The following is a 72,089-nucleotide window of genomic DNA, read 5'->3' on the forward strand; positions in this document are numbered from 1 at the left end:
GATAACAGCATTTTCACCATTTCAGCCAGTGTGAGTGGAGAACAGCCAAGTCTCCTCCCTGATAAACCTCCACATGTACCACCGAAAACAGTTAAATTACAGGGAGTGCAGAATTATTAGGCAAATGAGTATTTTTTCCACATCATCCTCTTCATGCATGTTGTCTTACTCCAAGCTGTATAGGCTCGAAAGCCTACTACCAATTAAGCATATTAGGTGATGTGCATCTCTGTAATGAGAAGGGGTGTGGTCTAATGACATCAACACCCTATATCAGGTGTGCATAATTATTAGGCAACGTCCTTTCCTTTGGCAAAATGGGTCAAAAGAAGGACTTGACAGGCTCAGAAAAGTCAAAAATAGTGAGATATCTTGCAGAGGGATGCAGCAGTCTCAAAATTGCAAAGCTTCTGAAGCGTGATCATCGAGCAATCAAGCGTTTCATTCAAAATAGTCAACAGGGTCGCAAGAAGCGTGTGGAAAAACCAAGGCGCAAAATAACTGCCCATGAACTGAGAAAAGTCAAGCGTGCAGCTGCCAAGATGCCACTTGCCACCAGTTTGGCCATATTTCAGAGCTGCAACATCACTGGAGTGCCCAAGAGCACAAGGTGTGCAATACTCAGAGACATGGTCAAGGTAAGAAAGGCTGAAAGACGACCACCACTGAACAAGACACACAAGCTGAAACGTCAAGACTGGGCCAAGAAATATCTCAAGACTGGTTTTTCTAAGGTTTTATGGACTGATGAAATGAGAGTGAGTCTTGATGGGCCAGATGGATGGGCCCGTGGCTGGATTGGTAAAGGGCAGAGAGCTCCAGTCCGACTCAGACGCCAGCAAGGTGGAGGTGGAGTACTGGTTTGGGCTGGTATCATCAAAGATGAGCTTGTGGGGCCTTTTCGGGTTGAGGATGGAGTCAAGCTCAACTCCCAGTCCTACTGCCAGTTTCTGGAAGACACCTTCTTCAAGCAGTGGCATAGCTGGACTGGCCATCGGGCATACCGGGCAAATGCCCGGTATGCCCGATGGCCAGTCCAGCGGCCCACCGGGCAAATGCGATTTTTTGTTTTTATGGGCCGATGGATTTTTTTTTTTTTTTTAGGAAGGGTATATATAATGAAAGGTGTTGGATTGGCCAATTGGTCATGATCGACTCTGGGCTGGACCAATTACAACCGAGGAGGCTTGATGCACCCTCCCCCTTGTTTAGCAATCACGTGATTTTCGCGCATTGCATGCCGGGAACTCGTGGCATAACAATCCAAGTACTGCATCAAATGCAAGCATTTGCAGCACCGCAAAACGTTCATTCTCCGGTTCCAATACCTTCTTGTTTTTTCTTTGCCGCACAAAAAAGGAACGTACAAAACGAAGGAGAACAATGCCGGTCCGTACAAAAACATACTCGACGAAAAGTCAAAGAAAAGATACGAGGAAAAAATCAAAGGAGTGAAAGGGTTAGACCCTTACGAGCACACAGAGTGGACAAAATACATTAGCGTGCTGCCCAACTTTCACCACGCTCATATTTATAATTATACGCTTCTTGGAGTGAGTGCATACACTCATGAAGTTTAGTAACTTCAGGTCACTGCAACAAGCCCAGGACCAGTTTACCGACGGATGGGTACAGGACCTTGAAATGCACCGTGTAGAACGAAAGACCATCGTACGAACAAAGGTAAGTTTACCAGTCTCACAAATCGTCTTCATAAATACACATTCGTTAACAGTTTATTAATATAACCTTTGAGCTCAACGGTAATTAATTAGTAGTGGAAATAATTTCTGGTAGCATCACAGAAATGTAGCAGTGACAATAATACTGTATGCTGTAATCGCACTGGACAATTAGTGATACAAAACAACTGTTTTATCCTGTGAATAAAAGTATATGTTTTTGTCAGTGTACCATGGTAATAACAGAAGCGAAACGCAATATTGTGTCAGGACAATTCACTATTTATGCACAATAAACAAAGGAGCATAGCGCGACAATTTCTGTTCAGCGCCAGACTTGCTTGTAACCTATATCACCAATTATGTTAAGAAAAATGACGTATTAACTACTACAAAACTCTGACCTTTGTGGGAATGGAGCAGACTAACATGTGAGCTGGAGTGTTCTGAGACGTTATATTTGGTATATCCAGACCATCAGCTCTTACTTCAGAAACATGGCTTAAAAAATTTATCTTCAACGACGTAATCCGATAAAAAAAAAAAAGGATCTCTTTACCCGTCGGCTTTCCGTGGCTGTCATGCGACCGGCTATTGCAGTTAATAATACAACAGCTTCTTGCCATTTTTTTATTGCTGTGTAACTGAGCTCAATTGAAAGCCTGCGTGCGCTAGCACCTCTTGCCACAAGTTCCCAGAATCCTTTGCGGTTTTACCCCTGAATGACGTCACATTTTCAATTTTTATCCTGGTCGGCCGGTCTCTAGTCAAAATGCCCGGGCTGATTTTTTGTCCCAGTCCAGCCTTGAGCAGTGGTACAGGAAGAAGTCTGCATCCTTCAAGAAAAACATGATTTTCATGCAGGACAATGCTCCATCACACGCGTCCAAGTACTTCACAGCGTGGCTGGCAAGAAGAAAAACTAATGACATGGCCTCCTTGTTCACCTGATCTGAACCCCATTGAGAACCTGTGGTCCATCATCAAATGTGAGATTTACAAGGAGGGAAAACAGTACACCTCTCTGAACAGTGTCTGGGAGGCTGTGGTTGCTGCTGCACGCAATGTTGATGGTGAACAGATCAAAACACCGACAGAATCCATGGGTGGCAGGCTTTTGAGTGTCCTTGCAAAGAAAGGTGGCTATATTGGTCGCTGATTTGTTTTTGAATGTCAGAAATGTATATTTGTGAATGTGGAGATGTTATATTGGTTTCACTGGTAAAAATAAATAATTGAAATGGGTATATATTTGTTTTTTGTTAAGTTGCCTAATAATTATGCACAGTAATAGTCACCTGCACACACAGATATCCCCCTAAAATAGCTAAAACTAAAAACAAACTAAAAACTACTTCCAAGAACATTCAGCTTTGATATTAGTGTGTGAATGTGTGTGTGAATGGGTGGATGACTGGATATGTAAAGCGCTTTGGGGTCCTTAGGGACTAGTAAAGCGCTATATAAATACAGGCCATTTACCATTAATGAGTTTTTTGGGTTCATTGAGAACATGGTTGTTGTTCAATAATAAAATTATTCCTCAAAAATACAACTTGCCTAATAATTCTGCACCCCCTGTAGTTTGAATATGAAATCAGGGCTCAAACTTCTTGTTCTGAGACCATTTCTTTATTTTTCACACCAAACTGTTTAATAAGACAAACTTTACACAGAGTTCATCAAATATAACTAACGCTTTAACATTATCAGGATTTCATAATGCAAACTTCAAATCAACAAGAAAACAGCTGCAGAACATGTGGATCAAAATGATTTCATTAAAACAACATGTGGACTTCAACGATACAGTAAATACACTAAAGTGAAAGGAGGAGCCAAAAATAGATGTTTAATAGAATTTGAATTATTTAAAGGGTCCTTATGTGTGCTGCCGTTTTTAACGTTTAACATTTCTTTGAAATGAATACATTTAAAAAAAAGAAGTTAATTTTGGAAAAACTAAGAAAGTTCAAATGAAAGAAATTGATATATATCCATATCAGTAATTTTGATCGCCCTGCATGTAGTGACAGTGACAGAGAAGCTGCATGTATAGATGTACATATCTATACATGCAGCTTCCTAAATGTAACATTCAGGATTATTCACTGCAGGTCCAGAAATCAGAGCTACCTCATCAGATCCAAATGTGACATCAGCTGACACTCTTTACATGAGATTCCATCTGAACTCTGTGGAGCCTGATCTCAAGGTTTTTAAGTCCAACCCTGAAGCCAGAAGAGGATCTTTCTCTCTCTTCAGATTCATTGTGATCCAGTGATTTCAGTCCTACATGATCAGGCTGATGTTTGCACAGAGCAGATAATGTAGTTAATGTTTTGGCACATTGGTAACAGTGAAACAGTTTATTTACAGCGTGGAATCGTTTGTGTTTGGAGTATGAACTGAGATTCCTGAAGCTCTTGTCACACTGGTCAGAGCTGAAGTTCGCTTCCATGTGTGTACAATCATGTTTGTTACGATGACCTGATTGTGAGAAGTTTTTGTCACAGTGTCTGCACTTGTATGGTGTCTCTCCTGTGTGGATTTGCTCATTCTTGTTCGTTAAGCTCACGTGCAGTGGTGAAGGATGACCCACACTAGTCACAGATGTGCTGTTTGACCCCACTGTGGAAGAGTTCATGTATTTTTAATGTACTTGGTGTGTGGAAGCCTCTCCCACATTCTTTGCAGTAGTTCATTTTGTCTCCAGTGTGTCTACGTTGATGCGGTTTAAGGTCCCGTTGATGATTGGAGGTTTTTCCACAAAGGTCACAGAGAAACGTTTTCCCACCACCACAGTGACGACAGGGTTGAGAACTGGATCCATCTGTGTTGCTCTGCTTCTAAACAATGACAGCGTAAGTGATCTCTGCCAATGTCCAACTACGTTTTACTGTTTACATTATAACACTCAGCTTACCGAGCTAAAATGACTCTTCATTTTTCCAAACTGTTCATTCAGTATAACTCCATAAGTTTATTGATCAGACCTGTTCCAAACAATCAGGTTAAAATTACAAGATAAAAAAATCAATACATCCTCACAGTAACTGCACTTGTAGAGTTAATTTCTGGTGTGGATCTGTTGGTGTTTTTTTCAGGTGATGTGGAACTTTAAAAGTCTTCTCACACAGTTCACTTTTGTAAGGTCTCTCCTCAGAGTGGCTAAACATGTGTCGTTGTAACTGTGCATCTGTTGTAAACAGTTTCCCACACTGATCACAGCAGGAAACATAATTTCCAGTGTAAATCCGTAGGTGAATATTTCGGTACTGTTTGTCACTGAACCTTTTTCCACAAAAATCGCAGCTGTACGCCTTAATTCCAGGGTGGGTAACTAGATGCTTCTGTAAGTTTCGACTTTGAGCAAAAGCTTTACCACACAAGTCACAGTAGTGTGCTTAAACTACACTGTGGATGAGTTGGTGTTTTTTTAAGGCTCCAGCCAGGGTAAAAGACTTTCCACACAACTCACAGCTGTACGCTTTAACTCCACTGTGGATGAGTTGGTGTTTTTTTAAGGCTCCAGCCAGGGTAAAAGACTTTCCACACAACTCACAGCTGTACGCTTTAACTCCACTGTGAATGAGTTTGTGTGTTTTTAAGCCTCCAGCCCGGGTAAAAGACTTTCCACACAAGTCACAGCTGTACGCTTTAACTCAACTGTGAATGAGTTTGTGTGTTTTTAAGTTTTCTGCCAGGGTAAACCACTTTCCACACAAGTCACAGCTGTAAGGTTTAAATCCACTGTGGATGATTCTGTGTCTTTTTAAGTCCCCAGCCAGGGTAAAAGACTTTCCACACAAGTCACAGCTGTAAGGTTTAACTCCACTGTGGATGAGTTTGTGTCTTTTTAAGTCTCCAGCCAGGGTAAAAGACTTTCCACACAAGTCACAGCTGTAAGATTTAACTCCACTGTGGATGAGTTTGTGTGTTTTTAAGTTCTCTGCCTGGGTAAACCACTTTCCACACAAGTCACAGCTGTATGCTTTAACTCCACTGTGGATGAGTTGGTGTCTTTTTAAGTCTCCAGCCCGGGCAAAAGACTTTCCACACAAGTCACAGCTGTACGCTTTAACTCCACTGTGGATGAGTTGGTGTGTTTTTAAGTTTCCAGCCCGGGCAAAAGACTTTCCACACAAGTCACAGCTGTACGTTTTCTCTCCCTTTCTTCTGTGAGGTTTGTCAGCCTCCTGAGAGTGCTGACTTCTTGCTCCATGTTGGTCCTGCAAGTGACAGAGGCAGTGAGTGAAATGCAGTCGTGGAACAAACTGAAACTCCCTCCGTCAGTGGAATCAAACATGTCAACATACTCATTGCTGGTGTGTTACCACCACCTTCTGGTGATAGTATCACATTACAATGATGTGACACAAAGAGAGGTATAATTAAAATGACATTAGGAAATATTGATCAGCGGAGAAAATCTTTTATGTCACAATTTTTTTTTGAGTTCAACTGATGATATTGTTGTTTCAATGTGTGTAGATAAAATATGATCTTTGTATTTTCTTGTGACTTCTGTGGTTTCTGATTTTGAATGTAGATTCTGTATATACAGGGAGTGCAGAATTATTAGGCAAATGAGTATTTTGTCCACATCATCCTCTTCATGCATGTTGTCTTACTCCAAGCTGTATAGGCTCGAAAGCCTACTACCAATTAAGCATATTAGGTGATGTGCATCTCTGTAATGAGAAGGGGTGTGGTCTAATGACATCAACACCCTATATCAGGTGTGCATAATTATTAGGCAACGTCCTTTCCTTTGGCAAAATGGGTCAAAAGAAGGACTTGACAGGCTCAGAAAAGTCAAAAATAGTGAGATATCTTGCAGAGGGATGCAGCAGTCTCAAAATTGCAAAGCTTCTGAAGCGTGATCATCGCAGTATATTAAATGCCCGACCAGAGATGAGAGGACATTAGACCACTGTTACCGCACGATCAGCGGGGCCTATCGTGCGGTGCCCCGCGCTTCACTCGGACTTTCTGACCACGTCATGATCCACCTGATCCCCGCGTACAGACAGAGGCTGTCGTGTGGACCAAAAAACTGTGGAGCAACGAGGCTGTGGAGGAGCTTCGCACGTGTTTGGAGCCTACAGACTGGGACACAATGAAGGCTGCTTCTAACAGCTTGGACGAGTTTACAGACACTGTCACCTCCTATATCCACTTCTGTGAGGACAGCATTGTGCCATCACGCACCAGGGTGAGTTATAACAATGACAAACCCTGGTTTACTCCTAAACTCAAAAAGCTGTGGCTGGAAAAGAGAAAGGCGTTCACAAGCGGAGACAGGGACTGCTACAGAGAGGCCAAGTACAGGTTCACTAAAGAAGTGGACATTGCTAAACATCAGCACTCTGAGATGATGCAGCAGCAGATCTCAGAGAATGACTCGGCCTCTGTGTGGAAAGGTTTTAGGAATATCACCAACTACAAGCCTAAAACCCCCCACTCCACTGATGACTTGCTCTTGGCCAACACCCTTAACGACTTCTACTGCCGTTTTGACGAGCCATCAGGCAGCCTTCACACCTCCAACGGCCCCAACAATAGAGACACTTTGAACACTCATTCCCCCACCTCTCCCCCCTCCATAGAGCCATCACCACCTTCAATCACTTCACCTACAACACCCCCCTCCTCACCCCACACAAAAGAGGATTTCACACCACCTCCTCCCACCACAACTCTTCATATTCATGAAGCAGATGTGAGGAAGCAGTTTATGAGTCTGAATGCTCGAAAAGCTCCCGGCCCAGACGGTGTGTCTCCTGCCACCCTCAGACACTGTGCAAACGAGCTGGCCCCAGTGTTTTCTGGCATTTTCAACTCCTCACTGCAGGCATGTCATGTGCCTGCCTGCTTCAAGTCCTCTACCATAATCCCTGTCCCCAAGAAACCTAGGATCACTGGACTAAATGACTACAGACCCGTGGCTCTGACATCTGTGGTCATGAAGTCATTTGAGCGCCTGGTTCTCTCCTATCTCAAGACCCTCACAGCCCCCCTCCTGGACCCCCTGCAGTTTGCATACAGAGCCAACAGGTCTGTAGATGACGCCATCAACATGGCCCTACACTTCATCCTGCAGCATCTGGACTCCCCAGGAACCTACGCCAGGATCCTGTTTGTGGACTTCAGCTCTGCCTTCAACACCATCCTTCCAGACCATCTCCGAGGCAAGCTTTCCCAGATGAATGTGCCTGATCCCATCTGCCGGTGGATCACTGACTTCCTGACGGACAGGAAGCAGCATGTGAGGCTGGGAAAGAATGTCTCGGACTCCCGGACCATCAGCACCGGCTCCCCTCAGGGCTGTGTTCTTTCTCCTCTGCTCTTCTCCCTGTACACCAACTGCTGCACCTCCACCCACCAGTCTGTCAAGCTAATCAAGTTTGCAGATGACACCACCGTTATTGGGCTCATCTCTGACGGGGATGAGTCTGCCTACAGGAGGGAGGTTGAACGTTTGGGGTCCTGGTGCAGCCACAACAACCTGGTGCTGAATGCCCAGAAGACAGTGGAGATTATTGTGGACTTCATGAAGCACACAGCCCCTCTCCCCCCCATCATCCTGACTGACACCCCCATCACCTCTGTGGACTCATTCCGCTTCCTGGGTACCACCATCACCCAGGACCTGAAGTGGGAGCCCACCATCACCTCCGTCATCAAGAAAGCCCAGCAGAGGATGTACTTCCTGAGGCAGCTGAAGAAATTCAACCTGCCAACACGGACGATGATGCAATTCTACACTGCAATCATCGAGTCCATCCTCACCTCCTCCATCACCGTGTGGTACGCTGGAGCCACTATCAGGGACAAACAGAGACTGCAGCGTGTTGTGCGCTCTGCTGAGAAGGTGATTGGCTGCAGACTCCCATCTCTGCAGGACCTGTTCACCTCCAGGACACTGGGGCGTGCAGCTCGGATCTCAGCTGACCCTTCTCACCCTGGACACAGTCTGTTTGACCTGCTCCCCTCAGGCAGGAGGCTCCGGTCCATTCGCACCAGAACCTCTCGCCATAAGAACAGTTTCTTCCCCTTTGCTGTTGAACACATGAACAATAACCGTATGACTGTTCCCACCACTAACACATGACCCTACGCTGTGTTCACTGCATCATTCCATGTTTAGCACTGATCACCACCTGCACTCATGTATATATCATGTATATATCTATCTACTTAGCACTTTTAATTCTTATTCTTATTTTATATTTTTATGACAGTATGTTTGCACTGAAGCACCGCAGCAATTTCCTAATGTTGTAAACCTGCTCAACATTTGGCAATAAACCCTTTCTGATTCTGATTCTGAACAATCAAGTGTTTCATTCAACATAGCCAACAGGGTCGCAAGAAGCGTGTGGAAAAACCAAGGCGCAAAATAACTGCCCATGAACTGAGAAAAGTCAAGCGTGCAGCTGCCAAGATGCCACTTGCCACCAGTTTGGCCATATTTCAGAGCTGCAACATCACTGGAGTGCCCAAAAGCACAAGGTGTGCAATACTCAGAGACATGGCCAAGGTAAGAAAGGCTGAAAGACGACCACCACTGAACAAGACACACAAGCTGAAACGTCAAGACTGGGCCAAGAAATATCTCAAGACTGGTTTTTCTAAGGTTTTATGGACTGATGAAATGAGAGTGAGTCTTGATGGGCCAGATGGATGGGCCCGTGGCTGGATTGGTAAAGGGCAGAGAACTCCAGTCCGACTCAGACGCCAGCAAGGTGGAGGTGGAGTACTGGTTTGGGCTGGTATCATCAAAGATGAGCTTGTGGGGCCTTTTCGGGTTGAGGATGGAGTCAAGCTCAACTCCCAGTCCTACTGCCAGTTTCTGGAAGACACCTTCTTCAAGCAGTGGTACAGGAAGAAGTCTGCATCCTTCAACAAAAACATGATTTTCATGCAGGACAATGCTCCATCACACGCGTCCAAGTACTCCACAGCGTGGCTGGCAAGAAAGGGTATAAAAGAAGAAAAACTAATGACATGGCCTCCTTGTTCACCTGATCTGAACCCCATTGAGAACCTGTGGTCCATCATCAAATGTGAGATTTACAAGGAGGGAAAACAGTACACCTCTCTGAACAGTGTCTGGGAGGCTGTGGTTGCTGCTGCACGCAATGTTGATGGTGAACAGATCAAAACACTGACAGAATCCATGGATGGCAGGCTTTTGAGTGTCCTTGCAAAGAAAGGTGGCTATATTGGTCGCTGATTTGTTTTTGTTTTGTTTTTGAATGTCAGAAATGTATATTTGTGAATGTGGAGATGTTATATTGGTTTCACTGGTAAAAATAAATAATTGAAATGGGTATATATTTGTTTTTTGTTAAGTTGCCTAATAATTATGCACAGTAATAGTCACCTGCACACAGATATCCCCCTAAAATAGCTAAAACTAAAAACAAACTAAAAACTACCAAAAACATTCAGCTTTGATATTAATGTGTTTTTTGGGTTCATTGAGAACATGGTTGTTGTTCAATAGTAAAATTATTCCTCAAAAATACAACTTGCCTAATAATTCTGCACTCCCTGTATGGATGAGCCCAGGATAGAAAAGATAACGCTGCTGTTAACGGGTTTTTAAAAACCAACCAGCTGAACACACAGTTTCAATAAGTGTTGTGTTGTCTGTGATGTTTTTCTCACCTTTTGTGTTGAAGACATTTTTTCTTCTGTAGTGGCTGAGCTGAGTCCAAATGGCTGAAATTGTTCCTCTGCTGTTCCAGACTCTTCTGCTCCTGTTACCCCTGTTGTAAAAAAAAAAAAGAAGTATCGATCGATATCGATATTGAACTGTTCGATACAGTGCTTTTGGTTCGGTACGCATAGGTATCAAACAATACAAAATTTTAATTTATTTTATCAACTTTTCTTCTGATGATGCTGTCTGTGTTGAGAGCTCAGTGGATCTGCATTCGACTACTCCACCTAGGCTCCACTGTCGAGCGCAGATCCACTGAGCGCAGCACAAGCTAGCAAGACAGTAGCTAAGCTGGTTGCAACATGGCAAATTGAACCTCCCCCACCCTCATTCAGATCTGGCCTTTGGAACTATTTTGGTCTTCATGTGAAGTATGACCCTTAAGGTAAGCGCGTCATGGACAAAAGTAAAACAGTATGTTGGATGTGCCACGCAATGCTCAATTACATGGGTGGGAACTATTGTGTTAGCGCAGTTAGCCCCGCGGTAGCTCGTTAACGGAGATTTGCCGTGTTGTGGTGTTAACGTCATTTCAAAGAGATCAACGCTGACAGCACTAGTGGGAACACAATGAATATGACTGCACATTTACGCCGACATCATCCTAGTGCAAAGACAAGTGGAAGCAGACAAAAACAACAAGCACACATGCTACAAACTTTACCAGAGTCATTAGCACATGATTCTCCTTATTGGGACCTGATGTGTTTAATATGCTGCTGAGAATATAGCCCAGAAGAAGCGTATAGTATAGCTTTTATTTAGGAAAGAGACATTTCTCTGTAATAAACTCTCATTTCCAAAGATGAGTGATTCCTCAATCAGATAGATTTATTTTTTTTATTACTTGGTTGTTTCAGCAACATTAAATTTAAAAACTGTACTTGTTAAAATATATATTTATAATTTTAATAAATGACAAATTACAAAGGCATGAACATTTTTTTCTATTGAAAAAATATCAAACTGAATTGTGAATTTTGTGTATCGTTGCACCCCTAATATATATATTTTTTTCTTTTTTTTGAAGCTTTGTAAAAGCCCGAAAGAAGCAGAAATACGTAGTAGGATTAAAGAGCGTAATAACTGACTGAAACGGAAGACGGCAGCACTGCATGTACATGCATGTACAAGCCACTGATAAGATAACCTTTATTAGTCCCACACGTGGGAAATTTGTTGATAAACATCGAAGAAGAAGAAACAGTGTCCGGCATTGTATCTGGTTTCTGGTACAGATCGGGTAGTGGCAGGGCCACATCCTTCAGAGATTTAAGAAAGAATTTAGAAGTTTTTAACTCAGTGATGCTGCAGTGTTCGTTTGACTTTGGGACCTGAAGTGACGGAGTTTAGGACCCAGATTACTCCCAGATTTACGAGCGCCTTAGTCCAACAAATATGGCAATAATGAGGGCCCGCTTGCTTTTTCTACAAAAAAAATGTGCTTTGTTGTGTATCTGACGGACAAACACCAAACCAGCTCCACATTACTGAAGTGGAACCATTTTTACAAACTAATTCTGGTTCATCCGTTTCACTCAACGATCCGCTTTCTCCCTTCTCATTCTCTGTTGCTGCCATGCTTTTTCGGCAATGTGCGTATGAAAACAAAGGCACCGCGCATGCGTGTTTTACCCATATTCTATCGCAATAGTCCATTTTCTTATCGTTGCCTAACATTGTACCGGTATTACCGTGAACGGTATAATATGGCCCAGCCCTAGTGGCAAGCATGCAGGCTTTCACATTTCACACCATTCGAAGACAAATATAACGTCGCAGAACACTCCAGCTCACTTGTTAGTCTGCTCCAAGCATTTCCACAAAGGTCAGTGTTTTGTAGTAGTTAATACGTCCTTTTTCATAACATAATTGTCCACTAAAGGCTGATTGCCCTCCCCCAGGCTTGTACCCGTGGCTTCATGTCCTGGGGGTTGGTTGTTCTCCTCCCCTGCACTCCATCCTTTTGTTCATATTCCAAGATTATTTTGTTATATGTATTCTTACCTCCTAGCAACCGCCATATTGCAAGCAATCACAAACTCTACAGTCTCCCTAACTTCAATGTATAGTAAGCAATCTATTATTCTCACCAGAGAAAAACATAAACTAAAACCACATCAAAGTTAGCTCCGTGCTTACCTTTAGATGAGCCCACAAACAAGAGAACTCTGTGATTAAGCTAGAAGCCTTTCCAAACACAGTTAACAGATCAGGAAGCTGAGACACACGTGGTTCGCGCTGATCACAGCTACAATCCAAGAGACAGCGGTGGGTAGATCGATGCAGATATCGATTGAAAAGTAGGTAGTTGTATATGATCCTGTAGGTTTACTACTTTACTCCCGTTTCACGAAAAAGCAGCTCTCTCTGCTCGAGTCCTCTCCAGCGCACACTTTGCTCCGCCCCATTTACCCAGCTCTGCAGCGATTTGTTGCTGTGCGGTCACGTGACTCAGCTGCACAACGTAATCACGTGGTGTGTTATTTCAAAATTAGCGCGCTTCGGGATTGACGGCAGGCCGCAATGCATTGTGGGTAGTGGTGTGCGATACTGCATATTTTGGTATCGATCTTCTGCTTTTCTTTTCATTCCAATTAAAATTATTACACTCTTGGAAATGATGATAATAATAATATTTCCACTGTGGGATTTCTATGCATCAGAAGTAACACTTCTACATGCTGTTAATAAATATCACTGTACCTGCCTCTTGTTTTGAGATTTTTGGGCTCACACCTTTTTTTGAATAATTAATGTTTGGGTTTTTGTCACCATTTCTTTTGGATATTTAGGTTGTCAGCATTGTTTATATATTACTTTCTAGTGACTTAGCTTATTATTCAAGTCTTGCATTCAAGGCTTGTGCCTACAACCTAGTGTAACAGGGTCATAAATCACATTGTTATAATTACCCAAAATGTGTTCTAAACCCCCAAACCATTCTTCTTTTATACCTGACTTTTAGGGCCTCCAAAGCCTGTAGTTATGTTCATTATCAGTTAGAGCCCCTCCTCATTCTTTTCTTCTTTGGTGCAATCCTATAGAGACTGACAGATGTAGGAGTGTTTAGCTGATTTAGAGTTTAGAAATGTGCTATCATAGAATGTAGAACTGTTGTAGAGACACTGACACTGCCCTCAATATAATAAAGGCCTAACTGTGTCGAGGAGTAGATTCTAGGAGACCCCTCCCCCACTTGAACTGTGAAAGTAAAACAAAGAGTAGGACCTCTCCCCCACTGAGTGGAAATTCCCCAGAGCATGTATGGGTGGGGGGGTCGCAACTTGGTTTATGACCTTTAGGGAGCACCTACACCCACAGTGTTTTAACTGTTACGCACACACATCCAAACGCACACTCACTCATGAGCACTCACACATACACACAGGTATGCGCACATAGTCACACACGAGCACACACATAGACACAGACAAAGAGTTTGCAGCACACCGTGGGGGTTTTATGATAGGGGACAGATACTATAAAGCTAGCTGCAACGAACAAAGGGTAGAAGATTTTGCAGAGGGACACACCAGCCTCCCTTCTAGAAGGACATGCTTAATGAAGATGAATAAAGATGAATAAAGTTTTGTGAAAATGACTACTGAGTTCCGGTGCCATCTCTGGAAGTTTCGACGAATAAAAGAACCGGGGAGAAACTGATTTCGTAACACAGACCACGTGACTTTCGCGCATTGCATGCCGGGAACTCGTGGCAAAAAATCCAAGTACCGCATCAAATGCAAGCATTTGCAGCACCGCAAAACATTCATTCTTCGGTTCCAATACCTTCTTGCTTTTTCTTTGTCCCCCAAAAAGGTATGTACAAAACGAAGGAGAACAATGCCGGTCCGTACAAAGACAGACTTGATGAAAAGTCAAAGAAAAGATACGAGGAAAAAAATCAAACCAGTGAAAGGGTTAGACCCTTACGAGCACACAGAGGGACAAAATACTTTAGCTTGCTGCCCAACTTTCACCACGCTCATATTTATAATTATACGCTTCTTGGAGTGAGTGCATACACTCGTGAAGTTTAGTAACTTCAGGTCACTGCAACAAGCCCAGGTACAGTTTACCGACGGATGGGTACAGGACCTTGAAATGCAACATGTAGAAAGTAAAGACCATCGTACATATCATAAGTTTACCAGTCTCACAAATCGTCTTCATAAATACACATCTGTTAACCGTTTATTAATAGGACCTTTGAGCTCAACGGTAATTAATTAGTAGTGGAAATAATTTCTGGTAGCATCACAGAAATGTAGCAGTGACAATAATATTGTATGCTGTAATCGTACTGGGCAATTAGTGATACAAAAAAACAGTTTTACCCTGTGAATAAAAGTATATGTTTTTGTCAGTGTACCATGGTAATAACAGAAGTGAAACACAATATTGTGTCAGGACAATTCACTATTTATGCACAATAAATAAAGGAGCATAGCGCGACAATTTCTGTTCAGCGCCAGACTTGCTTGTAACCTATATCACCAATTATGTTGAGAAAAATGACGTATTAACTACAACAGAAGACTGACCTCTGTGGAAATGCTTGGAGCAGACTAACCTGTGAGCTGGAGTGTTCTGGGACGTTATATTTTGTCTTTGAATGGCTGCAATCCAGGCCACCCATCGTCTCTTTGTTACTTCGAAAACATGGCTCGAACAATTTCTCTTCAACGACGTAATCCGATAACAACCGATCTCTTTACCCGTCGGCTTTCCGTGGCTGTCATGCGACCGGCTATTGCAGTTAATAATACAGCAGCTTCTTGCCATTTTTTGTGTTTCTTTTTATTGCTGTATAACTGATTTCAATTGAAAGCCTGCGTGCGCTAGTACCTCTTGCCACAAGTTCCCAGAATTCTTTGCGGTTTTACCCCTGAATGACGTCACATTTTCAATCTCTATAAATACAGTGTACCCCTTTTGCCTCTCCCCTTTTCTACAATTCCCCTGTTGGAGAGGTGGGTGTCATTTCTTTCCAACACTTTAAAACACACATATAATGCATATTTAGCCACTTGGATGTTTCTGATTGCGATTTTAGTTCAATTATTGTCATTATTAAGCCTGTTTTTTGTTAGATGTTATAAGTGTGTAGTATGTGTGTATCATAAATGTGTTTTAGGCGCCATAGATGCTAGCATGAATATATACTCCTTGCTAGCTTGGAAGTTGTGGTGGGTTGAGCTAACTCTCTTCCCCACTGTTTGTATTTGGTCGTCGGAGCTGGAGTGGGCAAATTATTTACTTGGAGGTCTTTCTTTACCTTTTTTTTTTTATCAGGTATGTCGGATTTCATGTTGTTGTTTTTGTTTTATCTTATGTCAAATATGTTACGTGTAAATGCATACTTTTCTACAATTCCCCTGTGGGAGAGGAGCTGGAGTGGGCAAATTATTTACTTGGAGGTCTTTCTTTCTTTTACCTTTTTTATCAGACACAAAGCAGAATCACACCGGTTACACTAGCAGCAAATTTTGGGCCCCACAAAATTTACTGCTTAAAACAAACTATTATGGATTTCAACATCTTATTTGTTTTTCATAGGTACTTATTTTCAGTGATATCTTTTATAGCAGGAAATCAAACAGGTGTATAATTTTTTTCTGTCTCTATTGCCATATTTTTCAAGGAACCCATATTTCACAACAGCATAATAAAACAGGAAATTCTGTCTTGCCACCCAAATATTTTTAGTGGCCCCCATATGGTAGCCTCAATGAAAAAAATCTGCAGGTGCAACTGGGGGTATGATCAGAAACATTATTTCAGTAACTCCAGGGTTTAACCTAAATGGTTCCGGTTCATAGAAAATGGGGCTGGTGTCACATTGAAATGGAACGCGGCCCTTCTGTGGAAGAAAGGTAACAGCAGCAATGGGACATCCCACACTATAAAATCGAATTAGTACACAGAACTCAAAAAAAACAATGCAAACTCATTGCCCCAAAAAAATTGAGTAAAGTTTTACTTACGATAATTAAGTTAGGGCAACTTACTCATTTTGAGTACACTGTACAACCTTGTTAGTTCCCAGAACTCAAAAAAACTATGCAAACTCGTTGCCTCAAAAAAACACTAAGTAAAGCTTACTTAAGTTGACTTTTAGGACAACTTGTTCATTGCAAGTCTGCAGTATTAAGAATAACTTGATATTTCTGACTGTACAATACTAATTGTTTACTTACTGACAAACATTTCAAGTTCAACAAATGAAAAAACAATTTGTGGTAACCTGAATATGATTAAAAATAATTAACAACACTTTGTAGTGATGTTAAAATCAGCCCAACTTTTATTTTCAAATGCAAAAAAGTATAACAGCCAACATACTGGACACTGTTCTTTTGAACAACAAACAATTATATTGTCATCACTGTTATAATCTTACAATGAAACAAAGTCTCAGATTTAATCATTAAGAAAATAAGTTTAGGCCTACCACAAGTTTGTTTTGTACATACATTACTTATATAATCAAAATAAAATATTATTTTTCTGTCACAAGTGCAGTCTCTAATTTAAACAACACATTTGTTTTCCATTCCAACACAGGAGCTGGAATGTTGTATTATTTTAAGGATGGCTTGTTTCCAGTCCAGGCATTACTGCCTCAATGACTATCATGGATCGAGGTGATCCAAATGTAGGTGCAGAAGAAAGTCTTTAACTTCCCTTAAGTACAGTGGCAGTGGATGTGGGTTGGAGATGCAATGAGCTTGAACCTGCAGGCGACCATCTTCACTGACCACACCATCTGTGATGGAGGACTCATCTCTCCTGGTGTCCTGCAAGCAAACAATCATATTTTTTGGAACATGAACTTAATTGCTTTCTTAAAACATTTTTTTTACCCTGCATTTGGTATAGAACAGACTCAAATTTAGACAATCTCAGGCTCCCTCCCCAGCGGAGAGGTGACATTCAATGTCCCACTTGTCAGTCTGGATAGCCGTGACCACCACCCAACATACAATAATGTCATGAAAGCATCATTTTAAAAAGGGCTATGCAAACATGGCTAATAACCTTTATTCTAATGATGTGCAAAATGATTTGGGCACAAAACAAAGTTTGCTGTTAGAAAACCTGCAGACTTCACTAAATACAGTGTAGACCCTCTAAATTAAGTTTGGGGGATGTGATCTTTCAAGAAATGCAGACCAAACTGTTGTTGTTTGTTTACTTACACAGCATGTCTTGTAGAATTAACTGGAGTCACCAGCAACAGCATAGTGCAGTCATATCTCAAGTCTAATAACAGAAGACAGGAAAAGATTAGTGAAGAAACAACTTCCTCAAACCAAAGCACAAATAAAACAATAAGTAAAACAGGCTGATCTAAAGTATGATTAAAGTTCAGCCTGATTACTATAAATGTCACTGACAATTGCTAATATATTGGAAAACCAAAACACTTACCACTGAGTTGATCTCTTTCTGTCCAACAGCAGGAGTGCTGGTCCCGAGCCTCAAAGACAGTAAGAAGCAAGCAGAGGGAGAAAGAACAGAACATTTTTTAGAACCTGATTTGATCCTTAATGGCGGTGCAGTCATAATAACTTACAAGACAGAAGGTTAAAGTAGACCCCATACAACCAAATTAGACTAACACATACAGTATTAAAAACACCATCTACCAAAGTGTAGATGGGGGGCGTGAGGTTGCGGACCGGGAGACCACGGCCTATTGTGGCCAAATTCGGTCAATTCAAACAGAAGGAACAGGTGAAGAGTCACGGCAGAGAGCTGAAAGGAACGGACTTCAGCGTGAACGACCAGTTCCCCAAAGAGATCCTGGAACGACGCAAGGTCCTGTTCCCAGTTCGACGTAGCTTCATCCAGAAAGGCTCCCGTGCTGTCATCGCCGTGGACCGGCTCTACATGGACGGACAGCTCTACCGCGACCCCGGCACACCACCGTGGTTATATTGACTGCACTCCAGATAAGAACCCGCTACACTCTTTTCTTATTCATTCACACTTTCTCCTTTAACATGGGTTTAACCTAGTAATATCAATATGATGTCATAGCAGATATAACACCGTCACCCTCCGTCATTACTTTAATTGGAATGTTTCCGTTTCGTTTCTTTTTTTTGTTGTTGTTGCTCACAGTTCATGTGGTTTCTTTCTTTCTCTTGTCTTTCACTGCTGTGATCACCTACTTCCCCACTCACCTACAAACAACACCCTCTATTTCTCCATATTTTCACACAACGATCACGCAAACACATCCGCTCAACGGCAGCACATTCACAACAGCCTCACAGCACGCACAGACTTGCAGGACACATAACACAAGCCACGCTTGTTCATATTAGTGAATATTCACACACATAGTCAGACTTATGGAGCCTCTCACCACACTTTTTTTTCTCTTTCTATTTACAAACAAGTGATGTTTCCACATTCTCTCCACCTGTCTAAACGAAACACCCAGCATACATCATTAGACATACACACACAATTATGGGCATGCTGAGGTTTGTCACATGGAATGTAAATGGAGCTGGCTCCAGAGGAAAGAGGTTAAAGATATTTAACCAGCTTAAAAAAAACTACAGGCAGATGTTGTTTTATTACAAGAAACTCACAGACCTGTCACAGGTTTAAACGAACTTAAAACACCTGAGTTTCCTAACGTGTTTGCAGCCTGATATAATTCTAGACAAAGGGGAGTAGCAATTTTAATACATAAAAATGTTAATTTTACAGTACTCGATAAAGTTATAGATCCAGAGGGTAGATTTCTAATTATTAAACTATCAATATTGAACAAAAAACTATGTATTGTAAGTATATATGGTCCAAATGTTGATGAACCCCCATTCTTCCACGGATTTTTTAGTGCACTCTCTGAACACCTCGATTGCACACTCATTCTTAGCGGCGACCTCAACCTTGGACTAAATGAAGAAATGGATAGGCTCAATACAACAGGAACTCAGCGCAATTGGCAATCCACAAATATAATCAAACAGTATATGAGCGACTTTGGCCTTCGCGATGCATGGCGCTCCCTTCACCGCAACAGTAAGGAATATACTTTTTTCTCACATGTTCATCACTCCTACTCTCGTCTGGATTATTTTTTGGTCAACAGCTCACTGCTGAGTGACATTTAAGACACTGAGATTCATCCTATAGCTGTCAGCGATCATGCTCCTGTATCTTTAATACTAATGCACAAGAATAATACTACGCCAAGTAAAAACTGGAGATTCAATACATCACTGCTTAAAGATGAAGACTTTATTAAATATTTTAAAAAGGAATGGACTTCATATTTAGACTTTAATGACACTCCCGGAATATCTGCTTCTGTTCTATGGGAAGCAGGGAAAGCTGTGATGAGAGGTAAAATAATTTCTTTCTCATCACACAAAAAGAAAGAAGAAAACAAAAATATTCAGGAATTAGAAAAAAAACATCAAATCACTAGAAGAAGCCTACGCGTGCGACCAAGATCAGGAAACATTGAACAAAATACGCAAGACAAAACTAGAATTAAATGAAATTATTAATAAAAAAAACACAATTCCTTATACAAAGACTTCGCTTGCAGATTTTTGAACACAGTAACAAATCAGGTCGATTTCTAGCTAACCAGTTAAAAATAAATAAAGAAAAAACAACTATATGTGCTGCTAAAGATTTATCGGGGAACACAATATATGACCCTGGAAGAATAAACAACATTTTTAGGGATTTCTATGAAACTTTATATTCACCACAAATAAACCCATCTAAAAATAAAATTGATTTGTTTCTTGACAACGTAACTCTTCCAAAATTACTAGACAGTCAAGCAATCGCACTGGATTCACCACTGACGCCAGGTGAACTCCAGGAAGCCCTGATAAGTATGCCCAATATTAAGGCTCCAGGTCCAGACGGCTTCCCTGCAGAATTCTACAAAGAATTCTGGACAATTCTGGCACCAGTATTCCACAGCATGTTGCAGGAAATCGAGGAAAAGGGCAGACTACCACCAAATATGAATTCTGCCAACATTAGTCTCCTGCTAAAACCAGGCAAAGACCCTTTATTTCCCTCAAGCTATCGTCCAATTTCTCTTTTAAACGTAGACCTTAACATAATCTGCAAAGCTCTCTCAAAGAGATTAGAGTAAATAACCCCCCTCTTAATTCATCCTGACCAAACTGGTTTCATAAAAGGTCGGCACTCCTCAACAAACACTCATAGACTACGTAATTTAATAGACTACTCATACAATAAAAACATCGAAACCATAATATTATCTCTAGATGCAGAAAAAGCATTTGACAGAGTTAACTGGAAATTTTTATTCGCAACTTTACACAAATTTGGTTTTGGAAACTCTTTCATAAACTGGATAAGAATATTATACAATCCCCCAACAGCTCGTATCAGAACAAATGACCAGACATCCTCCAGCTTCTGTCTCCTGAGGGGCACCAGGCAGGGATGCCCACTCTCCCCTTCACTTTTTGCAATTTTTATCGAACCTGTAGCAGCAGCATTTAGACAGGCTACAACAATTAAGGGCATAAAATGTAAGAACATAGAACATAAAATCAGTCTCTATGCGGATGATGTGTTGCTTTTTCTGCAAAACACACAAACCAACCTCTGTGAGGTAATTACTCTAATAAACTGGTTTTCAAGAGTTTCAGATTACTCAATTAACTGGCCAAAATCTACAGTTCTTCCCATTAACTGCTCCTTCCATAATTCTTCCTCTGCCCCACTACAATCTGGAAATATTAAATATTTAGGTATTAATGTTTCTCCTAAGCTTTCAGACTTAACTAAATTAAACCACATCCCACTTCTAAAGAAAGTAGAAGGCGATCTGACTAGATGGAAATCTTTACCCATATCACTCATGGGAAGGGTCGCCACTATAAAAATGATGATCTTGCCAAAAATAAATTACTTATTTTTGATGATCCCTAACAAACCATCACAAGATTGGTTCAGATCTCTGGATTCATATATTTCCAAATTCCTTTGGAAAGATAAACCCCCGCGTATCAGCTTAAAAACGCTACAAAGAACCAAGGATAGAGGAGGATTAGATCTGCCTAATTTCCACCAATACTTCTTAGCCAACAGGCTTCAGTTCATCTCAGAATGGTTAAAACATACCTTCTTAGATGAGCCCTGGCTAGATGTTGAACAGGCACTATGCAAGGATCTAGAGATTTCAGACCTACCATTTATTAGCTCAAACTTCAAAAGACATGAATGCTTTAAAAGTATCAACATCAACTTTTCTCTGACAGCATGGTGGGAGTTTCTAAAAATAACGGAGTCTTCATTAATCCCATGCAAACCCCTAGAGACGTTATCCCTGGAGGGCTTAACCCGGGGGTTGTGTTCATAACCTGGTTAGTGGCTCTGGTCGCTCTTAGAGGTTGTTCTCCTCGTGGCTGCGTGCAGCGGGGCTGGAGGATGGTCTGTACTGGTGGACGTAGGTTACTGGCCTGGTGGCCTGGATGCCCCTGAGTGGATCCGGGGCAGGCGTGGGGGTTTGGGGTTCGGGGGTGCTTCGCCTCCGTGCTGGGGCTCTGGCTGGGCCTTGGGGGCTTCGGTCCTCGTCGGTGTGTCACCGAGGTTGTGAGCGGGTGGGTGCACGGGGGCTCAGCCCTGGTGCAGGGGGCCTCTTGTGCATTGGCCTAACTGGGGGGCTCTTCAACTGGCGGGGAGGTTGTTCCATCCTTGCAGGAGTCCACTCTGCAGGTGGGGGAGAGACATAAGAGAGGTGGAGAATAAACTTAACCTGGATGTCTGTTGTCTTGTGTAGTCTGGGAGACGATTGAATGTTGGGGTGGGTACAGTTTCCTCTGCGGTGGGGTAGGGTGGGCTGCCCCGGGTCCTGTGGGGCTTGGCAGTGCTACCGTAGGCCCCGGTCTGATTGGACCTGGGCTCCCTTGCCCTGGTGGGTACCAGAGGACGGGGTGCCTACTGGGGTCAGCGGGGGAGCTGGCCCTAGGGAGGGGCATCCTCCCCTCCCTCCTTTTCCTCCCCATCCCCGGCTACCTCCCTCTTTCCACTCCACCATACTCACCCACACAGGTAGGGCCTTGGGGTGCGGGTGTGTCACAAGGGTGCAGGGGAGACACCCCCCCCCCCCCCCTCTGTCCCCTTCTGGCCACCTGTGCCTCAATTTTATCTCACAACTTAGACATCCACATTACTTACACTCTCATAACACACACACACACACACACATATATATATAGGGCCTTGAGGGTGGGCACGTTAACGGCGTCCAGTGGATGGTCTGTGTACTCAAACCTACCTCTGGCGCTGGTGCCCACCTCTCAATTTTAAATCCATGTAGACATTGAGGGTTCTCGGGAGGGGCCGTGCTAACACCTGCTGCTCTCTGGCAGCAGCACCATGCTCTCCCTTGTTTTAAATGCACTTTAGAACAACACGCAGCAACACTACACATGAGCGGGAGGAGAGAGCTATGGGGTCTTCACACACCCCCGTTCTCTGCTAGCCATTGGGGCGGGGGGGCTGGGAGGAGATGTTAGCTGTCCGATTGACCTCCCTGCTGCTGTGGAGCCTGGGACGGTCTGCTTGCCTCCACCCCGGGGGGAAGGGTAACATCTCTTGGGTCTGGGTTATGTTTCCCCCTCTGGGGGAGAGGGTACCTGGACCCGGGGTATAGAGTATGTTTGGGGAGTGTGATTGTGTGTACATGTCCATTTATGTCAATCCTTACGTTGGGTGAGTGCTGAGTGTTTGTATATGTGTGCATGAGGGTGGGAATGCATGTTTGTGTCTGTGTGTGCCTGTTTGTCTGTGTCTATATGTCAGGCTGGGTCTTAGACTCCACCTCTCTGGGAACTCCCAGGCCCTCCAAGGCCTATCTCCCCTCACCACACTCCCTGCCGGTGACTGATGCCCTCAGGGGTCGGTGCATTGGTGGTTCTTGGTGTCCGGGGCTGGGCACTCAGGTATGTACCGGTTTACTCCCAGTGGCTACCTGGCAGGGCCTGGCGCCTGTTGCTTGGTCAGGCCTCCTCCGGGGTGCGGGGGGCCCTTGGGCCTCCGGCCTCTGGGCCTGCGGCTCGGTTCACTCTGGCACAGCTGGCTGCCGGCAGAGCCAGCGGGCTCGCCGGTGCAGCCCCCTCTAGCTTCTGCTCGGTGGCTACTGGGTGACGCCTCGTCTGGGGATCCTCAGCCCTTCCCATGAGGGTGGCACGGATGCCCCTCCGGTGGTCCTCCTTGGGCTCTCGCACTCTGAGGCCTCTGGATGTCTGGGGCCTGGATCTCCTCCATGCCTGCTTCATGCCCTGGGGGACGGGGCTATGGCTCGCTACATCCTCTTGCAGACCATTACATGTGGAAACTATTTGAATACTAGCGCGCTGATCCACACAGGTATGCACACGGGTGTTCACTGCTCGTAGACTTAAATTACACCTTTCTTGGCTGCTACTTCAAAGCACAACAACATTGAATATTTAGCATTTACTGCTGTTTACACTTAACTAGATTAATGCGATGGTGTTGTGTTTAGTATGTTGCTTTAGTTTTTTTTGTTGCTTGTTTTCTATTCTTCTTCTCTCAACAGGTGATCCAGGAGATTTTTTTATTTATATATTTTTTCTCCCCCCCTTTCTCACTGTCCCTCTCCCCTTCTGTTTTTCTTTTCCTTCCTCTTTCTCGCTCCCTTTCCTATCCCTCACTCATGTCTGTCCCGTCTGTAACATCTGAAAATAAAATATAATAAATAATTTAAAAAAAAAGGTCGATCAAATGGACCAATACGGCAATGCCACGATGATCCATTTGGCAAAGTAAATCCATTGGGTATCCTTGTTGGTCTTCAGACAACAATTCTGATGGCTAAAGAACCAAATGGGACAGGCAAAAAAAAAAAAAAAAAAAAAGACGTGCTTGCTTGGACACTTCCCTACAGATTTTATCAGGAAATAATAGAGTCAGCCATCAAAACAACTGTAAGATTAAAATATAAACCAGTCTTTGTGCTGAAATGCCAGTATCTATCCTCCTGATTTCTCATTTTTTCAGAATCATTAAAAGCCATTAAAGACTAAAAACAAAAAAAAAAAACAAAACACCATCTACTGATGGTGTCTGAATGTGTGGTATTGGCACTGTCAGTTTAGGCCTAAAGATATGTGTTTTTAAAAAAGACCACCTAATTTAAATATAATCATTACATGCTCTTTAAAAGTTAACTTCCAATATGTAAAGTTTCTAATAAGCAAAATGACCAGATCTAACATATGGCAGGGTTTATATGTAACATAATGTTTCTTACGATTCAACTCTGGAATTTAACTTAATTCTTTAGGAGGGCAAGCTATTCTCAAGTATAAAGCCAATCTAGACTTTATCCATTTAACAGGCCACTAATCTGGATTATAGCTTTCACAACAAAACCTGTTTTTAAATACATTTTTTTAACAAAATAAATACTATTGTATTATTATTATTATTATTATTTAAAATGTAATTAAACAGAAAAGTGGTTAAATACAAAAGCAGTTTGCTTATGTTGTTAAAGAAAGGCTAGATTTGACATTAATAGATGCCACAGATGTTCAAAAGCTGCCTCAAAGCATTTAAAAAAAAAATAGATGTCTCCAAAAACGTCAGAGCATTTTTGCAAATATGTGATGTTTTGATAAATTAAGTACATATTTGAGCATTACAAAGCTACATTTTCGCCTGAAAATATCTTAAAAGTTTATTTTGTGACCCAGAAAAAGTAATATTTAAAAGTTTTTTTTAGCCGCGCTCCTCCGCCATTGTCGCGTTTACAAGCACACACAGGTACGCACAGGCGCCGACAACCGCGGCCGACAAATGCGATCCTCCTTTTCCCCAGATGACCCTTTCTGGGTACAAATACAGGCCATTTACTTTTTACCAAGCATTAAACATTAAGTCTCTCTCTTCTAAACGATTTAATAATTATCAACATATTTATTCTGCTTTACAGAAACAGCATTGCACATGTTGAAGGCTCTCGCTACTTGATAAAAGTCTGTTCATTTCCTTTGTATCCAGCCTCTGTATTGATCTTCCAGTTCAGCCTGTTCCATGTACTACATGTACCAGGTACTTGTACTTCTCCCCAGCTGATGATTGTTTCCAGATCACATCACAAAATCATCCACCAGTGCTTCACACTCCTCCTCCTGCCATCACCAATACATCCAGCCTCTGCAGAGGCATGAGGGCATTTCTGAAGGTGTCTTGACTCAGACTTGTACTGAATGTCTGAAGTCCAGGACAGAACTGTCCAACTGTGGAGGTCCTGCTGCACATCACTAAATCAGACAGAGCTCGGCCCAGTCTCAAATACTCTGGTCAGTCTGTCAGGCAGTCAGTGATCCATGAGGTGGTGTTTACTGATATTACTGTGCTTTTTTCTCACTAGCAGCAGCTGAATCATTTTTGAATGCACTTGAGAAATCAAAGAAGGTGATCATTAACCCTGCAGGAAGTAGATGATTTCATCATCCAAGTTCAACAACTACAATCCATCACAATAACTGATCTCTCAAAGCATACATGGCTCTCTTATACCTAAATACAGATGAAGGATTAAACTGCTCCCCCTACTGTCTAAAACAGGTATGAAAAACAGGACTATTCATTATGTATTCATTGCCTTCCCTTCTTTTCTGTGCTGCAGGCTGTGACCCAGTAATCAGTCTTAATGTGCCGTCTTAAAGCACGTTTAAGTTTCTAAAATGCACCAGGAAAGGGGAGATCTGGAGGATCTACTATATCCTGAGTAAAGTGTTTTTACCAATTGTGGCGTGGGTGTGGTCCTTGGCCAGCTGCAGAGGAGGGGTGACGCAGTGAGCTCCCGGGGCGGCGCAGGGGCGGGGTGAACAGGTGTGCTGGGATCTGACAGTGATTGTGTCTCTTTATATGTTGGCAGTGACAGACGGAGACGGAGGTGACAGCAGAGAAAGAGAGCGCGGGAGTATATGTGTCCACGTACAACCCCGAGTTTAATAAAAAGTTCTGCATTGTCAAAGTCGCTCCGGCTGGTATTTCTTGGGTCCACCGTTACACCAATGATGTATAAAAGAGACATAACAAACAGGGAGTGGAAACAGGACTCTGTAAATATGTAGGAGTGTGCTGCAACAAAACAATGGACAGCAGCATCTGTGCCAAACATAATTTTTAACTGACTTTGCTTCAATGGCTCAGAAGCATGAATATATGTTGTCTTAGCTCCTTTCTCTTCATGTCTTTCTAACCTTGTCTGCTCACCTGTCATGTGTGAGGGACTGAGCTGCAATTTGATGATTGGGGAAATAAGAGCAAAGGAATCAAGGACGTAGAAACCAAAAAAAATTAAAAGAGGGGGAAGAATTTGTTTATGTGTTAACTTAACTGTTAAATTGCATTCAGTATATCCTGGGTGAGAGAATTATTCTGTCTCTGGCACAGACTTAAAAGTCTCACTTATCACACGGACCCAACCAAATACTTTAGTATACTCTGCTGTAACGAAACGATGGATGTGCTATATTTAACTGGCATTGCTTTAAAATGACAAATGCAAAGATGTCTGATATTGTTAAAAGCCTCTTAGCTCCTCTCTACATGTTTTTCTCGCTTCACTTGCTCACTTCTCTGGTGGGAGGAGCTAAGATATACTGATAGGTTCAAGGAAATGAGAGCAAAGAAATCAAGGATGCATGACCTGAAAAATAAGAGAAGGAAGAATTTGTTCATTTGTTGGTTCGGCTGTTTCCTCGCTGTCGGCATTTCCTGGATGTCAGAGTTAATCTGTGTCAACTACTTGACATGTGAAGACTGAAAGCACACGCATAAAGACCTTAAAGAATCAGGGAGGGATGATGACTTCAATCAATGTTATCAGCACATTTAAGTTATGACTTTCCTCTACTTGTAGACATTGTGTAAGTGAACCCACATTTGTGTGCATTGCACTCTTAGCTACTTCATCCAGCTCACTCACCAACACCTGGGATGCCGAACTGGTAAATGTACTGTTTCTTATTTATGTTACACTTTTCTACTCTGAGCAATCTAAGTGCTTTTTATTATAAGCGGCATTCAGGTAGAGCAGAAGGTACCTAACAATTCATATTTTTAGGAATAAAATCAAGTAATGATAATAATAATAATAACTGTAAGAGTCTCTCAGACATCTCTCGTCAGTGAAGACGTAAAGAACCTTTTCCTCTTTTGATCTTTTTGTTTCCAGTCTCTAACTTTTCATGTGAGTCTGCAGACACTGTCCACCCACAGCTGCAAATTACTAAATCTTAAACATAAAATAAAAATAATTAGTAACATTACCCCAGCAGTGTAATGAGTCATGATGGGTAATGAGTAAGTCAGTGAGTTAAATAGCAAAGCATCACACAGTTGCTGCAGACTTTTACAGGCACTCTTGTTTTGAGATCTGGTGGCTGTGGAGGCCATTTAAGTTCAGTGAACTCCTTTTAATGTTCATTATACCAGTTTGAGATGATTTAAACTTTGGGACATGGAACTTCATCCTGCTAGATACATCTGTCTGAAGGTGGGTGCACTGTGTTCATAAAGGGGTGGAGATGGTCAGCAGCAACACAGACAGGCAACGGCATTTAAATAGCTGCTCAGATGGTCCTCAGTGATATAAAGTACATCAGCAACAGCAGCATGAACTGTTGATACAAGGCAGGATGGATCCAGGCTTCCATGTCATTTTGTGCTAAGTTCTGACCCTAACATCTAAATGTCACAGCAGTACGGAAGAGGATTAGGGCCACAGGAAAAAAAAAAAAAAGAATTCTGACTTTAATCTCAGAATTCTGACTTTATTCTCAGAATTCTGACTTTTTTCTCAGAATTCTGACTTTAATCTCAGAATTCTGAGAATAAAGTCAGAATTCTGACTTTAATCTCAGAATTCTGACTTTATTCTCAGAATTCTGACTTTTTTCTCAGAATTCTGACTTTTTTCTCAGAATTCTGACTTTTTTCTCAGAATTCTGACTTTTTTCTCAGAATTCTGACTTTAATCTCAGAATTCTGACTTTTTTCTCAGAATTCTGACTTTAATCTCAGAATTCTGACTTTTTTCTCAGAATTCTGACTTTATTCTCAGAATTCTGAGATTAAAGTCAGAATTCTGACTTTATTCTCAGAATTCTGACTTTTTTCTCAGAATTCTGACTTTAATCTCAGAATTCTGACTTTTTTCTCAGAATTCTGAGATTAAAGTCAGAATTCTGACTTTATTCTCAGAATTCTGAGATTAAAGTCAGAATTCTGACTTTATTCTCAGAATTCTGAGATTAAAGTCAGAATTCTGACTTTTTTCTCAGAATTCTGACTTTATTCTCAGAATTCTGACTTTTTTCTCAGAATTCTGACTTTAATCTCAGAATTCTGAGATTAAAGTCAGAATTCTGACTTTAATCTCAGAATTTTGAGGTGGGCACCTGCAGGCTTCCAGCTTCGGTGACAGCGATGTGTCCAGTTTGGCAGGTGGAGAACTAATTCACTAAATATGGTGGATATAAGTGACTTTTTGCGTGGCCGAGGGGTCCCCGAAGATGCTATTTTATTAATGGAAGAGCAGAAGGTGAGTAACAAAAAAGAGAAATAGTTTGGTGTCTCCTATTTTTACAGGAAAACAGTTACGGTACAGTTACGGTTAGCTGTTAGCATGCTTGTTAGCTTATAATGTTATATAGGAATGAACGTGTTTCACGATGTTACAGTATACTAGGTGAATTGACGTTTTAACTGTTGTTGATCGCAGGATCATCCCAGATGGGTTCGTTGCATTTTATTTTATTGTTCTACTATTTCAGAGTTTTTCAAGGCAGTTAAGCGGAGCTGTGTTACAGATGCTAGCCGCCTGCCAATATCACTGATATATTTGATGTGTACAAGTAAGTTACACTTAGTACAGCGGAGGAGAGAAGCTGTAATGAATGTTTATGCGGATATTTCACTCAGAAAAATGGGTGGCGTTCATACACAGCCACCGACACAGCCCCGGTTGTTGTTCTGACGGTGGCCGACTGACGATCCCCTCACAACATGTTAGCTAACACAAACTAATGTAGTGCATGTAACTGTGTATACGTTAGTGGTACAGTGTCGGAAGAAATGAGCAAACTGTTTATAATGTCAGAATGACATCATCTTTCTCCTATATATAAAAGTGCTGGCTGAGGAGCGCTGCCGGGTTGAACTTTGACCTCGGAGTGACGTGACGTTTGTTCGCACAACCAATAGAAGTGCAGAAAGTCGCAAATCAGGCATATTGTTCGCATAAACACAAAAATAAATAACGAAATAATCCCGATATTGTGCCAAAGACTGATTTACAATGTTACTTTGTGTTCTATGTGTAATACCTTTGCTTAAATGACTAAATGGACTGTGTATTTATGACTCTGCGTTATAGTCTTACATACATAAGTAACATTCATATGTACAGATAAAAATGTACAGAGCTATGTACACAAGCGTGTACACAAAAGTCTACTGCTGATCGAGCTGCTCAGTGGTCGTACAGTCTCATGCAGAGAGCGTGGAGGTGTTGTCCATGGTGGATGTTAGCTTAGACAACATCCTCTCCTCCCCAGTCTGCTCAGTGGACTTTAGCAGACCGCTAAAGCTGGCCCTCCCGACCAGTTTGTTAAGTTTCCCCCTGTCCCTCTCTGCCATTCCACCACTCCAGCAGACCACAACATAAAAGACAGCAGACGCCACCACAGTGTCGTAGAACATCCTTAGAAGACGTACTACCTACATCATAACCAGAGGATTTATTATTTACTGAAAGGCTATGCCTTAGTTTGCTTCTTTCATTATTGTGTTTCGCCCTGCATAAAATAGATAGCTTTTCTGATAACTACAGTCAATACTCTCCTACTGGCATTAGCGGTGACCTAAGAGGCTTAACTGTAATATTGCTTTGCAGTGTAAATGTTGCAGAAAATGACTGTCTTTTCTTTCTTCCTGTGTGCAGATTGACTGTGACGTCATAGCGCTGATGGATGACGCAACTTTGGCAAACTACATTCCCTCGTACGGAGACCGAATTGCCGTCTTCAATTTCTGCAAAAGCAAGCAACCACTGTCAAAAAGAAAACTAGGACTTCTGCAAAAACTTCGTGAGAAAATGAAAACCAGAAAAGAAAGTCCAAAGGAGAACACTTCACATACAGATGCAGGAATAAGACAGACAAAGAAGCAAAAAGCAACACGCAATGTTGAGATAGGATGGATACATTGTGATGGAAAAATAGCCAAACAGGTGAGAGCGAAGCAGGGAGGTGGCACTAGAAAAATTCAAATGGCCACTGATGCTGGATTAAAAGATATTCTTCAGGAAGGAAAGAAACTTTTTTTTCCTAATGGCATATCTCCTAAGGGATGTGAAACAGATTTTGAGTTTGAGGTTTGGGACTTTAAACAGAACCACCTTACTGATGATACCTGCCAGTCTATTGGCAATATGTATGAGGCAGCGAGACTGACAATGTTACGCTTCTACATTGCAACAAAACCAAAAGATCCTGAAGAAGATGCCAGCGAGACATCTGAAGTGGTGTTTGTCTCAGAAAGCAGTGGCAGTGATATTAATCCATTGCAAGTGGGGGAAGTCAGGGGTAATTTTGATGAAGTCATCGCTGGTTCAGAAATTTTAGATGATCCAGAAATTACTTTTGGTCCAATTTTTGATGCTGAAGAAGATACAGAAGACACATTAGTCTATGAGGGTTTTCTTGTACCCCTCAGTCCACCTAATTCAGAGAACATAATAACAATCACCATACGTCATACTGACACTTTACATGACATGATTACTGCTTTCTCTGATGAGGAGATTTTGACCAAAACACTGAATGTGAAGCGCATACTTCCAGACAACACAGAAGAACCAGGCACTGGATCAGGAATACTAAGAGATGTACTCACATGCTTCTGGCATGAATTTTATGAGCGATGCACCCTAGGTGCAACCATTAAAGTGCCATTCATTCGCCATGATTTTCCTGCTGAAAAATGGAAGGCAGTTGGGCGAATACTCCTGAAAGGTTACCAAGAATGTCAGTATTTTCCAAATAAACTTGCAATCCCTTTTATGGAACAAGTGCTTTTCAGTGGTGTTTACAGTGATCTTAAAGCACACTTTCTACAGTTTGTCAGCAGCCAAGAATGTGATGTTTTGATGGAAGCAGTAAAAGATTTCTCTGCAGTTGACTTGGATGATCTTGTGGAAATTCTTGACAGTTATGGCTGTAGAAAAAGAATCACTGCTGAGACTCTACCTACAATCCTTGATGAAATAGCACACAAAGAGCTTGTCCAAAAACCAATGTTTGTTATTGACTGCTGGCGGGAGATCATCGACCCCCATATCTCCCTCAGTCCAGAGGGACTGACCAAGTTATTCTCTGAACTGCAACCAACTTCAAAAAAAGTGTGCCAGCTGCTGAAATTTGCTGTGGATTTGACTCCACAACAAAAAGAAGTGAAAAATCATCTCAAAAGATTCATCAGAGAGCTGGATAACATTAAACTTCAGAAATTTATGCGTTTCTGCACCGGATCTGACCTTATAGTAACAAACAGTATTTATGTGGAATTTCAAGATATGACAGAGTTTACAAGAAGACCAGTCGGACGCACGTGTGGGAATGTTCTGCAGCTAGCTAACAGCTATGAAAACTTCCCAGATTTTCGTTCTGAATTTAATGCAGTTCTTGAAAGTAATGTCTGGGTGATGGATTTTGTTTAGACTCTGACAGCAATGCGCTACATTTGAACTGCTCATGCACACTAGAGCATAACTGTAAAGAGATGTTAGGAATATGTATTTTTATGTATTTTGAACTTATACAGTATACTTTTTTTAATTAGAGAGAAGTTTCTCATCTCTGTTAGAAGTCTAGTTTTGGCTAATATTTCATTTTCTTTTATCATTTTGAGTTTTACATAATACAGTCACAAAACAAAACGAACAGGTACACTGTTTACTACCATATCCAGAGCTGTCTTCACCAAATCCAAGCTTTCCAGCTGTAAGACAGAAACCTTCAGCAAAAGCATGAAGAAAGATTACTTAAGATCTATAAACTATAATTAAACTGCTCTTAAACGTTCTTTAATGCACCATGTGTGGTGTGAGAGCTCAGCACAGTCAAATACTTTTGTAAGTAATTAGTAGAAAGACTAATTCATTCAGATGGTATTTTCTTATTAGGTCAGGGCTAAAACTGAACATAGTTATAACGCAAAAGTAATGCTGTTATGCAACACTGTATTGTAAAAGGAATAAGTACAATTTTATACTTTAGCATTTGTCATGTCTGAAAACATTTTGCTTTACAGTATATGCAATTTTTAGTTAAGGTAGGTTAAGGTATCAAAGTTTGGCATTTGTTGTTGATTACAAAGGTTCCATATAAAGTTGGTGAAAATATTTTTTTAAATTCCAGTATTTTCTTAATGTCATATTGTTTCTAAGCATACCTGTTATTCATCCATCAAATTGATTCAAGCTGCTTAAAGGATTCAGTCTGTTTTGAAGATGGTTATTGATTACTGAGATCATAAATAAACACTGTACACTTCAGTGCAGTGGTCAAGTACTGTGATTATTCAGGCATCCTTTTGTAATGCCAAATTGTCATGTTCTCAGATATAGTATTAATCTTAACACCTGAAAAAATGTCTTGTTACTGCCAGAAATTATGCATTTTTATTTGTATGCATGTATGTTCTCAGTCATTCACACTTGTTTTTATTTCTATACCATAGATGACACTGAAGGAATATGTGATACCACAATAGCCAGTGTTCATGGTCTTTACAGTAAGTCACTGATGTATACTGATGCATAACAAGACTATATGAGATCTATAAGTTTGTTTTAAAAGTTGAGTCATTCTTGTTACAGGGCAGCTTATACGGTTATGAGTTTTAGCCATGTTATTGGCATTGGAAAGAACAGGTTTCTTGTAAACTTTTTCCAATAAAATGTTACTGTACACAGTACATTTGTATTGTTGTTTTGAATATGTTCATCAAACTCCATATCTATTTGAACATGCCAGAAGTCAAGAGACTGCCACACATGAGCTCAGTAACATGGAAGAATACCATTTATTTTTAATTTCAAATATTTCATAAAGATACACAAATATAAATGTAAAACATGTTGCACTTAATGGGACAATAACTTGGTTCCACTTGCAGGAACTGTTTTGTTGCATTGTTGCTGGAATACTACAAATAAAAGTCAAAATATTTTTGGTATGTTTCTTATAATTTTAGGATTCATATCATGAAGGAGCCTTGTATACAACAGCTAACACTGAATCAGTATAGCAATGATTCGTGGTCATTTTACATGAAAAACCAGCTAAAATATCTTACAACTAACAGAAGTGAAATACATTAATAATTAAGTGATGGATCTTCATATGGGTAAATGATTATAATAGCTTTGCTTTAATATAATTGCACTAAAAGCTCCCCAAAAGGCATAACGACTTTAAATATTAACAATGATACGTTTATAGAAACATGCTGTTGTCAAGACCTAGAATTGTTAATGCTACTATGGTTTGCTGAAACATACCACAGATAACCCGGGCACTTAGCATATCATATGCTGGTGCCTGGGTTTCCAGCCATGAATATTAAGAGTAAAGGTTGATACAGAAAACAATGAGCAGGGAGCTGGTCAGTTTATATTTTATATACTATGCACATGTCTGGCAACAAAACACAGAAATGTATATTGCAATTTACTGGTAGGCAGGTTTACACCACTTATGATTCAATCAAAAATATAACATTTGTAAATGCAGTTTAATGTATGGCCTTTTAAAAGGATTGACATGTGTTTCATAACTGATTGATAATATCACAATATTCAGCTTTTTCAAGTAATATATAAACATTTCTGTTTAATGGTAGTGTGAATGTAGAAAAACATTTTTCATTTAATGCAGTGCAGAAATACCTGCATAAAAGGTACCTGTAAGACATGGCACCTACTATCAAATCACGTTATCAAGATAAAGAGAAATATTTTGTATTTATTTGTACATTTACACACTGAAGTTCCTTAAATACTTTGCAGTATTTCTTCTCTTAACCTAATGTACAGATCCGCAGCACCAAGTGGATCTCCTGGGGCATCCCATTCATTTTCTACCATAAGCAGACAACACAGTTCAAAGACTGTTTCATCACAGGGGTGTTGACCTTTTGGGCTACACTCTTCCATACACAAAGTGATATCCTCCATAGAAATAGGCTTCAGTCTATCCTCAGCACTGTGCAGCTCTGGAAATGAGTACATTACTACTGGTCGACCCGATGCTGCACTACCACTTGGCCGGATTTTGTGCGAGTTCCATGTGTTCACAACTTCATCAAGTTCATCCTACATGAAAAACAACACAATATAAGTACCGGTATATGAAACAGACCATGTACCAGTAGATTTAGCCAAAGTTGAGGCTTATTAACTCATTAATCAACAGACATAGAAACTGACCTCTAATTAATGTAAAACCAAGCAGCAACAACAAAAGAGCACTTTCACTAAACAGCACATGGACACAGAATGGTGCTGCATGATTCTGCTGTTGAATAGATAGCCCAACACTTTATACTCAGTGTGCAATGATTCTACAATAAATTTTCAATAGAGAATTAACCAAATGATAGGATTGCTTTCTGAAACCGTGCCCAAAGGACCACTAGGTAACAGACTCCATAGTAATTTAAACCATGTGGCAATAAAAAAAAAAAAAAAATGCTCCATGCACCTGTGCTGAGAAAGGTGCAGTTACTTCCACTGATAACATGAATACAATTCCAAAGTATTAAAATGGAATCCCAAAAAGTTGATTCTGTTCATCTGGATGTAGCGTTTTCAGTGTGAGAAATGTTCTGTCAAAAAACATTCCTTACCTGGCTGATTGAGCATGCATCAAGACATATTAAAATGGAAATAAAATTCATATTTAATTTAAAGAAAAAAAATGTTCTAACCATATTTATATTTTCTATTTATGCAGCTAAGACATTACATAGCATGAGCACATGCTTTTACCTGAATAAGATTGAGAAAGCAGAACTGGATAAGACTTTTGTCCAAAAAATCCCCTGTGAAGTGGCCATCATCCTGAAAAGTTTGAAATAAGTTCATCCAAAATTGTGCACTCTGTTTGCGTAGGGTAGCCCACCATCCTTCTATACGTTGGTTGGCCGTACTTCTTCCGTAAAGGAAACTTTTCTCACCTGCAAAACTGTCTGTGTGGTTTCTCCGTAAAAACATCTGCATTTGTTCGACACAACCATTTTCGGTACCTCGGTCAGCACGTAACCTTTCTGGACATCCGCTGATGCATGAAACTGTTTTCAGAAAATAACTTGCAATCAATTTAGGGTCACTGTTTGTAGTATAAGCCTCCATCCATAAAACATAGCGGCTAAAACCATCTATGCAGCCACTGATAGCAATACCATATGGTTTCAACTTGTCATAGCCATCCATGTGCCAGAGAGCATTTGGCCCTCTGCAGCTGTACTGTCGTCTTCTCAACCGTCGAGCTCGTCTCAGTTCCACACCTTGAGGGTCAAGCAATTTGATTATGCATCTTACAGTATCTTGTGACACCACAAATCCATGTTGAATTGCACGTAGATGTAGCCAACGATAACCTTGCATCTGTCCATTTGTCATGATCTCTTGTTGGACAAAGGCTAGCACTTCCTCCAAGTTTGATTGATTCTTCCTTCTAAAAAGCCCAAGTCTTTTACAAATTCTCTTTAGAGTTCGAACACTTATAATTGTCTGATGACTATATGTGCTAAAATTGAAAGTATTTCTTTGTTACTGAAAGAAAGTCTGAAATACAGTCTTATTAAGTCATCCAAATCTGACATGTCAGCCACTGTTTCTCTCACTTTGAGAGGTGAACTTTTTGCAGAAGTCCTAGTTTTCTTTTTGACAGTGGTTGCTTGCTTTTGCAGAAAATGAAGACGGCAATTCGGTCTCCGTACGAGGGAATGTAGTTTGCCAAAGTTGCGTCATCCATCAGCGCTATGACGTCACAGTCAATCTGCACACAGGAAGAAAGAAAAGACAGTCATTTTCTGCAACATTTACACTGCAAAGCAATATTACAGTTAAGCCTCTTAGGTCACCGCTAATGCCAGTAGGAGAGTATTGACTGTAGTTATCAGAAAAGCTATCTATTTTATGCAGGGCGAAACACAATAATGAAAGAAGCAAACTAAGGCATAGCCTTTCAGTAAATAATAAATCCTCTGGTTATGATGTAGGTAGTACGTCTTCTAAGGATGTTCTACGACACTGTGGTGGCGTCTGCTGTCTTTTATGTTGTGGTCTGCTGGAGTGGTGGAATGGCAGAGAGGGACAGGGGGAAACTTAACAAACTGGTCGGGAGGGCCAGCTTTAGCGGTCTGCTAAAGTCCACTGAGCAGACTGGGGAGGAGAGGATGTTGTCTAAGCTAACATCCACCATGGACAACACCTCCACGCTCTCTGCATGAGACTGCACGACCACTGAGCAGCTCGATCAGCAGTAGACTTTTGTGTACACGCTTGTGTACATAGCTCTGTACATTTTTATCTGTACATATGAATGTTACTTATGTATGTAAGACTATAACGCAGAGTCATAAATACACAGTCCATTTAGTCATTTAAGCAAAGGTATTACACATAGAACACAAAGTAACATTGTAAATCAGTCTTTGGCACAATATCGGGATTATTTCGTTATTTATTTTTGTGTTTATGCGAACAATATGCCTGATTTGCGACTTTCTGCACTTCTATTGGTTGTGCGAACAAACGTCACGTCACTCCGAGGTCAAAGTTCAACCCGGCAGCGCTCCTCAGCCAGCACTTTTATATATAGGAGAAAGATGATGTCATTCTGACATTATAAACAGTTTGCTCATTTCTTCCGACACTGTACCACTAACGTATACACAGTTACATGCACTACATTAGTTTGTGTTAGCTAACATGTTGTGAGGGGATCGTCAGTCGGCCACCGTCAGAACAACAACCGGGGCTGTGTCGGTGGCTGTGTATGAACGCCACCCATTTTTCTGAGTGAAATATCCGCATAAACATTCATTACAGCTTCTCTCCTCCGCTGTACTAAGTGTAACTTACTTGTACACATCAAATATATCAGTGATATTGGCAGGCGGCTAGCATCTGTAACACAGCTCCGCTTAACTGCCTTGAAAAACTCTGAAATAGTAGAACAATAAAATAAAATGCAACGAACCCATCTGGGATGATCCTGCGATCAACAACAGTTAAAACGTCAATTCACCTAGTATACTGTAACATCGTGAAACACGTTCATTCCTATATAACATTATAAGCTAACAAGCATGCTAACAGCTAACCGTAACTGTACCGTAACTGTTTTCCTGTAAAAATAGGAGACACCAAACTATTTCTCTTTTTTGTTACTCACCTTCTGCTCTTCCATTAATAAAATAGCATCTTCGGGGACCCCTCGGCCACGCAAAAAGTCACTTATATCCACCATATTTAGTGAATTAGTTCTCCACCTGCCAAACTGGACACATCGCTGTCACCGAAGCTGGAAGCCTGCAGGTGCCCACCTCAAAATTCTGAGATTAAAGTCAGAATTCTGACTTTATTCTCAGAATTCTGAGATTAAAGTCAGAATTCTGAGAAAAAAGTCAGAATTCTGAGATTAAAGTCAGAATTCTGACTTTAATCTCAGAATTCTGAGAATAAAGTCAGAATTCTGAGAAAAAAGTCAGAATTCTGAGATTAAAGTCAGAATTCTTTTTTTTTTTTTTTCCTGTGGCCCTAATCCTCTTCCGTACAGCAGAAATCACACAGCAGTTTATGAAATATTCAGACCAGCCTGTCTGGCACCAAAAACCAAAATCACTTTAATTACTTTTCTTCCCCATCAGCCGGTCATCTTGAATAAAATTCAATGTGGAGCTACTCTTTATAGTCATGGGTCGGTCGTGAACGAAATGGCTCTTAGAGCCCGGTCTTTGACGTGAACGACGCGAGCCTTATTTTTTTGGGTTTTTTTTCCTCACCCTCTCTCTGGCACTTTTTTTACGCTTCACTCCGCATGCGAGCCTTGTGCTTTACGCTGGGAAGAGGGGGGAGGGGCGGTAGTTACACTCAGTAACACAGGAACAGAGCAGGAGGGAGAGAGAAAGAGCCAGGAACAACAACACCACATTAGAAAGGTATAGTAATCACTATTTTCAATTGCGGATGATAAAGGATTCAGAAAGTTTATTCATGCAGGTCCATATGACAGAAAATATGCATGTTCTTTTTGTTTTCATATTTTAATTTATATTTAATTGTGTTGTAGTTTGCAGTGTTTTGTGTTGTGTCACTTTAAATTTGTAAAAGGAAAAAGCTGAAAATTTAAATAGTTAAAAGTTGAAATGTGAATAGTTGATTTTTGTATTATATGATTTATTTATAACATTTTATGTGGAGTAAATAAAAGTATATTTACGGTGGCCCCTACAGACAAAGCACATACAAACTTCAAATCACGTACAAACTCTGAAGCACGTACAAACTCCAAAACACGTACAAACTCCAAAACACGTACAAACTCCAAAACACGTAACAACACATAAAAACTCTGAAGCACGTAAAAACTCAAAACACATACAAAAGACAACAGGAGTGCTCCAGGATGCTAGGGGCAGTGTTGAGCTTTTGTTACCTAGTGGCTACACAAGCCAGCAAGTACCAACGACCAGATTTGGTGTGTGGTAATAACAGGTAAATGAACTTTTTTTTTTTTTTTTTTTTAATTATTTGACTATATATGAATGCTTGTGTATAAATACACAAACAATACACATATGCTTTCATGCTTTCAATTGTGTAATTTAAGTGATCTAGTAGCTCTGTTTTGGAAGTTCAGTTCATGCTAGAAATGTGTTTTGGAGTTTGTACGTGTTTTGTCTCTAGGGGCCAACGCATATATTTATATATAAACATATAAATAAAACCACTTTTTTTTACATTAGTAATTCCTTTTGTGCATAATTTTATATTATTGTTAATAATAAATTAATTAAAGCAACAAAACAACCTAAAGAGCCGGTTCGGAGCCGAAAGAGCCGGCTCTTTTTAGTGAGCCGAACCGAAAGAGCCGGTTCTCTAAAAAGAGCCGGAAATCCCATCACTAGCTCTTTATCATAATCCTGTCATAAAATAATAACAACAATATTATAAAAAAAAAATAAACGTATTCAATACAAGAGACCTGAATGCTATAAATGTTTTGTCTTCCACACCTCAGTTAGATCATGCTACTTTAATAAAAGTGTGTTTGTGGAAATGTGAAATTATTGTAATTCTTACTTTCGTCTGTGAAATTAACCCTGAAGTTTATAATTATATATATAATAAATGTATTCCACATATTTCATGTCTTTAATCTGCAACACAACAGACAAAAAAAAAATCTGATTTATGCTTTTCATTGCTCAACACTAAAATTGCACAATATCAAATGATGAGTAAAAACTATTACTAATATCATCAATATTTCAATTATCATTATCATTATCACAGTTCCTTCTTGCTGCATGAAGACAACATCGTTTCATATCAGCAGTGAGTTGGTGCCCCAGCATTTGGATGCTCCTGCTGGTGAACTGGAGAGCTACATCATGACCAGCTGCAGTAAGTAAAAGAAAGAAAAATAGCCTCCAAAATATTAAAAATTCACAAAATTCAATTACCAATACATGGACATTGCGCACAGTGTAAAAAAAAAGAAAAAAGCAGCTTTATATGTAAATGGTTTCAAATTTCAAATGATTTTAAATCTTACGACTTCCATTATAATAATAATAATAATAATAACGATAATAATAATTATTAACCTTTTTTGACTTCCTTCTTGGACTTTGGAAACCTAGGTTTCTTCAGTGGAACTTTCTCCTTCCTTTTTGCCTTTGTCAGGCGTTGTGTGGAGGCGAGGAAGAAGGAACCCAAACGCAGGACTGGCAGGTAGGTGAAGGTTTATTATAGGGAGTGGGTGAACAGAGGGCGAACGGACACTGACTGGCTGGACAACTGAACGGCTGACTGAACTGAGGGAACACTCGGGAAGGACAACATAACATCAATGACACGACAGTGAACGAGTAGAAACAGAGTGCTTAAATACACAGACTGATGAGGATGATAATGAGAGACCGGTGAGTACACAGCTGAACATAATCTGGCTAATGACACAAGACGAGCTGACACAGGAAAAGCAGGAAGTGAGCACATGGAAGTGGCAAAATAAACTGAACATGAACAAAACTGAAAACACTGGGTCACCGACCCAGGAACCCTGACAGTACCCCCCCCTCCAATGGCCGGCACCCGACGGCCAAAAGAGAAAAAAAACCCAGAACAGGGCGGGCGGAGGGGGCCCAGGACGGAGGGACGGAGTCCACACCGAGACAGCACCGGTGGGCGGCCACGTGGTCCGCGGCCGAGACGAGACGGTTCCGGTGGGCGGCCGCGAGGAAGGCGGCGGCGGCGACCACTGAGCCGGTCCGGTGGGCGGCAACGGCGGTCGAAATGAGACTGTTCCGGTGGGTGGCGGCGAGGAAGACGTCGGCGGCGGCCACCGAGCAGGTCTGGTGGGTGGCCGCGAGGAAGACGCCGGCGATGACGTCCAGAACATGGCTGGCGCGACGACGCGGCAGCTGGTGGGTGGCCGCGAGGAAGACGCCGGCGATGACGTCCAGAACATGGCTGGCGCGACGACGCGGCAGCTGCAGGACCAGGCGAAGCAGAAGCTGAGGCCGAGGCCGGACCAGGCGAAGCAGAAGCTGAGGCCGAGGCCGGACCAGGCGAAGCAGAAGCAGAAGCCGAGGCCGGTCCAGGCGAAGCCGAGGACGGACCAGGCGAAGCAGAAGCCGAGGCCGGTCCAGGCGAAGCAGAAGCAGAAGCCGAGGCCGGTCCAGGCGAAGCAGAAGCAGAAGCCGAGGCCGGTCCAGGCGAAGCTGAGGCCGGACCAGGCGAGGCAGCAGCTGAGTCTGATGCCGGACCAGGCGAGGCAGTGGCTGAGTCTGATGCCGGACCAGGCGAGGCAGCGGCAGCCTCTGGCTGGAGACAGGCAGGGCCAGTAGGCGCGGAAACCCCCGGCTGTGGAGCAGGAGAGCTCACAGCTGGCTCTGGGTGCTGTGGCTGCAGGTCCGGGAACTGAACGGGATGGTGGATGGGCGACTGGGAGACAGGAGGCGACTGAACTACAGACTGGACAGGAGCAGACTGGACTGACTGGACTACAGACTGGACAGGAGCAGACTGGAGGACAGGAGGAGACTGAACTAGAGTAGACTGGAGGGCAGGAGGAGACTGAACTACAGGGGACTGGAGGGCAGGTGAGTGAACTGCCTGGACTGAGGAGACTAACGGATAAACAGAGGTCGGTGAGGCTAATGGCTGAGCTGAGGTTGGTACAGCTGATGGCTGAGCTATAGACTGAGCTAATGAGGGAGCTAATGCTACAGCCTGGGCTAGTAAGGCTGGTGCCTGAGCAGGGGACACCTCAGCCAGCCTAACCAGGGATAAAGCTAGTGCGTGAAAGGCTGGATCAGGTGGTGGGCTGGTGAGTAAGCGGGATAGCTCTTCCGAGCCTCCGGAGCATGAGGGCACTGGCTGGAGAGCCTCGGCTGGGCCTCGGGGATGGTCAGATTGGATTCGGGCTGCCCTCAGCCTGGGTGCTGGGACAGGCACGGGAGGTGGCCCCACCTGAGAAACAGAAGCGGGTGTGGAGGTAGACTGGGTCGCAGCTGCCCTCCTCCTGGGAGCTGGCACTGGTGTGGGTGTAGACTGGGCCCTAGCCATCAGAGGAGGTGAAACGGCTGAAGGGGAAGGCCGAATCTGGGCTGTCGTGCTGGTGGGAAATGACTGAGTAACGGGTGTGGAAATAGTGACGGTGTGTGTGTTACTGGCAGGTTTATTGGGGATTGTTCTGGTTTTTCTGCCACCACTATTTACAGTCTTTGGAGCAGAGCAGAAAAACTCTTCCCAGTCCACGTCCTCGTCTAGGAGGGAGACTCCCCATGAATCAGAAGTGAGTCTATTGTGCGTTTTAAGTGAATAATCAGATGGTGAGTGCGAAAAACAGTCACTGGAGCTCACCATCGGGAGTGGCTGAAAGTAGTCCGTTTTATGGCGGCGTGTGCGCCGCTTTCTCCGGGAAGAGGAAGCGGCCAGGGTAAACAGCAGAGCCTCTGGCGCGGTAGCCTCCGTTGAGCCGAGGTGGGAGGCGTAGCCGTTGTGCCGTGGCGATGGTGGAGGTCCGGCGAATGAGGCGGCTGGTGTGTGAGCGAGGAGCGGAGTGGTGAATGAGAGACCGTCTGATACCCAACCTGACATATAGACACAGACATACAGGCACACACAGATACAAACATCCATTCCCACCCTCATGCTCTCATATGCACTTACTCCACACTCAACCTCTACGAACCGGGTCTAGGTACCCTTGCCCCTGGAGGGGGGAACAGCACCCAGACCCAGGTGGTGTTACCCTTTTCCCTGCGGTGGGGAGAGGCAGACCGCCCCGACTCCGCAGCAGCAGGGAGGCCCCACACTCCACACCGCAGTCGGACGGCCAACTCCTCCTTCTATCCCCCCCGCTCCAGCAGCTCGCAGAGAATGGGGGTGAGAGAAGACTCCAAACCTCCCTCCACCCGCTCATTGTAGTGTTGATGCATGTGTAGCACTTACGTGGAGTTACATAAAGTACCAATGGATAATTACCAAGGTAATAAGTAATTTGGGCTAGTATCAGAAGACTGAGAACGACTCTTAGAGCTCTGGTACACGAATGACAGAGAAACCAGACAAACACAGTTGTGTGGCTTTAATAGTACTTTAGTGATGTTAAGCCTTGTAAAAGAAATTTGTAAACAACACAGTATCACAACAGGTTTTAACAGAATGTCAAGTATAAAAATTTCCCCCAAAGTAGCAAAAAAATAGAATTAAAATGACTGATATATTGAAAATCAAAAATCCAAAGTTACCCAAAAGGGTAACTTTTTTGACGAGGAACGCCCAAGGGTTAAATAAAATTGTGCACAAGTAAAAGAATTAGTCTTTTTTAAGTCCAAATGGTACCGGTGGGGCCCGTGACAAACAGGTGTATCCCAATAGAATTCGTCCGACAAGGAGTGTGTGTGTGATTGTCTGTCCTACCGTACTACTTGTACAGTAGAGGATTGTAGTCCATCAATGTGCAAATGAGTGTGCGTGTATATGTACATCGTCTCCTAGGATCTTGGGTTGGCTCGCCATCCAGTGAACACTGGAACACTCTGGGTTCTGGAATCGCTGACCTGGTCTTTGGATTCGTCCCATATAAAAACCTGACCTATAAACAATGGCCAAATATATGTCACGTGCCCTTTAAGGATAACTCTCACAAATTAAACTAAAGTAGTGTCACAGTGCAGTAACAACTATTCAGATCAGCTATCGTCAATTCAATCATCATCAGTTCAGTCATGTTGTACAACATTAAAATATCAAGTTTCAAAGGTCAGAGTATCAATATCCAAAATTTCACAGTATCAAGGTTCAATTATTTGTAACCTGCAGTAACATTAAAGATTATCTACAAGGTCTTAAACATTCAGGAATTATAGTCACCATATAATTCACTTTCATTGTAAACATTAATTACATCCATCAAAATAAACTCACTGTACATATATATCTAATCACAAATAAATAAGTATATTACCCCTTTTAAGAAATGGAATAATATGCAAATGCTTATCAGAAATTGAACAAAGTGCAAATAATCAATTTCAATAACACGTAAACACAAGGACTCAGTCCACAAATAGGAGTATTAAAATAGACGTGCTTAATCCCGCTTGTACCATAGGCCTACTAGTACAAGTGGAAATACACTAAAAATTACCTCCAAGTGTTCAATACTGAGTATTGTAAAACAACTGATTGACATCAAAATTTAAACAGGAAGCAGGATAAAGTCTGCTTACAATTATCTCTCATAAAGTTATTTTTAGCTGCTTTAACCATTTACAGCTTTTCACATGTTAATGACTTAGTTAATGAGCTAACTAGCATAACAACAGTGCGTTTCAGAGACATCCAACAACTGTACCCACACTCCGCACATCATGTGTCTGATTAGCCACATCTAGCTTACCGCCGTCGAGTGGATGCTCAGCATTTACGTGGAGCCACAGCTCAGTAAACCCTCCGGTTTCGCTCTGCCCTTGACAACAACAAGTGCAAATACATAATTTGTGAAAAATATCAGTTTAGATGTTTTTTTGTTTTTTTTTTAACTCATTAGAGGTTAATTTCTCCAGCTTACCGATAACAAAAGTTTTAGTCCCTCTGCTCTGTTCGGCTGTAGAAGCAAGAGACTGAAAACTTGGGAGCTGGTACTAAGGAGGGACAAGAGCTGCCTAGAGCTTCACCGATTGGCTGACATGTGAGGAGTGGAGTAAAACAATAGGCTCTCATCAGAGCTCATCAACCTTCTGAGAAAACTTAACCCTTGTTTGACCAGAGCATATCATATATAATCTGCGTCCCTTCTATGTTTAAATAAATATTTTGATCTCATTTCACTTTCATTAACAGGGAAAGTAAGAACAGAACAATGAACATTAAATGTTTTAATTTTTCTTCTCTTTTTGTTTGAGATGATTTTAGGAACTGGGTTACACATGTGTGTTCTAAGGTGCATTTAAAACCCAGTAGGGCATGGAGCTACCTGCCAGAGAGCAGCAGGTAAGCGCATAGTCCCTCCTGCTAGCCCTCAATGTCTACGTGTATTTAAAATTGAGAGGTGGGCAACGACACCAGGGGTGAGGTGTACACCCTGATGGTCATTTGGAATCCGTGTAGCGTGCCCACCCCCAAGATCCTATATGTATGTGTAATGAGAGTGTGAGTAATGTGAATGTCTAAGTTGTGGGATAAAATTAAGACAGAGGCAGCCAGAAGGGGACGGGGGGGGGGGGGGGGGTAGCCTCCTCTGCACCCTGGTGACACACCCCTACTCCAAGGCCCTGCATGTGTGGGTGGTTGTGGTGGAGCGGGAAGAGGGAGGCAGCTGGAGATGGGAAGGGAAGGAAGGGAGGGCAAGTGACCCCTCCCTGGGGCCAGCTCCCCCGCTGACCCCAGTAGGCACCCCCATACTCCGCGACCCGCCAGGGAAAGGGGGCCCAGGCCCATCCAGACCGGGGCCCAGTGCAGCAGCGCCGCCCGGCCCCACAGAGCCCGGGACAGTCCACCCAACTCCACCACAGAGAAAACTGCACCCACCCCACCATCCACTCATCTTCCAGACTACATAAGACAATAGACGCCCAGGCTGAGATCTTCCTCCACCTCTCCTGTATCTCCCCCTCCTGCAGAGAGAGTTCCTGAAGAGAGGAAAGCTCCTGCAAGATGTGACAACCTCCCTCACCAGTTGAAGAGCCCCCCAGGTGGCTCGACGCACCGGCGGCACCTTGCGCCAGGGCTGGGCCCCCATGCACCCACAACCCCGGCAACACACCAACCAGGACCCAAGCCCCCGAGGCCCAGCCAGGGCCCCAGCCCAGAGACGGAGCGCCCCCAGAACCTCACGCCCATCCCGGACCCACCCAGGGGCAGCCAGGCTACCAGGTCAGTAACCCACGTCCGTCAGCACAGACCCTCCCCTAGCCCCGCTGCACACAGCCACGAGGAATCCGTCACCTGAGAGCCAACAGAGCCCCTAATTGGACATGACCGCTACCCCGGGTTGAGCCCCCAAGAAAGATGCCTCCGGGGAACCCCCCGACGCCCTAAGCCTGTCCCTACCCACACAACAATCACAACAGTGAAGGCGGGACCAAACTATGACCCCCCACCCCCACTAGGTGATGGAGCTGATCAAAGAAGCCCAGAGCAATTGATCTGATGTGGTGGCAGAGGCTGTATCAAGACTAATGTAATCTAATAGATAATTTCTATATTGGTTAGAATTCAGATTATTTTTATTTTTCCAGTTCATAAGGACAGTTTTCTTGGCTATGCATAGGGCAGTGAAAACCATATGGGCTATATTCTGGCCAAATACACAAAAACTGATCACTGACATATGCTCTTCTCTTGTGATCAGTGACCAGTGTTTTCGCTGCAGTGATACAAACTATGAATGGCACCCTTACAAGAGATACAAGGAAATTTACCCAGACTGGAAAATCCCTCCAGATGAGAGCTTTAAGGCATCAGACTACTGGAAATATGTGATGGCGAAGTACAACAGAGACTTTGCCAAACAGTATAATACAAAAGCTGCTGATATTCGGTGTTGTTTCACAAAAGAGGATGTAAAAAAAAGACTCAAAGAGTCTTTTAGCGTCCAATGAGACTACTAGAATTTCAGCTAATTTTCTTCTGGTGTAAAGAAAATACAAATATAATATATAAAAAAAATTAATTATAGTTTACAATAAGGAAAGAAAACAACTACAGTTTGTGTTCACCTTCACCTGAGTCTGCATTTAACACATTTATTAAAAAAAATCTAGGTATATCATGTTTATTAAAAGATTCTTTGTGTTTTTCTTCTAATTAAGTAAATGTCACGTAATAACCTTTATTCATTGCTTTCATTTATGATCAAATATGATCAAATATTTACATTTATGTTTTTAATTCTCATTAATAAAACAATAAACAAATCGAAAGAAGCAAAAACTTACAGCAGCAGCAGCAGCAACATTCACATCACTGCTCCTCCTACCCCCTGCTAGAACCAGGCTGACCACCGGCCAAGATCAATGAACATTTACTCCTCTTATTTCTTTAGAAAGATAAAAGCCAAAGGAAGACACAGAGACTGTGAGAAACCACCCAGAACACCCATCGGCCAGCTATCGGGATAGCTAACATCCCACTGACGGTTTCACAGAGCAGACTGGCTCCAGCTCAACATTTCCTCTTAAACAGAAAACATGCAGAGGTTTGGAACTCTGTTGAACTGTATTGCACAATCAAGTCCTTAATAGAAAGCATAATGCAGTTTTGATGGACTCAACAGCAGCGGGGTCAGCAACGGGTTGGATTAAATGCATCATATATCTGGCACTGCTTCTGTTGACACATGACCAATGTATCTCTCCCTGTCACTGCCACGATGATCTACGAAGGTGTTGAGTCTCCTGGCAGTTGCCCTTCAGATTAAAGAACCACTAGTCTGGGACCGACTCTGTAATTTAAATGAACTTATAGGAAATAGTTTAGTCATATTATAGTAAAGGCTGGGTAATAAATGTTTCCAAAGGGCAACATGAGAAACTACAACTGTTGTGGAGGATCGCACCATGAAGCTTAAAAAGAGATCAAAGTAATATTGGGCAGAATTGGGTTCAACTCACTGGTAAATGGACTGGTTGTAGTGTTTTTCTGTTCTACCTGAGCCTGCAGGTTTTAGATGTCACCCTGGGTCAACACACCTGAATCAAGTGATGAGTTCATTACCAGCCTCTGGAGAACTTCACGATATGTTAAGTAAATAATTTAGCCATTTAAATCAGCTGTGTTGGATCAAGGACGCATCTAAAACCTGCAGGACACCTGCCCTCGAGGCCTGGAGTTGTCTACCCCTGCTCTAGTGACTGTTGACATGACAGTCAAAGGTTTGGACAAACCTTTAATGGTTTTTCTTTATTTTTACTACTTTCTACAAACTGAATAATAATAAATTTAATAATTTCCCCCAGGGATCAATAAAGTATTCTGATTCTGATTCTGAAGACATGAAATATATAAAGCAAGATATATGGAATTTTGTAGCAAAGAAAAACTAGATAAATAACTCTAAACACATTTTAAACTTTAAATTCCTGACAATAGCCACTCTTTGCTTTGTTGACAGCACTGAAAACCCTGGACTTTCTCTCAATAAGTTTCATGATGTAGTCACCTGAAATGGGTTTCACTTCACATGTGTACCTTGTCAGGGTTCATTTGTGAATTTTCTTGCCTCCTGGAGCTGGGACCATCAGTTGTGTTGTGTAAAAGTCAGTCTAGTACACCTGACCTCTGACTGGTAGTGTATTGTCACGGATTGCCGGGGCAAGCCATGTGGAATTGTAGAAAGGGACCAAAAAGGCGGCAGCTCTGGTGCAGGTGAGTGTTTATTTACAGGGGTGGGTAAGTACAAACAGCGGTGGCGACAAAACATGAAACTGGAAACCTAAACTGGGTAAACTAATAAGACAAACCAGAAACGAGGATGCAGGGAGGTCCGGGGAAATACATACGGGGAGACGCAGGGAGACCGAGGGGAAACAACACAGACGAACCAGCAACTACCATGACAGAAGACACAACTTAAATACACTCAGAGAACACAGGGAGATTACACACAGGTGGGGAACACAGCTGGGAGTGATTACGTGACAAGAGTAGGGAGACAAACTGAAACCACTCACATAAGACGCAGACCTTCACAATAAAACAGGAAACACATACACGCAATGACACAACACACCAACTTAACACAGACTGGGGGACACAGAATATAGGAACATGAACCATGAAACAGAAGAGTACAAACACCCAAGGTAACCAAAACCACAGAATACTAATACACTAAACATAAACACGGAGTCGCAGACTCCGGACCATGACATGTATACAGTACCATAAAACTAAACTGTATCTTTTATCAAGTCTAAAAGCTAAATTCAGATTTATTTGAATCATATTAAACATGTTTATGCGTATAATTTAACTACATCTGACCTTCAAAATGATTTGTTAAGCTGAAAAATGAAATAAGTGCAGCTCATTTGTAGAAATTTCTGCACATTCTGCTTATCCCTCCTCCAGGGTCCCAAAAGTTAATTTATCTTGGACTCAAGTTATCCATGTAGAGTTTTTAAGGAACAAAAAAGGAAGTAGCTGCATCCAGCAGATTACAGGAAACCAGAAGAATCAGACTGGCATTTGCTGGAGGATTGATCATTTATTGATGTTTTGTGGATCGCTTCACTTCTTATTAAAAACTGGATGTACAAAACATCTTTTACAAAGACATGATACTGAATAACATCCTGTTTGTTGTTCTTTATATTTGCTTACTTTCAAAGAATATTAAGATAAAAAACAGGAAACCCAGTGGTGGAATGTAAATCAACGCATTTATTGTAGTCTAACTTATAATGAGGTGCTGATATAACATATATTACATTTTATTACACATTAAAACATTGTATCAGGCTCTTATATTGTTCTGTTCTTACTTTTAATTCAGTAAACCTTTTGAAAACACAATTTTTAAAAAACTCAGTGTTTCTGCTGTTCTTTTCTTTTCATTCCAATTCCAATTATTACACTCTTAGAAATGATGATAATAATATTTCCACTGTGGGATTTCCCCCCCACCAGCAGAAGTAACACTTCTCCATTCTGCTAATAAATATCACAGTACCTGGCACTTGTTTTGAAATTCTGGGGCTCATAACTTTTTGAATAATTATTGTTTTGGTTTTATTCATCGTGTCCTTTGGACCTTTAGGTTGTCAGTATTTTTTATATATTATGTTACTCTCCAGTGGCTCTTGTTATTTAGCTTATTAGTCAAGTCTTGCATTTTATGTTTTTGCCTACAAACTAGATTTGCCAGCCTGTTGGTGTGGCAAATCTAGTTTATAGGCTCGGAGAACTGGTGTGACTTGTTGCCATCATGGAAGTGGCAAGCCCTGCTGCCATTGTGCCAATGATCTATAAAAGCCCCCAGAGTGCAGTTGTGGCGTGGCGCTCCTCCGTGACACACCCCCATTTTGGAATTTGGTTTAGGTTCTTGCGCCTAGTGATGGCAAACAGAGGTTTCATGAAGCTCTGAACCTCTTTGAACCACTGTGTCAAAAACTGGTTCATTAACCTTCATTAATTACACTCATGGGTGACATCTGCAGGCAACAGTGGTTGATGTACAGCCAACTGAAGCCTTGCACCTATATTGTGATGCACCTATATTATAAAATGATCGCGAGAATTACATGAATGTCCTGGCAGTCTGACTTCATGTTACACATCTTTATTGTTTTTATCTCATATTAAAAAATCTGCCTCACTAATTCCATCTATAGAATAACTATAAAAAATAAAAAATAAAACACTGTGAAACATTGTTGATTGTTCATTATATACTCTAAAGGGAAGATGATTTTTACATAAGGCAATGAGGAAATGTGTTTATATGGAAATTGATATTGTCAGTTTAATTATCATTTTAATCTCACATTTATTTATTTCCCACATAATATGGTATTTATTAACAGTCAGTAAAAAAAGTCACCCCATGAATGATAGAGACCTTTAAGTATATTATATTTGAAAGAACACTTAGTGTCACAGGATTATTCCATTACTAAATGGAATAATGCTGTAAAGAATGTTATTAATGCAGTTATAATGATGCAGATTATATGGCACCAATAAAATAATTTCTGTATCTCCACACAGGGTTTTTCAAAGTTCAGTTCTGTTAGTTTCCACATGCCAGTTGTTGTGTGCTAAAAACAATGGCCACCAGGCCAAAGCAATGGTTTTGACTCGATCAGTGTTAACCCCGCCCCCTGGGTTTGATGGGTGAGGTTGATAAAAAATTTTCATGGTGAGACCTGAAGGAGTCAACTGTACCAAAATTAATTAATTAAATACACCATTAAATAATTAGTTAAATGTGTTAATAATTAAATTAAATGTGTCAAAAACATTTTTAATTAATTATTTCCAATTTTAATTAATTATTTCCAATTTTAATTAATTATTGCCACACTTAATTAATTATTTAATGGTGTATTTAATTAATTCATTATGGCAGTCCTGGCATTCCATACTAAAAGACTGGCTATCTGTAAAAAGTAATTGTTTTGACTTGATCACCGTTAACCCTGCACGCTGACTTTGATGGGTTAGATTGAAATAAAATCCAATTCATGAACACAGCAGCTGGGCCAGGAGTGCCAATGTGAATTAATTAAATACATCATTAAATTATTGATTAAATGTTTCAATAGTTTATTAAAATTGGAAATAAATCAATAATTAATTAAATGTATTGTGGAGGTTTGTAAGCACAACACGAGAGATCCCAGTATTTCACTCCAACTTTAATCTCGGCTTATCACAACTAAACACTCAAGGCACCAAAACCTAACCCTCTCACTTCCCCTCACACTGGAGACACCTGGTGGTCCACCACAGTATAAAAAATTAAATGTATCATTAATTAATTACAAATGGAATTAAATACAATTGATAGGTTTGTAGCTTAACCCTATGCACTGGAACGTTGAAGACAATGTAATTACACAGCAAAGCAAGACACGAGTAGGCAAAGTTCTTCATGTTTCTCGTGCACGGGAGAGAACCGGAGAAGCGCCGTTCCTTCGCTTGACCCCAGTTGCTCTCGTCCGCTCCCTCGTAACACTGCTCTTTTATGGAGGTTACATGAATATACATAGGTTCATTAACATATGACGTCTACATACACACAAAGAGTACCTTGCCTGTGGTTTTGTAAGTGTGTGTGTGTGGGGTCAGAGTGTGACCCCATAAATGACTTCCCTAAACCTGCTGGTCTGGAAGTCCAGCAGTTCATCTAAACAAAAGGCACTTAGACTAAAACAGATATAGATACATTTATCCTACCATAAAACAATAAGACAAGGTACGACCTCTCCCATGCTCCCAGAGCACTCTGGAATGCACACAATGTCTCTGCAGACTACTAAGCATCAAACCTCTATCAATCTACAACTAATTATAAAACTCTAAGCATATATAAGTAGATATTTCTAAGCATAAATGATAATCAACAATACAAATCCAACAACAATAATTAAACATTTTAAATTAAATGAATGACCATTAAATAACATATTTGTTTAACTGATTATTCCAATTTGCCAGCTGGAGGAGGAGGAGGAGAAGAAGAAGAAGAGCTCAGTTTCCAACAATGGCGGCAGCTAGTTAGTTTTAATATTACTCTTATTATTCTTTCTAGGTCACAAAATAAAAGTTTAACATATTTTCAGGCGAGAATGTAGCTGTGTAAACCTCAAATATCTGCTCAGTTTATCAAGACACCACATATTTTCAAAAGCGCTCCGACGTTTTCGGAGACGTCTGTTACCCACTAGCTCGATAGCTAGCCGGGGGCCATGAGAGCACCGGACTCCCGGCAGATCGTTTTCAAACCCACCGCCAGACTCAGGTTAAACATATATAAGTCACTTAGATAACTTAAAAATTTTATTGTTTGGCTTTTTTCAGTATTTTATTTGTTCCTGAGTAAATCGGCTGAGTTTATTAAACTCCACCGAAACAATCTGCACATTTAATTAAAATTCAATAAACTATCATCTTGTCTTTATTTTTAGTTAGCACAGATCTTAAACACTTAAAGCTGTAAGCTAATGATAGTTATATAAGAGCAGATGCTGCTGGTGCAATAAGCTGTACTTTTACGTTCAATGGATGATGATCTGATTAGTCGACTAATCGCAAAAATAATCGGTGACTAGTCGACTATCAAAATAATCGTTTTTTGGCAGCCCTACTGTCTAGCAGTCTAAGGTCTGTTGATGGCTGCTTCAAAGTTGTTGTTGTTTGTTTTTTTTTAATGCAAGTTACCCATGCACCCAGGTTTGGGAATTCCTTCACACTGTCATCTATCCCAAGAATAGATGAATCCCAGGACATGAACCAAATATGACCAGTGTTGGGTAAGTTACTTTAAAATAGTAACTTAGTTACATTACTAGTTACTTCTCTCAAAAGTAACTCAGTTACTTCAAGTTACTCGTTACTTTCAAAGTAACTAGTTACTAGGGAAAGTAACTTTGGTTTTACTCAGAATTCTCTTGTTAATGTGTTGCTTCCATAACTTTGCCAGTCTTCTAGCTTGCTTACTTGCCACAAGTGCACTGTGCCACCTACCAATAGAAAGAAAAAGATAATGTGCATATTTCCACGAGAGAAATCCCACGCCTGGACCGTCATTGACTGCTGCCATGATTCTAGCCTACGTCACAGCGTCATGTGCGCCTTTTACATCCAACACAAAAACTGCAGTCGTGGTGCTCTCGATTGTACTCAGAACTCGGAAATTCTGCCTTCTGAATAGGAAGATGTAGGTAACACCAGACTGCACATGAGCTGCATACAGAGCTGGACTGGGACAGAAAATTGGCCCGGGCATTTTGACTAGAGACTGGCCCACCATTATAGGAAAAATCATAAAGCCTTTGAATGAAAACAAACACTGTTGTGACAGTGATGCACACTGTTCTGATGGTATATATGCATTAATCTATCAATCGTTTGTTGTAAGATTCAGATAATGATTTATTAAAAGCCAGACATTTTAAATGAGAATAAGAAAGAAAAGTATTTCTTTGTCCCCCCCTTTCCCTGTTAATGCCCTACCTGGCCCCCTGGCAACACTTTGCTAGATCCGCCCCTGCACAGTTACCAGCTGTCAGCTACCTAAAAAAGGATCCTGGTGTTATTTGTCTCTCAGAAACAGTTCATAACTTCCCTTCAACTCATTCATGTCACCTAAAAGGTAAACCTGTTTCTCCATCACCTGTTCAGCTCTGATGATCCAGTAAGGACATCTCCTGGTTTCATCTTCATGTTTCCCTCTCACCAGATAACCAAACCATATCATGACCAGCAGCTTTTTTGCAGCTGTGGCTCCAGCATCGAGTGATGGGAGAAGAGAGCCGGAGATCGACAGACGGATTGGGGCTGCGGCTGCAGTAATGCGGACGCTGCACCGGTCCGTCGTGGTGAAGAGGGAGCTAAGTGTAAAAGCGAAGCTCTCAATTTACCGGTCGATCTACGTCCCTACCCTCACCTATGGCCACGAGCTGTGGGTAGTGACCGAAAGAACGAGATCGCGGATACAAGCGGCAGAAATGAGCTTCCTCCGAAGGGTGGCTGGCCTCTCCCTTAGAGATAGGGTGAGAAGTTCGGCCATCCGGGAGGGGCTCAGAGTAGAGCAGCTGCTGCTCCACATCGAAAGGAGCCAGCTGAGGTGGTTCGGGCATCTGACAAGGATGCCCCCCGGGCGCCTCCTGGGTGAGGTGTTCCAGGCATGTCCCACCGGGAGGAGGCCCCGGGGCAGACCCAGGACACGCTGGAGAGATTATATCTCTCGGCTGGCCTGGGAACGCCTTGGTGTTCCCCCGGATAAGCTGGAGGAGGTGGCTGGGGAGAGGGAGGTCTGGGCCTCTTTGCTTAGGCTGCTGCCCCCGCGACCCGGCCCCGGATAAAGCGGATGAAGATGGATGGATGGATGGATGGATGGATGGCTCCAGCAAACATCAGCTGATACTAGAAATTAATATTAAATAAATTCTAACAACAGCTGATCAAGCTTAAACGTGCTGCTGTTGTTTAGCGCGACATCCGCTGGTTTCCTCTTTTGGCGCAAAGTGGGCGATAAACAAACAAGAGAGCCGATCAGCTGATCACTGATCAGTTTTCATGATTGAAGTAGAAACGGGAGAGGGAGGGGGGAGAATGAAAGAAGAAGAGGCAGCTGTGCAGCGTAAAGACACAGAATAACTCCAGCTTTGTGCCTTTTTCATTGTAGCTGAATTAGGGGACAAACTGTTCCTTTTCACCTCAATAAGAAACGCGTAATATTTTCTCTGAATACAAGACTGGACGGTTGGCAATTCTAATAACTTATGAACAAAATAAAGTGCAACATCATCAGAATCAGAAAGGGTTTTATTGCCAAATGTTGAGCAGGTTTACAACATTAGGAAATTGCTGCGGTGCTTCAGTGCAAACATACTTTCATAAATTACGCTAAAATAGACATTAAAATAAAAATAAGAATAAGAATTAAAAGTGCTAAGTAGATAGATATGCACATGAGTGCAGGTGGTGATCAGTGCCAAACATTGAATGATGCAGTGAACACAGCGTAGGGTCATGTGTTAGTGGTGGGAACAGTCTTATGGTTATTGTTCATGTGTTCAACAGCAGAGGGGAAGAAACTGTTCTTATGGCGAGAGGTTCTGGTGCGAATGGACCGGAGCCTCCTGCCTGAGGGGAGCAGGTCAAACAGACTGTGTCCAGGGTGAGAAGGGTCAGCTGAGATCCGAGCTGCACGCCCCAGTGTCCTGGAGGTGTACAGGTCCTGCAGAGATGGGAGTCTGCAGCCAATCACCTTCTCAGCAGAGCGCACAACACGCTGCAGTCTCTGTTTGTCCCTGATAGTGGCTCCAGCGTACCATTAACTTCATAGCACCCACCCAGCTGTATAGAAACTCCCTCATGCTAGCTAGCACGCAGTACGGAAAAAGTCAGCACAACGAAAATAAACTGCACCTAAACTTGGTTTATATCTGACCCAGAGAGACTGCAGGTCATAACTTCTTACCTGAAGTTCAGTTCACACTCGGACCGGCGGCCGCTTCGGGTCTCTCCTCTTGCCTCCCTTTTCCTTCATCCACCTGCTGGCTTCCACCACTTGCTAATGTTATTGAATCTGTGGAAGCTCCGCGACAGCCACCACACGAAGTAACGACCCTATCTAAATCCCAGTAACGACTAACGCGTTCCTGATTTTGGCATAATAACTAGTTACCGTGCTCGTTACCACAATAATAACGTAGTTACTGTAACGCGTTACTTAATAACGCGTTATTCCCAACACTGAATATGACAAATCGAGTGAGAGCTCATTTAGCTATGATGGAAGCGTAAAATGTTGCTCATAAAGGTGCATGAAATTATCTGAGAAGGAGATTCCCTCTTGCCACTTTTCTAAGTCTTGCCAAGTGTTGATGTATGTTAAGCAGAGATGGGCAGTAACGCGTTACGCGTTACTGTAATCTGATTACTTTTTTCAAGTAACGAGTAAAGTAAGGGATTACTATTGCAAAATCGGTAATTAGATTACCGTTACTTTCCCGTACGAACGCTGCGTTACTGCGTTACTAAAACCGTGATTTTTTTGCGAGAATGTCTCATGACAGTGACGTAAGCAAGTGCGCCGTTGGTGACAACAGCTGTGTCCAGATCAACAATGGATCATATATCGATTGTGGGAGCGAGTATGAGCGTGCAGCGTTTAAAGCTTGGAAATACTGACCTTATTTTGAGTTTGATTCCATAAAAAGTGACAAAAACATTAGCGTCCGTTGTGCGTGGGAAGAAAACTTTTTACAGCGAAAAAAAACCCCTAAACTTTCAAGCAAGCACCGAGTGCGCAACGACGTAATGGGAAACTCACAGAGAAACTCGCGGATTCGTCAACTGACCGCAGCACACCTGCACCAGGGTAAACCTCCGCCTACCCCCAGTCCTGCTTTACAGGTGAAAATAGAGCAAAACGACCACTGAGTCTTTGACTTTATTTATTTTCTGCTGTGTTTTACTTGCATCTATTTGAAAGAGTGAGTGTAAACACAAAAAATATTTTATTTTATGTGCTGGAATGTGCAGAAAATAAGTTTAAATATTAAACTAAGTTCTTCAAGTCAGAGAATGGTGCATATAATTTAATATTTATTTGATGCATAAAGTTAAAGGATTAAAACTGATAAAACAAGTTAAAAAAAAGAGACTTTTCCATTTGATTACATTTTGTATGATGGATTATGTAGAAAAAGTAGAATTGGGCTGAAAGATCTATCGCTTTATCACCTCTTCAGGTTGTAAATCGTGTTTTTAAAAAGTAACTAAGTAACTAAGTAATTAATTACTTTTGAAAATAAGTAATCAGTAAAGTAACGGGATTACTTTTTGGGGGTAATCAGTAATTAGTTACTGATTACTTTTTTCAAGTAACTTGACCAACACAGATGTTAAGTACTGAAAAAAATCATAAATTCTTCAGTTTTTTAAAGTTAAGAGTTTTTACATGTAATTTGTTCTAAAACAGAGCTGACTTTACATAGCATGTCTTCATGTGTATTAACATGTGCTGTAACCAAAGACTGATTTGAAGTAATCGATATAATAAATTATATATATTTTTTGGTACATTTTTTTTTTACTTGCATTTTACTTTCATTGATATATTTTGTATGAAGTTTGCTGTATGTTCTATGTATCATATGGCAATAAACGTATTTTTGAGAAAATCTGTTTTGAATCTAGTTTTTATATGCTGAATTTTATAGTAAGTAGAAATCTTAACCTAAATGCTAAAGGTAATATAACACTAGTGATAGGTTTTGAGTTTCGACCCAATTTTATTAACCTCAAGTTGGTTATTGGTCAATTTAACCCAATTTTTGGATAGTTATCCTAACCCAGAGTGCTGGGTCAAACCAGTAACCCAACCCTGTTAAGTTGAAACAACAACAATATTTGACCCAGCATTGGGTTACAAATTGGGTTATTTTTAACCGTGCAATATTTAGGGTGTATCAGTCAGAAGTCAGCTGTGTACCAACCTGACTTCTGCACAACACAACTGATGATCTCATCTCAAGGAGGCAAGAAATTTCACAAATGAATCCTGATAAGGCACATCTATGAAGTGAAAAACCATTTCAGGTGAATACATCATGAAACTTATTGAGAGAAGGCCAAGGGTTTGCAGCGATATCAAGAAAACAAAGGGTGGCTACTTTCAGGAATCTAAACTATAAAACATGTGTAGAGTCCATTTTTTCAATTTTTCATTGAGTCCTGCATTTGACTCCACATCAGGGCCGTGCAGAGAGGTTTAAAGGGGCGGGTGCTCAAAGTTAAAAAGGGGCACATTGAACCAGGCTGAATAACAACAACACACATTCATCAAGAATCTAATATAGGAAGGGAAGGGCTGTGTTGATCTGAGACTGTAGACATTAAAAAGTCCACAGGAGAGGTGGTAGCTGATTAAACAAGTGTCATGAGATAATAACAAAATGCAAAGATTGGTGACAGCGCTTGGAACCATAAGGCAATAAAAAACTGTGAGAAATAATTTAGGCTCTGCCTGTGAATCACTCTTTGCTTCTCTTCTTCCTTCCATCCCATCATTTCATATATTATTCTCCACTTGCTATGTGAGAACAAGGCACAACTCCACTTATCTCTCTGCCTGTAGGGAAGTTTCTTTGTTATAGCTAACATGTTGGCGGGCATGTCAAGCTCCTGCATATAACTGAGATCTTCCATAGCATTGCAACAGCCTCTTAGGAATATTGTGTAGGCTTTAAGAGCTTTCGTGTCCTCTGCTTTTATTGAAGACCAAGCAAGTGCTTTGCTCATGTAAGCCGTGGCAAGTTTATGTTCATTACCAAAATGCTGCCGTAATAAAGACTTTGCCTTTCTGAATCCTGCTTCTGAAGTCATGTGTAGGCAACTCCTTACAAGTTCTCTTGGTTGACCCTTTGTGTGTTGTTCCAGATAATAAAGACAATCTCCAGGGTTTTTATTTCTGCTTTCAATGTTGTGTTCAAACGATTTAATAAAAGTCTGGTACTGAAGTGGATCTCCATCAAAAACTGGGATCTCCTTTTTAGGTAATGAAGAAAGACTATGTTGTTGGATTAATAAAGCAGTGAGTTCGTTTTGCTTACTCATGACAGATAAGATGTTACAGTCTTCTTCATGACTAGAAATTTGAGAAGGTACATGTTTATTGTCACGTGAATTTCTAATGTTTGACTGATATGTCAAGGGATCTTCAGAAAGAGTCTGAGGTTGTATTGGAACTCTGCCTGTGGTTAAGAGAGATTGTGAGTCTGCAAGATTATGCTCCCTAAAGATATGCACATGTTGCCTTTCATGTACAGGAGTATCCGGATTAGTATTCAACACTTGAGTTACCTTCTGTCCCTTTTCAAAATATGACTCCATACCATCTGATATTTTTGATAGTTTACTTTTAATACTAGATCCTTTTGAGCCTTTCAGTACTTTCATTTTTGCAACCGTGGCAGCTATATTTGTTTCCAGCTCCAGTTGCTCCCGCTGTCTCCTTAACTGTGTTTCATGTTCCTCCAAGGCATGTTTATCCTTAAGCAGTTTTTGCCTTCCCATCAGAGCAGCTGCTTCAGCTTCAGCCATTATTTGATGCTCTGGAGTTTGAGCTTGAAGAACTGATTTTACTCTTTTTGCTTCCTATGTTTGAAACACTGTCACCTGGTTGTATTTCAGCTTGTATGTCAGAATTTGTTTTAACCTGCTTTGGAGATGTTAAGATGTTATTTTTATCATTTGTGGAAGAAACCGTCTCCTTTGATAAAACAGGCTCAGCAGAAACGGGCACATCCAAAGTAACAGCAGTAGGCACTTTCTCAGCTTCATTGTCTTTTTTCATATATGGTCTTCCAGCTTCAAGAAGCCACCGTTTCACATCTTCAACAAAATCATCATTACATTTTGTTATGCGTCCAAACCAGTCAATATGAGCATCTTGTTCATCTTTAGGAATCAATAAAATGAATGCATCATGAACAGCTTTGGCATTTTTATACAAATCATTCAGTTTTTCCAAGTTAAGCAGCACAGCTTTTGCATTGTCATCCTTGTTCATCAAGTCTTTAATATCACGAGTTAACCCTTTAATCTTGTTAACATGAGCTTTTCGCTCTTTCTGCAAACTTTCCATTTTAAAAGCAAGCGCTTTAGCCGTCAGTTTTGCAGATCTTTTTTCTTCCAGTTCATGTTCGGCTTCTTTTATTTCACTCATCATCACTTTTTCACATGCATCAAAACAACATTATATTCCACAGCTTCAAAGATAGATCACAGCCAATACTTTTCTTCCGTGTAAAACATTGCGCAGCAGCGTCACAGGCTGTCAAAACCAGAGCAGAGTCCTCCAGCTTGCCGAATCAAGCACACGCACGCACACAACGCAGATCAAACCAATGTCCCCAATGGACAAGCGATGACACTTACAAACTGTGTTCAAAACATCCAATAATACACAGAGTGAATCCGCGTGTCCTACCGCTTCTGAAGTGTCTGTTGCGCTGCGTTCCACCATGCCAGTGTGACGGTGTCGTTTCCAAGTACTCACTTGAGAACTGCGTCCACTCATCTGAAAGCTCCGTGACTCCAAAACGTATATCCAAAAATCCTCTTCATTGTTTTGATGCGTGCAATAAAAGACAAGATTTTCTGTTGCGACTTTCATCCGTAAATAAAGCCGCGGCCGGCTGAGTTGGTTGTGTCCCTGTGACGTGCCTCCAATAATCTATAATGAATCGTACTTGTACTTTGCGCATTTATTTTAAGAACAAAACAAAAACAAACATTTGCGCTTTCAATCAATTTACAACTAGCGCATGGATTAACTGGTGTGCCAAAAAATGACGGTCAAGAGAAAAGTTTGCCCACAAACCACTCACCCAACCCACCTGGTGCGAACACAGACACCAGGTAAATAGACTGTGACCACACCCACATCCCATCACCTGAGACGCAGGTAAAGCTATACACCTGTGCCACCAAAACAAAAAGGAAAAACATAAACATTGACTTTGGCTCTTACACTTGTTAATAGTCATTATTTTCCTGTATAAATCGTTGGTTGTTACAATAAAAACTGTCAGTTAAATATATCATATAGGAGACACACACAGTGATATATGAGAAGTGAAATTAAGTTTATTGGATTTACAGAAAGTGTGCAATAATTGTTTAAACAAAATCAGGCAGGTGCATAAATTTGGGCACTCTTGTCATTTTATTGATTCCAAAACCTTTAGAACTAATTATTGGAACTCAAATTGGCTTGGTAAGCTCAGTGACCTGTGACCTACATACACAGGTGAATCCAATAATGAGAAAGAGTATTTAAGGGGGCCAATTGTAAGTTTCCCTCCTCTTTTAATTTTCTCTGAAGAGTAGCAACATGGGGGTCTCAAAACAACTCTCAAATGACCTGAAGACAAAGATCGTTCACCATCATGGTTTAGGGTAGTGATGGCCAAATGAAGCTTTCCGAAGCACTGAAGCTTGTATTGAAAAACGGTTCATTACTCGAAGCTTTTCAACACAGTCCTCTCTGGAGACATCTGGTGGCCAAAAATACGAAGAGCAGCTTGAATCCACAAAATAAAACCAACTGCTTCATTATGATTGCCTACTCTACAGAGTGGAGTTTTGTCTGATATTGGGCCGCTGTTGTGTTGCTTTGAACGTGTATTTTTTGGTGGTTAAAAAAATGTGTTTTATTTGTTTAATAAATAGTTTTGACCAGTAAACTCTGTTTGTTTAAACATGCACCATGGTGTGGTCTTCCTTTGCTTGTGACTTCTTGATGTTAGTAAATACAATAATTGAAAATTGCCACGTTAAATATAATATATACATATAATAATGTACAACACATTATGGAGTATGCTTGAGCTGTGAGGTCCTGCCTCCATGCACTTATGCAATTAATCGCTAGACAGGTGTATTTATAAATAAAATTATATTAGGGAAATTTTCCCAGACATATTTTTGACCTGGGGGTAGAATTGATTGTGAAATGGAAAAGGAAAATGCTTATGAACTTGCAAATTAAAAACATGATGCATTTAAGGTAACCCTTTTTCATTTTTATTTAAGAAGAGAATTTGTTCTAGTGTGCGATGGCCGAACCTGTTCCTTTTCGTGGAGATAATTTCTCCTGCCTTAAGGAAAATCCCTTCACATGGCCCAGAGGAGGCTGGAGTGCAGAGAAACTGGTAGAGATGCAGTTATACAGTCTACCTGGGCCCCACAAGCTATCAGCTAAAGAGAATAAATAAATTCAATTGCTGCACATTTGGCAGACTAACATTTTCCGATTAATTAAACAATAAAATATATATTTTTACAACATTACATGTAAAGAGTCAAGTGGAAGTTTTTCTAAAGTTATTTAATGATATTTATATTATTGAAGCAGATTTTTGACATTTTACCTTTTTCCCGTTTTCAGATATAATAAACACACACAAAACAAAAGCAAACGGCCAGAACACAAAGCTGGAAAACCCACCCGATTGACAAAAGTCAACTCAAAATTCTCCCACTCACAAACTCTTAATACACCAAAGAAACACATGACAAGCAACAGGGGTGGGTAAAGGGTGAGAGACAGCCGCTTTAGACAGTACATCTGGGCCTGCAGCCTGTGCGCTGGTCTCCTTGATCCACCGTCAGCATCGGAAGGGAATAAGCATCAAAGGCATTTGGAAAGGGAGGGGGATGAGTGTGTGCATATCAGTGTATATGTATGTGTGTGCGTGTCCAGAGTTCAGTGAGACAGTGTCCTTCGCCCTGCTAGGCTAAGTAAACAGTCTTCCAGCCAACCCAGGTGGCCTTGCATGGAATGGGAAGGAACAGCCTAAACACAGTCGTTATCAGGGTGTTTTTGTTCAGCTCCAGCCTTCGACCGCAGCTGGCGCCGAAAGGGTATCCGCATGAAGTGATGATAGTTTTTACTTTAGTGTGAAAAGCTCATATGAATTTCAAAGCAGTTCTACAGTCCAACACTGGTCTCTCACTCTCCCGTTGGAGAGCCGCAAGCTTCGCCATACTTGCGTTCTGTGATGTTGTCATTTCTTGTGCTCAAAGAGCCGATTTCTGAGAACTCACGACAGTGTGCCTCCCCGAGATGTCATCCAATTTGCGCTCAGAGATGTTATTCCGAGCTAGCCCTTCCGAGATGTAATCCAGTCTGCAGTCAGAGATCTTATTCTGAGTATTCACAGCAGCTTTTATCCGTGCTGCACTCCATGAGCCCATTTTGAGAAACTCACGCCTCTTCCCATCGTTTCAATCCCAGCGGGCAGCCTTGTGGGAGTTTGAACAGCCGGTTCCGCTTTCTTAATTCTGCGATAAGTCAGGGCCAAGCCAGCTCCGATCAGCAAGAACCCTGTTACCATGGTTCCGAATACGTAGATATCTTCAGCACTCAGGCTCACCCAAGCCCAAACTTCTCGTTGAGAAAGGGGTGTCAATTGCATTTAGGGACCAGTTGATCCAATCCATAATTCCTCTTTTAGGTTTTAGAGAACAGACTGTGAGAGAATGTTCCAGGGAAAAGTAATACAAAAAACACGAGACTAGACAAGGACATAAGAGGCTAAGCAGGGAAGCTAAGGGAGAGGAGGAGAGGAGAGGAGAAAAGTGCGACCGCCTTCGTCAAGAGCAAGAGCAGACTGAGATTCCACTCAGTATCTGCAGATTCTGGAGACCAATGTCCAGGAATCAGTGACAAAGCTGAAACTGCGCCGGGGCTGGATCTTTCAACAAGAAAACGACCCAAAGCACTGCTCAAAATCCACTAAGGCATTCATGCAGAGCAACAAGTACAACGTTCTGGAATAGCTATCTAAGTCCCCAGACTTGAATATTATTGAAAATCTGTGGCGTGAGTTAAAGAGAGCTGTCCATGCTCGGAAGCCATCAAACCTGAATGAACAAGAGATGTTTTTGTAAAGAGGAATGGTCCAAAATACCTTCAACCACAATCCAGACTCTCATTGGAACCTACAGAAAGCGTTTAGAGGCTGCAATTTCTGCAAAAGGCAGATCTACTAAATATTAATTTCATTTCTTTTTTTGTGGTGCCCAAATTTATGCACCTGCCTGATTTTGTTTAAACAATTATTGCACACTTTCTGTAAATCCAATAAACTTAATTTCACTTCTCATATATCACTGTGTGTGTCTCCTATATGATATATTTAACTGACATTTTTTATTGTAACAACCAACGATTTATACGGGAAAATAATGACTATTAACAAGGTTGCCCAAACTTTTGCATTCCACTGTATTTAAATCCTCTGTTTTCAGTGTGTCATTGTCAGATCGTCTGCCTTGTTTTCAGGCCTAGATTTCATGCCAAGTTTTCTTATGTCAGGTCCATGTTCCTGTTGTAGGTTTTTATTTAATTTAGCTCACCCAGTTTAGTTTATTGTTAGTCTTGCCTTTTGCCTTTTGTTTGCAGTTATTTTGCCAGCCTCAATAAACAGTTTGTTTTTGGTTATTCAAGTCACGTTTCACGTTTTGTTTCATCTACATTTGGGTCCACCTGTCACTCTACACACAGTCAGCCCCGCTGATTGTGACAAGCTATTTTCTAAAATAAAAACCATGTGTAGAGTTTATTATCAATTTTTTGAATTTTTCATTGAGTCCTGCATTTGAGTCCACATCCTGCCTACCACACAACAAATATGTGACAGTGTGTCTAAACTTTTGACTGTGTTGATATAAAGTGTGACATATATGACTACTGTGAAATAATTTCATCACCTTGAATGAATGTAGCCTGTTAATGTAGTGTTACAAAAAAGCATTGTTATTAAGAAAATAGGGAAAAGGTCATGTGTTCAAAAAACACACATATCAAAAATTAAGCTGAAGTTCCTGTCATGTCAACAGTCACTAGAGAGACAGAAATGAATGAAAACAAAAGATATAATAAGCTCCCAGTGTGAAAACCCCAGTATATAAAACATTTGTGCACAGATGGAAATTTAATTTGACATCAGATAACTTCCACACTCCCTGGGTGTGCTTTCAGTTTGTTTGCCGTTTTATTAATATAACACACAATTTTTGTGAAACATAAATGTAAATATTTGATCACAAACAAAAGCAGCTAATAAAGATTCTTACATGACATCTACTTTATTAAAAGAAAAACACAAAGAATCATTAAATAAACATAATGTGCTTTGATTCTGTTCATAAATGTGTTATAGACTCAGGTGAAGGTGAACACAAACTGCAGTGGTTTTCTTGTCTTATTATAAAGTATAATGCTTGAACATATACATTTTCTAATGATAGCTTTATATAGTATGATATTTGGATTATTTTATCTAGATATTTTATTTTTCTGTACTCCAGAAGAAAATTAGTTGAAATTCCAGTAGTCTCATCAGACACAAAAAGACTCTTTTAGACTTTTTTCTGCCTGATCTCTTGTGATGTCATTCCAAGCAGCAGAAATATCAGCAGGTTTTGCATTCAATTCTTTGGCAAAATTATTGTTGTACTTTGCTATCACATATTTCCAGTAGTCCGATGCCTCAAGGCTCACATCTGGAGGGATTTTCCAGTCTGGGTAAATTTCCTTGTAATACTTATAAGGGTGATATTTATGGTTTGTAGCACTGCAACGAAACTGCTGGTCACTGATCACAAGAGAAGAGCATATGTCAGTGACAAGTTTTTGTGTATTTGGCCAACTGAAACCTCCCAGACCTCGAGGACGATGCAGTACAGCAAAGTGCTCAGTATGACCTCCTCCTCCTGCATCACAGGGAGCTTTGCAGAATGGACACTGTTTGCCACAACCAACCAGTTTGTTGAAAAGCTCATTGTGAGGCTGTACATGGAGATGCTGTAGTTTCATTTTAAAGTTCAGTCTCTGAAACTCTTTTCTGAGATCTTGTGCCATGTTATTCACAGACACTGTGAGCCAGTCAGCAAACTGTTCCTTGTCAGCATTATTCAGGATCATGAAAGCACCAAGAGCATCCTGGGAAATGACCAGTTTATTACCAAGTTCTTTACAAATATCTTCAACAAATGTCTTCAAATCATCACTCTTTCCTCTTTGGGCCTTGTTGATTGCATCATTTATGCTTCTGATACATGACTGAAGATGTCGGTCCTCAAACTCAGATATTGTGGACACAGTTGAAAAGCGCTCCACTATTTGGTTGAGTATCCATGTCTTGACATATTTCTCATATGAGTCAATATAGCTCACATAGTTTTTAAAATCATCCTGTGAAAGCAAATCCAGTAAAACTGAATACTGGAAGGACATTCGTGTGCTGAACTGCTCACATGTCAACATTTCACCAATGATTTTTAGACTCAGAGATTGACTGAGAAAGCCTTTAGCAGCGGGCTTCAAACATTTGTTGGTGAATTCTTCTGCCTTCTTCTGACACTGGTCTCTTTCATGGAACACATCAATGAAATCATCATGAAACTTTTCCTTGTTTTTCATCAGACATCTGTAAGGATCATTTGCTTGGATGAAATCTTCGTGCATCTTCTGAAACTTTCTGGCTGCAAATCCACAGATGTGCTGTTTGAGAGAAACTTCAAACTCAATCTCTGTTCTAACATCTTGCTTGTTTTGTAGTTTCTCATCAATGATGTGTAGGATCTCCTGGATATAAGTATCAGAATAATTGTTTTTCCTTTTCACTCTTTCTCTCACAGACTGAGTGCAGTCATTGATGATGCTGTCAGCCAGTTTTTGCGCAGCCATTGTGTGATCTTGAATGTTGAAAAATTTCAAAAGTTTAGTCATTGCATGTGGTTAGCTCTATGAAGTAGGTTCTCACTTGTATATTTGAAAGGCTCTTTTCCACAATCCTGTAAACTTTTTTGACTCAATAATTCACATGCATGACTCCCCCTGTGTGACAGATTGAATCTCAGGTAGTGAGATACGTTGGTGAAGACATCTGTTGTCTTTTGTTTAGAAAAAGAAAGTTTCTCCAGAGTTTCACTCCACATCTTATCAAACTCTTTGTCCAGCTCTTTGTCTGTCATCTGGGATTTTCTCTTTCTGCATGTATCTATTAACACACAAACTGCCTTTTCAATCTCTTTTATATGATTTTGTTTTATTATATCAATTTCTGCCATCCCCTGTCTGTTTTCTGCTGCTTTGAGCTGTTTAAAAACAGATCTTTCCATTTCACGCCGAAGGCTCTTTGCACTATTTGAGAATTCCTCTTTGTATCCTTCAACCAAAAAATCTGTTTGCTTGAAATACTTTGTCAGATTTTCGAGAAACTTTATCTCCCATGTGGACAGCACTGTGGAGGCTTCACCTTTCAAACATTTGAGAAATTCTCTCATGTCAGAAGATTCAGATTTTGCTGCAATTGTACCAAAATTGGAAATTCTTGTTTCTGCGTTTGTTACCCAGGTGTACATCTCTTTTTTGAATTCACACTCCCATTTGTTGAATTCTGTGCAGAGTCTCATGTATGCATCAGCTCCGAGGCTGTTTCTGGAGGTGAAGATGAAGTTTTCGTGCTTTACTGCATTCCAAAGGTTTGACATCCACTCTTTAAACTCCATGACATCATTAACAGATGACTCACAGTTTCCCAGCAGTTGGATGATGTGTTTCTTGAGCTCATATACAGCCTCACTGTACCCTGCATTGACTGGTGCCATTGGTGGGTTTCCATTCCAGAGTCCAGGAATGTACCAGTTCCCAGTGTCTGGGCTGTACTCCATCACATCAGTGAAGCTCTTGTTCTCCTCTTTCTTTTCCATTTTGGCTGCTGCCTGGGTCATCTCATTTAACTGTTCCAGGAGCAGTTTCCTGTCTTGTAAGTTCTTCTCATGGGCTGAAACATCGGACACATTCTGGTGAACAAACACACATTTCGGCTTTTTGCCCACCTCCTTCATCCTGAGAAAAGCATGCACAACTATTTGTAGGATGTCCTTCATTTCAGTTGAATTCTCCATTTCAATGTTGACAATAGTGACATCACTCAGCCCCACAACAAGTGTAGCAAGCTCATTGTTGTGCTCATAGCTGTTTTCCAGTTGGGCATGTTCTGGTGACTTTAAGCCCTCAGTGTCAATGATCAGCATGAAGTCACAGTTTAGGACTTTTTTCATGTCTTCATTGATTTTGATGAGCAACATAAAGGCACCTCGAGTACATCGACCACTGCTGACTGCAAACTGCACTCCAAACATGGTGTTAAGGAGAGTGGACTTTCCTGTGCTGTGAACTCCAAGAACTGTGACTACCAGGATCTTTCTGTTTGAAGACACCAAGTCACTGAGCTGAGAGAGAACATCACTCACCCATCTGAGAGGGATGTTGGATGCATCTCCATCTACAAGCTCAAGAGGAAATCCATCAAGCAACAACTCTGCACACAGTTTGGGCAGATGCTGCAACTGTTGACGTGCTGGATCTGTTTGTGGAAGGGACAGTGAGGCTTCATAGATCTGACCCATTTCACGGAAGAAGTGTTCAGTCCCCAGTGAGCTGTTGGAAATTTGTCTGTCAATCTCTTTGATCTCCTCTTTGTTCTCAGAGTTCTTACATTTTTCTTTATATTTCTCCCGAAGTTCAGACAATTTTACACAAGACAGGTTATCCAGGTTCATTCGCATCCATTTTAGGAAATAAAACCTCTCTGTTCCTGGGCTTGATATTGCAACGATGAACTGTGTCATAGCTCTCGACATGTCATAAGAGTTTTGGTTTTTCCGCAGTTCTTCTCTGTCTTTTTTAAGTTCACTTTTGTAATCTTCTATATTTTTAGAGCCAAGTTTTCTAAGCCGAAATTCTTCTTTCTCTAAGCTGGCCAGTTTTTTCCATATTTCACCTTGCCGTTGAAGCTGATCTTCTTTGAATATATGGATATCTTGAATTTCTTCAGTGATGGCTTCAGCATTTGTCTTTGCAGTCTGGCACTCTGGAGAGTATTCATCAACCAGGATTCCCAGTTCATGGGCAATGTCTGCCATCTGCTCTATTGTCATCTTCATCTTTGAGTTATTAACCACATCTGTGATTGTTTTCCTTAGATCTTTTACCAAGTCTGCATCATTTTTTTGTTTCGTCTTACTAATAATGTTATTATTATTCAAACCCAATTTGGTTACTACTCTTTTCAAAGAATCTTCACTGCAACTCTTACTCTCATAGTTACCCACTAAGAAGATCTGTGCCTCGTGCTGTTGGTTAGTAAGTAGACTGTGCTCAGTGTCCAGATTGTCAAAGAACACAAAAACTGCTGCAGATGTCTGACACAGAAAGGAGTATTGTGTTTGAAAGCTTGCAATGTCCCCACGAAGGTTAGCTACAGCCACTGGCTGACTGAAAATATCAATGTTTGTGTTTCCACAAGGAAGATACCAAGTAATTTCAGTCAGTCCGTTGGATATTCTTCTTGGACTGTCACCACACTCCATGTTGTGATGAACAAAGGTGTCATGGTACTGCTGAGAATTGCTCAGAAGCTTATTGAGAATTTCTGACTTGGACAAGGAGCACTCACCGAGTCTGACAAAAGAGATCATTGGAAGTTCAGAGAGAACGATTCTGTCTTCAATGAAGCCCTTAGACTCTGACAGAGACTGAGGTCTGTACTTTTTAACAATGTCTCTCATGGCCCACAGCATGAGTGTGCACTGATTGGTGTCACAATTGGGAAGCAGCAAAGGCACAGAAAACTGACATGTGGACATTTTTAGTGCCATTTCCTGCTGCAGAAAACCATCAGAACACAGAAAGAGAGCAGCGATTATATCAAGGGGGTGCATCATTCCACCTGTGTTTGGGCTTTTAAACAGATTTTCAATACTGAACTCTTGACTCCCTGATACACCATCACTGCCTGAGTCAAACATTGTGGTATATGTCACATTCCTTGCTGTCACATTAACCATCATCAATTTCTTCAGAAAATACCAAGGAAGGTCGGATTTACAGTTGGCAGCTTCATCAGTGATGGTCTTCACATCGATTTCAAGTATTTTTCTGAGTTTTAGCTTCTTTCTGTAGTACTGCTCCAACCCCAGATCATCCAATAACTTTTCCAAATGTGTCTCTGTGGATAAAAACATGGTTGTTATTTCTAAAAAGTTTGAAGATATTTTATTATTCTAAAATACCTTACTATAAAAAATCCAAGGTCATCAATCAAAAAGCAATGATCAACCATCATACAGTTGCAATGTTTTTTCTGAAGCAGTTTAGTTAATTTTATGTTTATTATTGATAATAATAAACATAAAATAATAATAATATGTTTATTATTGATAATAAACATAAAATTTCAGTGAGAGGACATGCCAACCTCCAAGCCTGGATTCAAAATGAAAACTTTTTCTAACTTTTGCGTTGCCGATTTGCAACAGTTAAAAACAACCTGATTACCCCACATACATATTTTATGAGGTTTTTTTACTCAGAAGTACCACTGCAGGACTTGGTTATGCATTAGCAACAAAAAGTTTAATCTAAGGCCTGAGACGGTTAAGTCTAATTTCTTTGACACTGGTATTCCCACTCCTACCTACACCTGTCTTCCTAAATATGGACTGCAATGAACTTTGGAAATTTTCTAAAAATGTTATGGTCTCAGTGAAAATTAAAATCTCTCAGATAGTCCCATTAGTTATGTGTGATTCAAGGCCTGTTGAAAAATCCAAGTCTTGACCAGTCATGTGCAATCAGCACACTTCAAAACATTCTTTTATCACCAAGATATAAATATTTAACTGTGTCCCAACAACCTCCTTTCATAACGTTTTGGAGAAGCATAATATTCTCAATTATTCTCAGAGTAGTTTCAGAAAGTTGCATTCCCCTAAAACAGGTCTCCTTGAAGTCTTAAATAACCTTTTGATGGCTGCAGATAAAGGTCATTGATTATTCCTTCTTTTACCTTTGCTCAGCCTTTGATACTGCTGACCACCAGATCTTAATCCCTAGGTTTAAACCGCATAATATATATTTCCAGCTCTATGTTGTATTGTTACTTAATATTTGCTAAATTTCACACTAATTTATTTTGGTGTGAAATTTTCGGTTAGATGTTTTTCAAAATCATTTCTTGTTATTTATATTCAACCTCACTTTTAAACCTCATGAACATGAATCCCTTTTAAATGGCCATCGTAATGCAATCAAAAGTTGGATGGCAACAAATCTTTTGCAAACCTACGCAGACCAGACAGCAATACTGCCCAACTCAGACTGCAATTTAGGTGCTTTTTAGTCATTATAACAGCTAACATGTGGAACCATAGTGTCATTTTTGCTCAGTTTTTGTCTCACACCTGCTCTTGTTTTTTTCTTTTTCTCATTTAAGAAATACTGCCAAAGTTAATATTGTTGTGACATCTCCTCTGGTTTGGATTATTGTAATGCCCTTTGTCTTACTAAAGCAGCTATTCATGGTGTCCACTGTGTGAAAAATAGTGCTATAGGACTCATAAATCTTCACATTCACATTTACTGGGTTCCTGTCACTTTTAGATTTCAGTTTATCCCATTAAGACCCATAGGTTTTAGGTCAAACATTTAGGTCCAACTACCACAACTCTTGCACCAGTGGTGCATTCGCAAAACTATGGTTCCTGAAAGCAGCAACTCTGTGCTTTTTCAGTGATTTCAAGGTCATTATTGTAATGTCAGGCAAGGTGCGACATCCAAATATTGGCAAATAACACAGAAAACAACAAATAAAACAGCAAAATCAAAGCAACTAAAAAAGAAACCGGTGGAAAGAACCCAAATCTCCGATAAAATGTCTGTTTTCTGTAGGGCTCAATCACACTCAGTTAAGGGCTGCTGTCCACACCATGCCCCGGATTACTGTAATGGCGGTAACATCAATGAAATGCACAAAGTCGCTGCTTTCAGGGATCATTTAATTCTTCCAATTGAGCAGATGGTTCAGGATTTATGGGAGTTACAGATATTTAGAAAAATGTTGCAGAACACCTGTTTGGCGCTGGTGACAGGTTTGGCTTTAGAGGGTTATGAGATTGGTCTTTAGTTTTACATCCTCATGAGGTGAGGTCTCCACCTACATTATGGAACTGCTCCATCCTAAGTTGTCAG

At 41.2% G+C, this 72,089-nt stretch overlaps 3 protein-coding genes, 1 long non-coding RNA gene and 1 pseudogene across 9 annotated transcripts; 1 reads left to right on the forward strand and 4 right to left on the reverse strand.

Annotated features, from left to right (window-relative positions):
- Window positions 1-4,764: 4,764 nt before the first annotated feature.
- Window positions 4,765-12,831, reverse strand: LOC113018542 (zinc finger protein 98-like; annotated as a pseudogene).
- A 4,155-nt stretch (window positions 12,832-16,986) lies between these two features.
- LOC113018546 (uncharacterized) lies at window positions 16,987-17,912 on the reverse strand. The gene is made up of 3 exons (XR_003271814.1): window positions 17,854-17,912; window positions 17,622-17,685; window positions 16,987-17,219 (listed from the first exon to the last, which is right to left on the reverse strand). It is a non-coding gene; the product is annotated as an uncharacterized LOC113018546 (long non-coding RNA).
- A 10,946-nt stretch (window positions 17,913-28,858) lies between these two features.
- Window positions 28,859-33,537, forward strand: LOC113018541 (uncharacterized). 3 transcript variants are annotated; one of them, XM_026161620.1, is made up of 2 exons: window positions 28,859-29,032; window positions 30,434-33,514. In XM_026161620.1, exons 1-2 carry the CDS (start codon window positions 28,958-28,960, stop codon window positions 32,207-32,209), a joined length of 1,851 nt encoding a protein of 616 aa, XP_026017405.1. In that variant the 5' UTR covers window positions 28,859-28,957; the 3' UTR covers window positions 32,210-33,514. The 3 variants fall into 3 exon arrangements, with proteins under 3 accessions (XP_026017405.1, XP_026017407.1, XP_026017406.1); XM_026161622.1 differs by having other exon boundaries at window positions 28,966-29,345; window positions 30,434-33,537; XM_026161621.1 differs by having other exon boundaries at window positions 28,987-29,032; window positions 29,265-33,537.
- Window positions 33,538-33,613: 76 nt separating this feature from the next.
- On the reverse strand, window positions 33,614-38,119 carry LOC113018544 (uncharacterized). Of its 4 annotated transcripts, none has more exons than XM_026161626.1 (3): window positions 37,956-38,119; window positions 35,543-36,554; window positions 33,614-34,867 (listed from the first exon to the last, which is right to left on the reverse strand). In XM_026161626.1, the coding sequence occupies exons 2-3, from the start codon at window positions 36,173-36,175 to the stop codon at window positions 34,547-34,549; spliced, it is 954 nt and encodes a 317-aa protein (XP_026017411.1). In that variant the 5' UTR covers window positions 36,176-36,554; window positions 37,956-38,119; the 3' UTR covers window positions 33,614-34,546. The 4 variants fall into 4 exon arrangements, with proteins under 4 accessions (XP_026017411.1, XP_026017409.1, XP_026017410.1 ...); XM_026161624.1 differs by having other exon boundaries at window positions 35,543-37,723; XM_026161625.1 differs by having other exon boundaries at window positions 37,643-38,119.
- Window positions 38,120-65,245: 27,126 nt separating this feature from the next.
- Window positions 65,246-70,084, reverse strand: LOC113012212 (up-regulator of cell proliferation-like). Its single transcript, XM_026152275.1, has 2 exons — window positions 66,788-70,084; window positions 65,246-66,743 (listed from the first exon to the last, which is right to left on the reverse strand). The coding sequence occupies exons 1-2, from the start codon at window positions 70,082-70,084 to the stop codon at window positions 65,391-65,393; spliced, it is 4,650 nt and encodes a 1,549-aa protein (XP_026008060.1). The 3' UTR covers window positions 65,246-65,390.
- Window positions 70,085-72,089: the final 2,005 nt, after the last annotated feature.

The sequence above is a fragment of the Astatotilapia calliptera genome, chromosome 3 (assembly GCF_900246225.1).
Source record: "Astatotilapia calliptera chromosome 3, fAstCal1.2, whole genome shotgun sequence".
In the NCBI taxonomy this organism is placed as follows: domain Eukaryota; kingdom Metazoa; phylum Chordata; class Actinopteri; order Cichliformes; family Cichlidae; genus Astatotilapia; species Astatotilapia calliptera.

Coding starts and splice junctions, on each gene's coding strand:
- LOC113018541 (XM_026161620.1), top strand. CDS start 28,958: ATGGTGGATATAAGTGACTTTTTGCGTGGCCGAGGGGTCCCCGAAGAT. Junction 29,033..30,433: donor TATTAATGGAAGAGCAGAAG/GTGAGTAACAAA, acceptor TCCTGTGTGCAG/ATTGACTGTGACGTCATAGC.
- LOC113018544 (XM_026161626.1), bottom strand. CDS start 36,175: ATGACAAATGGACAGATGCAAGGTTATCGTTGGCTACATCTACGTGCA. Junction 34,868..35,542: donor GCTTTCTCAATCTTATTCAG/GTAAAAGCATGT, acceptor TTTTTCATGTAG/GATGAACTTGATGAAGTTGT.
- LOC113012212 (XM_026152275.1), bottom strand. CDS start 70,084: ATGTTTTTATCCACAGAGACACATTTGGAAAAGTTATTGGATGATCTG. Junction 66,744..66,787: donor TACTTCATAGAGCTAACCAC/ATGCAATGACTA, acceptor ATTCAAGATCAC/ACAATGGCTGCGCAAAAACT.